The 68,748-nt window shown below is 47.5% G+C and overlaps 1 long non-coding RNA gene across 1 annotated transcript; it reads right to left on the bottom strand.

Moving 5' to 3' along the window:
* Window positions 1-16,522: 16,522 nt before the first annotated feature.
* LOC147412611 (uncharacterized) lies at window positions 16,523-38,758 on the bottom strand. Its single transcript, XR_015184186.1, has 3 exons — window positions 38,708-38,758; window positions 16,886-17,028; window positions 16,523-16,723 (listed from the first exon to the last, which is right to left on the bottom strand). It is a non-coding gene; the product is annotated as an uncharacterized LOC147412611 (long non-coding RNA).
* Between the last annotated feature and the right edge of the window lie 29,990 nt (window positions 38,759-68,748).

The raw sequence follows: 68,748 nt of genomic DNA, 5'->3' as shown, positions 1-68,748 counted from the left end.
TAGGAAAGGGATGACATCATGAAAATGAAAGACCGTTACTTCTATAAGCACTAAAAAAAAAGGAAAAAGTTATTATTTTATCTGCTCCAAATGCATGGTGCAGGCTCAAAAGCCAGAAAGCAAATAAAAAGAAAAAAAAATAATTGCATTTCTAGCTCATAAGTATATATATTTCTTTTCCTTTTTTCCCCTCCCTTTCTCTTAATCCTGCCAGGAAATTGGGACAAGCTGGAGCCATTCTCGCCTCTCCTCCGTCTACAACACTTTTATCTGCCTGATACAATCTATGTCAGAGCTGCTTAGTCTATGAGGTTGCTTCCTAAGGGACACAGTCACCCCTATTTCTTCAAGTGCAGAAGAGGGGCCTTTCTGCTCACCTTACCATTTGATGTCCAAATGCGTGTGTCCCCCCCCAGAGACACACACATACATGATTCCTTCAGCAGATTCTGCCTCCTCCTTGCATGTCTCTAATGTGAGAGAGCTAATGCAATATCTCTGACACATCTCAATTCTTCCCCTGAAGCAGCCCCAGCAGTACCACCATAGAAAACACACAGGCAGCAGGGAGCAAGGATTATTCTGGGTGTGACTTCAGTGTGGAGGAAATGCAGTCAAGGTGATTCAGGGAGGAGTAAGTCATGACAGAGTGTCTGCCTGTCTGTCTGTGTGACTGATCCTGAAGAGACTTGCGGACATCAGGAAGGTTGTTCAGCACTTCTCACTGTGAAAATCTGCTTGCAACTTTGCCAAGTTTTAATCATCGGTGTTGTAATTGCCAATGTAATTGGATGTTTTCCCTCAGGCTTATTACCTATATATGCATGTATATGTGTATGTATGTAAATGATTATTTATGCATATATATGTGTTGGCCAAACATCTTTCTTACTTGCAAGACAGTGACTTGGTGGACTAAATGCTTAGACTCACAGCATTGATTAGCAACATGTCATTTCTTCTAATTTACATGACTTAGACTAAGCTATTTAAGTGTTTACCTTAAAATTATTCAAGATGCTACTGGCAATAACTAATGACAGAGAGGGACCTATATAACACCCTATCATTGACAACTTTAATGTCAAAGACAAAATGGCAATTGTTCTTTTGAAAGGCATCACTTTCTATGCTAACCATCAGGTATTTGATGTGTAAAAGCAGAGATGACTGTGTCAACTAACAACCATGTCATGTTTTATACCTGCAAACATCCACCCAAATTTGCCACATTATTTTAACAAAAAAACCTGGACTTGATCAATGATCTGTCAAGTTTTCTTAGATTTTATTACCTAAAATCTCCACAGACTCATTCCTCCCTGAGCTCAGGTCTCTCACAGCTCCTATGATGACTGTGCTTTTCACATGCCATCCCCATCAATCAGTGGTATGTTTCACCTCCTTCCCACACACTCCTCATCCATAGCTGAACGGCACATGTGCTGTCTTCATAGGGAGCACAAACTCAGTAAGATATTCCTGGAAGACCACCACTCAAATGCAGCTGTTACAGTGGAAAAATCATGAAGTAAGAGAGGGACCATGCAGTTCATAATGACCAATAAAGTAAAAAAGGATAAGGATAAATCTGATACTGAGCTATTCTCTATATACAAGCAAGGTGCACCAGAGGGCAAAGAGCATACTATAAACGACCATGCTGTAAGGCAAGTCCATGAAAGGAGGCCTGAAGCTGGCTGTCCACTCCTCACATGTCAAGCAGTGAACCTCAAAGACCCCTCACTCTAGCAAGTATGCTCAGATAGAACTAAGAGTGTAGTTTGTCTAAACGCAAAGACTAAAAGACAGTTCCCCCTAGTTCTAGTTCCTGCTTGCCTCAAATACTAAAAACTTAGATCTTCTATGCTTGCTGGAAATAAAAACTGTAGTCCTAGTGGGTGAATTGAGCAGTTATTAAAAGGCTTGAGTAACTCTTTCAGAGCACTGATTTATATTTATATAATCCAGACTCACTACTGGAATCCTGCATTGGATTATTTCCTTTGGCCTAAAACCTCCCTTGGTGGTGCATGTTTTGAGCCCTCTGCATTTCTAGTGGTGAGATAGGAACCTTGCAACCCACCATCTGAAGGCATTTAGAAAACGTGTAATAGTCCAGTGGGCCACAGTGAAGGTGTACTCTTGGCTGACTTACCTCCTCTCCCAAAGTCACAAGTGAAACTGTCATCTACATTAGGATTTAAGGCTTGGATCTCACCTTGCTTGGATTTGGAGACGTTGTTCAGATCTGAGCAGCTGCAGAGTGGAGAGAGGGGAACGCTGCCCACCAAAACCAGCACTCAGGAGAGGGGACTCATTCAACAGCAGCACAGGATTGCACAGGATAGAGAGCAGACCAGAGCAGCCACTTTGAACAAATCACCTTCAGAGTAGTTCAGATTTTAGCATATTTCTTGAAAATGTGACCAATAGGCATCTGAAATCCATTAGAACAGAAAAACTGTATTTATGATTCACTTCAGTCTATTTTTGTAAGATTTCTGCACACTACAATTCCCAGTGCACTAACCTGACAGGCTAAAACTCTGATTATGGTCTCTAAACAGACCTTGGCTTCTCTGAGGCTCAGCTAGCTTAACAGAATTACTCAGAGTTTCCTGTCACCTTCAGGTAGAAGGCAAGGACACAGCACAAACCATCTCAGAAGCTGGGTTGTGTTTGTGGCACAGATAACCCTGCCATTGCTGGTTGCAATCACCTAGCTCAGACAAGCTGCTCCGAGTGATACATCTCCTTCCCAGGACCTGGTGCAGAAGAAGGCCATATGTTCACGACTTTCTTGAGATCTACAAAGAATGGATTGCCCTGTGACAAGCTATCCCTGATGTTTGCTCCAGACTACAGATTTCTGTGACTGACTCTGCACTGCCTTCTTAACTTCACCAGAATATACCTCAGTTGCTGGAAATTGCAAATATTTGTTTTACAAACCTCACTGCCTGCAGACCAGACCAGACCAGAGATACCAACCATTGCTGAAACAATGCACAAAGGATTTAAGCTCCTTGCTAAGCAATCCACAACCTTCCCCCTCAAAAGAAGTCATACCTTTTCCATATGTGTGTTACGTGTTTCATATAATTTATTGCACACATGGTAAGAATATATCTGACAATATATAAAATGAAATTTTTAAAAGAAGAAAAAAAAAAAAGAATTGGCCCATTGTTCTGCTGCTTAAAATATGGGACACCACACAATATAAGTTAAAATTATAAGAATATGTTGAAAATATTTTATGTCATTCCATGTAATATATTTGAAATACCATGACAGCTGCTATAGGCTGTAATATGTTCCATATTGTCTGATATATTCTAAATGCTTGTGTAATACATTTCATGAAATATATGGCAAACGAAAAAATGAACAAAAATTTTCCCTTTGCTTAAGCTGAGTGCAAATAATAAATAAATATAGTTGTACATTCATGAAAGAAATAAAGAAAAAAACTTGTTTATTCCTAACACCTTTTATGCTCTCATTCATTGACATGTGGGTAAACATGCTTTTATTCATTGCAAAGAAGAATTTCACAGAAACCATGAATTTACCCCGGTACACAAATTGTTCAATTACAGGTTTGAAATGATCCAATGCAGATTATACAAAATACCCGGTGATTTACATAATCAAATGAAAAGAGAAAACAGAATGAAACTAGACAATCAGTCACACTTGCAGAAGCCACTTTACAAATATTTCATTGAAGCCATAAAGCTGTTTGAGGAAAATCATCCTTCACACTGATGCCACAAAAGAGCATCCCTCACCCAAAAGCCCAACATATTGTTACCAAATCACTGACATATTGTTGTGCTGAAGGACTTAGAATATTATGTTCCATTCCAATGCAAAAATAGAAAACCATAGGATTGAGAAACGGAAAAGATTTATTAGCTTCCCTTTCTTCTCTTTCCTAGCAGCCTAGTCAGGATGATTTCCCATTGTATAAGACACTGAAAAAATTCCCTGTGTTCTTATGCTTGTGGTGCTATACAATGTGAGGGGAGAGAGGAGGACCAACTCCAGACATGGAGAAGGAGGCATCAGAGGAAGGCAGCAATAAGTTCTCTGTGTCCACTGGTGACAGGAGAAGAGTCAAGAGTTTACATTGCCACAGAGGAGGTATAAGCTAGACACTAGGAAAAACTCAAAAGGGACAGGATATCAAACCTCACAGGCACACTACCTGTGGATTCGGAGCACCCGTTTTGTTGAAGGTTTCATGTACCAGGTAGAAAAACACCTATCTGAGGAACTGACACGAGGGAACAGGCTGTGATATCACTGAAGCCTCTTCTTGCTCTGGCCCATTCAGTGATTAGGCGATTATCAAAATGCAGTAACTGCTATGTCAAGAGAATATCTTAGGCAGCTTAATATGCAGAAAGCCATTTTCATAGCCATGGTTTTAGGGTAGGCATGTTATCAACTCTGCTGCATCCAGACATGATGCAGCAAAGCTGCTGGACATGAAAGAAAATAACCACTCCAACCAAGAGGAAAGATAATTTTAAGGCTTATACATTTGGCCAAAATTCAGGTGGTCTTGGCCTACTCCACCCATTTGCTCACTGCTTGCTTGCTTACTGGATTTTTAAACACAGTTCCAGTGTTGCACTACCCCCAGCCTCTACCCAGCTTAACTATCAGCACAGGGACTTTTCTTTATGATGTTGACATGCAGCAGCGGGCAACAGGGCTCTGGATCTGGCTGGCTGTTCTCACACTCCATTGCAACACAGTTGTCCATTTGACCATTCCTCAAGTCCAGCTTTCCTCAAGCCCGTCAGACTTCCTGGGTGTTTTTTAGGAATGTCTGTTAGGTTAAAAATCTGCTACGCATGTGTCTATGGATCAGTAGTTAAACCCACATGTGCGATCCTGAACAAATATGCCCTTCTTGATGCTGAAAATGGACTGCTGTGGGACTGTTGCTACCTGCATCTCTGCAACCAGAGTCTGAGAGAGTGGCCTATAATGTCTTTGTGCCTCAGTTTCCCTACACATGCCAAAAAATAAGAATGTCTGTGATTCAAGTGGTGAGGTGAAACAGTGGGATTATTTGTTATTTCCTGGTCCAAGACAGAACCACCACCAGTCAGCCACTTATATGCAAAATACTCTAAATGTCTGAAAAAGACATTTTTGCAATGCAGTCAAAATCCAGTGCTTTATTTTATCATGATACAACACACTTTTATGTGCTTATATCTCATGAAAAGTAACAGGGCTTATGCACGTGTTTGAGTGCTTTGTAAGGCAGAGATGGGTTTACGTACATGGGGTGATGATATTTTGGTGATAGCCATTCCCTGTATGTGTTATGATAGAATATTCAGGGTTAAGCAACTTTGAACCAATGCACATTTTAGGGGCTGGAATATACTTATCTGCCCAGTGAGTCATTATTTCCTTGCTGTTAGCTATTAATAACCCTTGGAGGAACTTTTCAAGCTGATAACCATTTCCTATCATTTTTGGCATTTTGAACATGTTTTTATTTTATTTTCCCGTTTCTCCCAGTCTCCCAAAGGCAGCCAGATTCCCAGAACCCTTGTGTAGTAAAGAGATCGCTTCCTGCCCTTCCCCATTCTCCTGCTTTCTCCACCCTTTCCAGGCCAATAAAAGGACTCTAAATTATTGAGATCATCTTTTTCTTTTTTGGTTCCGTTCTGTTTTGTTATTTTTAATGTGGTCAGTTACTTAGTACTTTCTTGTTTTCTGGCCCATACCTTCATCCTCTCAGTAGAGTGGATGTAACATGAACTAGTGAACTTTAAACATTTGGGGCCAGCAATAGCCCTTAAAGCAATATATATTTAATGAAGCAATATATATTTAGTTATATTTACACACACCCCCAACAGTTAGAATTCAAATACTAACTGATAAGAAAGTTTGCCTCTCTAGGTTACTCGAGTGCTGAGTTTGTTAGATCTTGAGATGCCCTTGCCTGTTTATATCAGAAAGGGAGTATATGCAGTGACTGGAAGGACCAGTCCACGAACAGAGTAGAATGGAGTGTGATTTCACTTTGCATTTCCACTTCTAAACTAAGCATGAAAGATGGGGACTACAGTAATCCTCAATACACTTTGTTCCTGCTCAGGATAAGCTTGCTTCTTGGAGCTAACAGTCTTTTACAAAGGGGAATTTCAGCTTGTGGACATGTTCAGAGTAATGAAAAACCTCCACTATTTCACACAGCCTTTGAGAAAACCAGCGATGTCTCATTTGTCTAGAGCAAAAGTGGGAAACATGTTAGCACAGATGCCCCCTGAAAGATGCAAAAAGGGGAGAAGAAGATCTAGAGAGATTATCAGGATTGTGCTTTAAACACATTATACCTCACAGACGTACGATAGAGAGCATGGAGAACAAGACAGGGAAAGCCCGAGACAAAATAACTTCCATATGCAGCCCTTGCCCTGATGCAGCCAGGCCCCTGCTGCTTCTCCAACAGAACATCTCAGCCTCTCAGAGCTCGTTAGGATCTAAAAGAGCGGCATAGACAATAACTGTGTGCCTTAAATCTTGTCCATCTTACAGGCATCTTGTCTCAAGCAATCAAAGGCAGCCTATGCTGGCACGGCCCAGTAATTAGCCGGCTGTGCTTCCAGCTGGTTTGCAGGCACATGGCAAGTTGAACAATAAATAAATCAGATTAGGCTGAAATCTGTTAAGCAAGAGTGGTCCTGGCATTCAAAGCCATTTCTTCAAAGCATTGCAGGTCAGTGCTCAGGTTTTATTTTCCAAAGCCTGTTATCATGGGTATGGCTACATGGTACTTTGCAGACAGACACAAGATCATTTTGGCTGAGATTTGAGTAGGAGCCATGGATTGGCTTTAGACCAGAAGCAACATAACCTCCTGAGAAGGCAGGTATACGAGCTCTGGTTGGCTTGTGGCTGATCCAAGGCCTGAATAGAGCAATCTGCTATCTAAAATTCTGTGGAAGGAATTTTCCTTGCATGACCTGGGGAAATACTTGTGCTCACTTGCAAACCTCACAGCCTCCATCCAAATGAATGTTACCAGTTCTAACTGCTCCATGGGCATTCTTGTCTGCTGCAAAGTGTTTCATCAGGAGCTCAAGGTCTGTGCATGAAAAAACATGGGTTATTTCTTTGTTAAAGTCAAAGACTCATTGCAATTTGTGTGTAATGAGGATAGAGAAGGTAAGATAAATTGAGTCTTTTTTTTTTAATAAATAAAATAATTGTTGCCTATTTCTCTGGCATCTAGGGGTTTAGGACCAAGTGGACAGGAAGCTTTGTCTACATTCCAATTGAGCCGATTCTGCTCTCAGCTCTTTGACATAGCCCTGCCCTTCCTGGAGCAAATGCTTCACCCTGGAGAAGAGCCCCAAACCACTTTCACCCTCTCTCTCCAACAGTTCCTCCAGAAGTCTCTGCCCATGGTTCCTTTTGTCTGCATCTTCCACTAAGGTGAGGAAGGTGTCTGAAATGTCCCAGGTGGGCACATCATTGAGCAGTAAAGGACAGGGAAGACTCTGGAGCATCCAGAGAAAAACAGTGTACAAAGAAGCTCTTAGGGAAACCCAGGGGTTGCATTAAGTGAAAAGGGATGACTTTATTTCTGGAAACACTTGGGAAAGTCTAAGTTATCGCAAAAACCTTTTGACTCTGCTTCTACATAATTTTCACTGTGGTAACATCTTCTGGTCCCAGACCTTGACTTCTTGTGCTCAGCACTGTATCAACATAGCTGAGAAAGCTGGTCTCTGGCCACAGAGCTTACAATGCCATAACACCACAGAAAAAGGGTCAAGCAGCACTGAAGTGAAAGGGATCATAGGCAACCCACCTGACATCTCGATCCTGCTTCCCTTCTAAGCCTGATTGAAGAAGCAAGCAAAATATTTAGAAAGGAAATGTGATGATGAAGGCTGCCTGCCTCTTCACTGACACAGTCCATGAAGGATTGTTTATGTAGCAGTCAAGATGATATTGATCTTAGCCCATATCTCTTATTTTCCTCATGTTTCCTCATGTTTTTTCCATGCAGGCTTCAAGGAAACTCTCACCAAAAATGACTAATTCTCAGCAAGGCTAAATGACAGTGTTACAAAGCAAAGATTTTTCAATGCCCAAGCTGCAGGCAGCTTCCAAGATATTCAATTTCTTTCCCCATACCTCCTGGATGCCTCTTTGCTTTGGAGGAAGAAATCAAGAATCTGCCCACATCAAAACATGCAGTGCACCTTCCCAAGAGAACTCATAGTTAACAGGTTGCTTATAGAAGCACTTTTCAACCTTTTCAGGCTGTGTTTTATCTCCTGGAGTGGATGGATCTTCTTTCCCTGTTCATAGTACTTCACTGGCCAGGCACATTGCTTTAGTTAAGAGTTGTTCTACCCAGTGGGATAAATATCCCCCTTAAAATTATTTTCAGATGGAAATAATGGGTTCTGTCTCACTCTCCCTTACCCCACCCCCATCACCCCTGAGGAATATAGGCTGCATCTAGAGATGGTGAAAATTTGTCATGTTTTTATTTTGTTGGAAATCTGTCAGAAATCCCAACTCCAAGACTTACTTTTTTTCCATAAAAAAAAACCCACGTCTTTTGTTTTTACCATCAAAACAAACAAACAAACAAAATAGTTTCCTTGGAGGAGGGAAGGTCAGAGCTCAGCTGCTTCAAGAGCTCATCCTCTGTCTGTGCTAGGGTGGCTGTAGTGTTCCTTCTTTCTTCCTCAACTCGTGCAGGAAAGGTTTGCTGTCAGCAAGGATGTGTTCAAAGGCACAAGGCCATCCTGACATCATTGGTACTGGGCAGCTGGTGAGCTGCTGCCTTACTTGGTCTTGCCACTCTGATAACTAGTGACAGTTTGGGACCTCGCCTTTCCTTCTTATCATCGACCGAGTCTGCGCTTATCTGGCTGCGTTCAGGATGGCTCCTTAAACTATCTTTATCAATGACAGATCTAGCAGGAGTTGATGGAGATATTTTATGGGTTTGGCAGCGAGAGCTGGGGTGGTGCTAAATCTCCCCTCACTTGGCTGACCCCAGAAAATAAAACTGGTGAAGCATGCACTCACAAATCCCTTAATTAGCCAATGCTGACATATCACATTGTGAGTGTTAAGAGGAAGATGTTAAATAAAGTTGTTTTTCATCCACTGAAGCAAAAGAGACAATGCTTAAATTTTCAGTTTACCCTGGTTCTTAGACATTAAGTTAAATTCCCAGAGACACATAAAAACATTCATCTAGCCATATAATCTTCTCCATCTTTATAGATTGTTTAAAATCTGTGACATAATCTATATTGCTCTGATTTCCTTTTGTTTGCACAAGTCATTGGAGCGAATGGACTAACTTTGGATTGCATCTGGCTAGAGGCTGTACTTGTAAGAAGTCAGATTCGCTGTCCAAACATTTGGGCCAAAAATTAAGCAAGATAACTCAGTAATGTCATATCAGATCTGTTCTTTCTCATTTCCCACTTCACCCTCTTCCCTGATCTCCCAACTCAAGTTGAAAATCAGCCTTTAATCCTGATTCTTGTAGGCAAGAATGGGATGGATTCCTTTTGTGCATCAGCCAGCAGGAGTGGCATATGATGTATCTCCCTTGCCTTCTGGCTCTCTTTGACATTTTCTCCAACTGTTTGTCTCTGCCAACTTTTGGGAGGACTCATGAAGGGAGGTGGGAAACTCTTCAGTGGAAGGAGTACTTTGCTATGGCGTCATTATTGTGTCATACTAAGAAACAGTGTGTTAGCCCATGGATATCCCCAGAATTATTGCCAGGAGTCAGATCCCACTAGGGCCTCTTTCCCCACTAAGCTGTGTGTCAGCTTTTGCTTTGAACATGGTCCTGCATTCACAACAGAGAGAGTTCCCATTAAGCCTGACTGAAATGGAAACGAGACAGTTTTCGATTTACTTCCTTGCTTAGAGAGCTTCAGGACAAAACTCCAAGCTCTGTTGGGAAGGTGGCTCTAATGGTTTGCGCTTTGGGTTTTCTCCTTCCCAGCATGAAGCAGAACCCCACATCTAAGCACAGCACGTGCAGTAAGAAATTTAAGGAGTTTCGTGTCAGAATCCATCAAGCAGAGACAATTAAAATCCCTAGTCATTGTTGACAGCCATGGCCAGAGCGCATTTCTAGGACGCAGAAGCAGTGGCTGGCTCTGCACGAGCTTCGTGTTTCTTTGGCAACTTAGAACATTGCAAGAGCTGCTAGAAATAAATGAACCCTTCCTTTTCTTTTCCATTTTTTCTTCTTCTTCATTTAAAGAGAAAATAATATTTGGAGATTTTTCCAGTGCAAAACACTTCTTTTCAGAGGCTTTTTGCAGTTTCCCAGCCTGCAATTGAATAGCACAGCATTGTTTAGAGCTGGTTAGTGACAAAAATAAATAATCATCACCGCAACAAGCATGTATCTCCCCATCTATGCTGCTCCAGTGACCCATCACTGAGAACAAAACCTTAGTTGTTCTGTGTCATCTGACTGATCCTCTCCTTTTGCCTCTGTCTCTCTTGAATGCATGTGTAGCATGGCTCTATTTGGAACCCCATCAGCCTAAGCAAGATTAATGTTTGCATGGGGGTGCAAAGCTGGCTCAGAACAATATCAGCTTTACGAGACCTGCCTTGTCCCCAGTCTAGAGATGGGTGCAGGAGCCACTTGGTACATTATTCCTTTATTTATTTATTTATATTTAAATGTCTCGGTTCTTCTGAAGCAAGCATTGGCTGCAGGCCCACAGCCAGATGGAACTGAGCTGCTTTCTAAGAAAAACATGAGCAAGGGAATTGCATTTTGATGTTGTAATTTCTTCATAGGGGTATTTATTTCCAGTGCTCTTTTTTCCCCTCTCACTCCTCCCCCACCTCTGGAATTTAGTGCACAAAAGTCAAAGAAGCTATCAAACTTCTGTTGTTGTTTCTGGTTCAGTTTGCATCTGGTTTTAATACTGAAAGATTTGGGGCAGACAGCTCCAGAAAGGGAAATCCACAGTCTGGGCAGTGAAAGCAGTGGTAGATTGCATCATGGTGTTCTGGTCCAGTGAGGAAGAGGAGAAATATGTCTTTTGAGTGGCTCTGTTCTCACAGCTTGACAGTCCTTTCACTTCTGATGTGTCTGCAGACAAGCTCTGCATGCGCTACAAGGGACTGGTCAGGATCCATTAACTGGTTTCGTCTGTCTAAACTAATAAAGAGCCATCAAGTGGTAGATTTATGACATTACAATGTGGGCTAAATTAGATGTTGAAGGCTCTGTATGGAGTTTTTACATCACAAAGAACCAATTCCAATTTAGTACAGGGACCAGCTCTGTTCAAGCCAACAGTACTAGCCTGAGTTACATCGTCTTAAGATTTCACCCAGTGTATCTGTTCTTCTTTGTCAGTAAATATATTTCAAAAGCCCAAGCAAACCAGCTATGTTTTCTGAGAGTCAACTGTTCGGCTTTCTGGTTGAAAAATCTCAGAATGTTCCCAAATGCCTGCTGCTCACTTTCCTCAGCATAAAAGCTGACTGAGGAGGGATGCAGTTGTTTCCATATTTTGCCCTTCCAGAGCATAAATGCAGAAGTATTTTGTTTATAATCAGCTTGAAGACATGTCTTCATGCCAACAACTACAGAAAACAATCATGAAGATCAAATGCCTCTGGTTTTGCCACTTTTTTGCAACAAATGATAATTACGAAATACACATTTTCATTATTTGGTAATGTTTGAAAAGGGATTATTAGTAAAATAAAACACTGTGCTTTTAAGGTGTACTTGATCAAAACTTGTTACACGAGCAGACATTTCTTCAAAATTTCAATGTGTGTCCTGACTTTGTAGGACCAATAAATCTTGAGCATTAAAAAATCATTCTCTCACTTATTTTTGCATCTCTCTGGGTAGCAGGGAGGAAAGATTAAACAAGCATTATGGGTTGATTTATTGGATTTCTATCATGCTCAACAGAGAATGAGGAGGAACATCTTTGCCCCTAAAAGCAATACATTGTATTTATGATCACTACAAAGTGTTTTCTGACTGTCTCGGGGAGGAGGAGCAGAGACATGTGAATTTCTTTGTGAAAAGATTAAACAAACTTAGCTTGATATTTTTTCTGCAGTTCTTTCTGAAACTGGGATGGTCAAAGCCATCAGATGAGCTGAAGAGGTAGCGAATCACTACAGCTTATATTACAAAATATTACAAGTAAAATCAAGGCATTTTCTTTATTGAAAAGAGCTGAGCAATGCATGAACCTCATGCTCACACAGATTAGCTGGTTGATGTCTAATTACCCAGAGATTGTACAAGAGTTGATAGTGTTCCCTTCAGAGCTTCAGAGGCACTGACCTTAAAAACTCATCCCCTACTGATTTTGACAGAGTTCAGAGGCTGCAGCGCGCCCACTGTTGTAGGATGCTGCAGTCCCAGTCAGGCTGCTCCCTCCCAAGCTACTGCTTCTCCCTCCTAGTCATCAGGTTGCAGGAATAAAACTACAAGAAACAGCTTTAGGATTTATTTTGGTTTTGTTTCAGGTATGAGGTATTTGCTATTGCAAAGTGCATGACCCCCAGGAATGCTCCCCACCACTGCTGTCAACTTTTTTGCTGGAGAGTGACAGTACAGTCTGTAAACACATTGGAGGTAGATGCCTTGTCAGAAGAGAACTGGAGGTATTCATTTTGTAAAGGTTCTTCATTTCCAAAGGTCACCTTTTGCATACCATTTGTTTCTAATCTCTTGGTTGCTGGTTTAGAAACAAACAAGTGCCAGGAAAGAACAAGGAGACAGGGCGGTTTGAAGGTAAAAGGGCAGAATGATCTCATGCACCTGGAGTTGATAATGGGCTCTGGTGCTGAGCAGTTAATTTTAGGGTTGGGGTTCATCCAAGTAGTTCCTGTAGAATGGAGAGACATACGATGTATTTGTGTACCATCCGAGCACCCTATACATTTAGGGCAAATGCAGCTGAGAAGGCAGTTTCTCATAGATCTGCTTTAAATGTAGCATGTGTGACTTTTTCCATGCTTTGCCAAATAACATTATTATGTGTTGCCAAAATCCTCAAAGCTTTTACTCTTCTGATGTAACAGAAATCTGGAAAGCCTCCATAATGCTGCCTTATAATACACCCCTAATTTAACCTGGAGAAGCCATTTTTCAGACAATGACTTCCTGCAATTGGTCTCTCTGCTGAGACTGTCAGAAAGTGAAGAAAACAATACAAATTATAATGGTCATTTTTCTAACATAGATACTGCCCCCACAGTCTTTTAGCTTTCATCCAGTTAAGTGGAGAGTCAAACAGAAGGTGAAGAAACAGAGGGAGGAAGAGACAGAATTATTTACCTGTGCATGTACTGTCCTCAGCCACAAATAAAAAAATGACACATCAGCAAAAAAAAATCTAAAATACTTTCTCAGTACTATTTCCCCTGGCTCTTCAAAAAGAGGAGTTTTTTTCTTTCCCCTTTGACTTTCCTTTTATCTGATCTGTGTGAAATTTGGGACAGAAAAGTAACCTTTCTTTGACACATTCTTCAGAGACACGTAAGCAGTCATAGGATCAATGATGCTCCTTCTCCAACAAAGAGCTTGTCTGTCCTCAGGTCTCCAGTTTAGGGAAAATAATTCACAAAAATGAAAACCAGGAGCATAAAGCATACAAAATTGTTAATGAAACCCTTTTCTTGAGGGAGCTTGAGAAAAATCAAGCATCCTTAACACTGGTCTTAAATTTCTCTCCCTAAGATGGAATGAAAAGCAAATTTCAGCAGAGTCTTTTCGGGCATAAAGAGAAAAATTTGGAAAGCGGGTCAATCAGTGGTCGATGCCAGTAGCAAGCATTTAAGTCAGTGATGATCTGGTCTAGGTACATCTTGGTGTCTTAGTTTATGGCTGAGTACCAGCAAAGGAATAACAGCAGTATAAAGAATATAATCTGTGACATTAATGAATGACATACAAGATTTTGTCGCAAGGAGATTATCTGTAATTACATAAAGAATTAGAAGGATCTGCATATAATCTACATTCCTGTGAAAACAATAGTGGACATTGGATTAACTAAAATTTCTGACAAAACAAGGGAAAACTCCTCCTAGAACAATTCAGTTTACAGATGTCCACTCTAAAACACATTCTCGGTGCCTAAGACTAGCAAGGCGACACTTTACATCTGGAGTCCCACAGATCCCTCCTTCTGTTTTACTTCTGGGAGTGTCATGGTATTTTATTATCTCCTCCCAAATGAGCTGCGTGAGACCTCCACTGCCTGCTGGCAACTGTAGCAGTTCGGTGCTCTGTGTGCAGTGATCACCCCTGCTGCAGCCCCCTTCTTGCACATGTAACCCATCACTGCTTTTTCTAAGCTAGCTGCCAGGTTTAACCCTGCCATCTCCTTCTCTCCTTCATCTCCTGCAGTCAGAGTGGTCATTCATCTAACAGCCCTGTCCAAGAGCTAGTACTTTCTACACTAGACGGCAGAGAAATCACCTTCATTATCTCTGTCTTCCCACAGTGCAGATTCACTTTTGTGTGAGAGGTAAACAATGGAGCCACCAGGTTAGAGGCTGTTTCTCATGGAGAGGCAAAGTCTCATTTTCTTGCTCAGATGGGAGAAGTCTCTCTCCACCTTCTGTTTGCAAACTCCTTACCCACCTTTGCACTGAATAAAAATTAAACAGTGAATGGTCATACCTTCTCTTGCACTTAGAGGAAATTTACTTTCTGAATGTCCTCACAGCCATATCTCTAACATGAATTTCCTGAGGCATCACAATGTACTAAGGGCATCGTGGTGGATTAGAGAGCTAGTCCCTCTAAGCCTTATTTTTCATGATTGTTGTGCATCTTTGTAAGAATCTCCAGTACTGAGGTTTGAGGCAGTTCCTATTCCTTCCATTTTTGAGTCTGTAACCACAAAATGCCACACTCATTCCTTTCCTGTGATCTGTCTGTACATCATATCCAGGAAACAGCTTCCAGCGTCCTGGTGTGATAGAGATAAGCAAGGTGTGAGTTTACAGACCGCACCTCCTTAGATTTCCCATGTCTTTCTGGCAAGAAGAAAGCGCTCTGGACTCAAATTTCTATTTTGATTTATTGCCCTTAAGACGAGAAGCAGCAAAAGAGCTATGGCTGAAAATTATTTATGGTGAATTGACCACAGTAGCTTTATTCTTGCAAGTTACCTCAGCCTGTGGATAAAGTTTTTTCACACTGCTGGTGCATTTTTTGAGCTGCTTCAGAAAGAGAGGAATCTGACCTTGCAGCTGAACATGTCATTTCAAACCTGTGGTGGAAGAAGCCGTGGACAGAGTAGGCTGGGAAGAGGAGGTGCAGGAAAGCATAAGTCCAGCAGGAAAAGGCAGACAACAGGCAGCAGAACCTCAGGGACCATGTGAAGAATAATCTCTGCCATCTGGAGAAGAACCACAAAAATAGCCACCCTTGGGGCCATGTCACCATGGTGTAATTTCTTTTTTCCTGCAAGGTAGCACAAGTTACTTCTCTAGCTTTTTATGAAGTTGCCCTTCTCAAGCTTATTATTACATAGAGGGTCCTTCAAATAAATTCTGCCAGATATATTAGGCCCTAGATATAATTTGCAATAAAGAAAAGAATTTGCACATTTCCTTAAACCACTTTGATTGTCAAAGTCAGGGAGTATGTGGTGTTACCCTACTCAGAAAGAGAGATTTTCACATGCTGGCTTTCTGAAGACACAAAGGGAAAATGGCAAACCAGAAGGCTCAAAAATACCACTCACCCTGATAAGAGCAAGGGATACACATGTTGAATTAAAAGTCAGTGTTATAAATTGTCATTCCTTCATGAATATTAGCAATATTGAGTCCTTGTTAAAAAAAAACAAAGGAGAAAAAAAAATTAGAAAAAAATCTTTTTCTGGAAACAATCAATTAAGAGAGAAATACAAGTAAAGAACCCCCTATATTTTTATTCTCGTAGTCACATAGAAACTCTTGCAAGTATGTACCCTCAGGGCAACGTAATGGTTCAAAACTCGAATTATACACTATAAAAATAATTTCATTATTGTTATCTTTAGTATTAAGATGTTGTGAATTTCAGTCAAAGTCATGATTTTTGGGTGATGCTGCATATTTTTGAATGATTGAGGCTGTCAGAGCTTTATTCTCTGTGGAATATATTGCTTTGAGAGAGAGAAGAAAAACTTACATGTTTATAATCTAGAGTAAACAGCACAATAGCCAGAAAATGAACCTGACTATAAATTAGGAATGAAATGTACCACACAAAGTGTCCTAGTTTAAACCTCTAGAGCAGTTAAGATATACAAGTGAAAATCCATTTTGTGAAAAGCCAATACAAATGCAACGGGTGCTTTAAATTGCTTCTTTATTGCTTTTTCAGAGTTGTTACTAAAACAGGAAAGGGTTTTTCAGTGCAGGATGTTCATCCAGAGTGGCCTTTTAAATCTGATTCACAAAGAAATACTCATAGCTTTCAGCTCCAACCAAGCTCACCCATACGGTTATTTTAATTTTAGCGCTCTTTATGCTCAAAGATCTTTTGGTCCCAGCACCATGGCCTCCAATAAAATAGATAGCAATCCAATTTCACTTTCAGTAACGGCAAAAAAAATCAGTTGGGAATAATTTTGTTTGGTACAAATGCCCTCTAGATTCCACTGCCAGGTCTAAACTCTAGAACCACCTGCAGAAGAATAAAATGAGAGAGAGAAATTAAAATGAGAGATCTTTGTTGCTGTTGACTGGTACCAGTTTCCATGTTCCAGATGTGAGTTGTCCATGAGTACACCAGGAGAAAACAAATGAATGTCACCATGAAGTTGTTAAATGTGCTCGAATGGCTCACCTTTAATTTTCAGGTATGATGCTGTCATTTCATGTCAGTTGTCTTTTGAGAGTAAACTTCTGGAAATGATTTGAGTTCATTTAAGGGAGGTTTAGATCCAAACTCATGGTTCTGGCAGAACCTATTGCACTTCTAAATGTTTTCTGTAAGAACATAAAAGTAGACAAAACTACCATTTAGCACAATGGATCATTTCGGTGCCTAAAAAGCAGAAAACAAGTTTCAGAACAGTGGTTTGCAGTTTCTGCCTTGTCTGTCAGTTCCATACAGCTCTCACATCAATGCATTTGCTTTCTTTCCCTGCGGGTGAAGTGCTGGGCATTTAGTACTGCGATTACTACAACTTCCTAACCACATATTGCATAAAAACACAATTTTGGGAGCTATTGCCCAGAGGCAGTCAGACCATTTTGAAAAGCATAAATTCACAACATCAGACAGAAACCAAATTGAAGGCAGATATTTGCCACCTTTTCCCCCTTCTCCACCCTTTTTGACCAGCTGTGCTACTGATCCAGCCTCCCTGGAGCTGTCCACAGCTGCATTTTCCACATAGCCTTTACCTGAGTGATATTTATGATATGCCTTGGGACCATTGCTTACCAGAGGGAGTGATTTGGCTGACTGTGTATGGTAGGTCTGTAGACCATGACAGGTGCACTAAACACAAGGTGGCTTTCTTACCAGGACTGATTTATTACTAAGTTTTTGTTCATGACTGTTTAATGAATTAATTTGAAAGTCTCTTTTTTTGTTGTTGTTGTAGAAGTGCAGCCTTGTGGGCAGGGAAACTGGTGACTGAAACCTTTCTGAGGGGCAAAGGTGATATCGTGGGCCTTGACCTGTGCTCTCAGGAGAATTGTGGTTTGCATATATTCAATAATATCCTTCTATCTGGGCTGCGTTTCTGGTGTTCCCGACACCCATTCGTAGGTCACAAACCATCAAGTTGTCTTTGGATACTTCCTAGACACCAACCTCACCTTGAAAATAGCAGCCTACAAACAACCTTAGAGATAGAAATAAACAAGGACCAGCACACCTGCCACTAGAAACATAGCAGCCATCCAAAACGCTCCCTGAAATGTGTAATATGCAGCCAAACCTCCAGAGAATATCAGATTGGCGGTGAGGAGAATATTCTTGATAACCCTGGTACCAGCCACAAAACATTCAGCAAACAAGGCTGCTGCTCCTCCAGAGACAGACATCACAGATGTAAATGAGCCTCCTGAAGAACATATGTAAAACGCACTACAATATAAAAAGAAAAAACCTATTAACAGCACACTTAGCTATCACATTTCATGCTAGATTGGAACTTGTCCAGAACATCCTGAAACTACCGCCTTTGCTAGCAGATGATCATTTGAAAGAAATTGTCCTCAAAGTTTCCCTTTGAACTTTCCAAATTGCCCTTGCCCCACCAAATACTTTAGTAGAAGCAAAATTTCTCATGGCAAACATATCCCAAGTGGAGTAGGGCCATGCATGCCAAAGCAATAGATTTAAAACTTGCTGACACATGTACATACCCCATAGAATAAGAGTCCCATTCCCATCCAAAAGAAACCATCAAAGCTTTCCATCCTACATGTACTCATTCCAGAACGTGATCTATTCTATCCAAAGCACAAAATGCCCCCATGGAAAGTATGTGGGTGAAACCCATCAACTACTGTACACCACAACATTTTCATGCAGACACTCTGCAAAAGACAGAAACAGACGGTGGGAGAACGTTTCTCACAATATAACCACTCTCTGTTTGACTTCTTAGTCTTGATCTTCAAAGGCATTCCACAAAACATCTTCAAAAGATGAGCTTTGGATGTCAAATTCCTAACCCTACTTCATCCTAAAAACCAGAGCACAATAGAGATGCTGGTTTTATATCACAATTTTCCCTACACTATAGCTGAAGCTCTTGCCATCTGTCTCTATGACACAGAAATTATTGAACTTACTACTTTTGATAATGTACTTTTCATTTCCATAGGCACCAAATACCTTTTTCTCAACAAATATCAAGCTGATTAACACAATTCAGTTCAAGCTGCAAAGCAAGTTTCCCCCATCTTTATTATCTGGAATGTTGCTTCTTCAGTTTCAGGCCAAAAAAATGCCTTCTCTTTGCTTCTTATCTTTTGCTTTAACCAGCAATGTCATCTCTCCCCACAAATCTCTCCTTGCTTATTTCGTTAATGATAGTATCATTGTAGCTGTGGGGTTAGTTCCACTACCTACACAAAAAGTAGACAGCTAATAGGCTCAAGTTGGTTTGTTTCTCCACAAAACACATGTATCACAGACAGTTCACATTTTCACAGAGAGGCTGGTTTAATCCTTCATATGCTTCATGGATCTGCTAGCAAAAATGCCACTTTCCCTAGAAATCCTCCACTCCAGTGGGCTAAGTGGTCCCAGGAGAATGGTCAAGGAGGTATCCTTGCTGCAGGACACAAAAGTCCAGATTTGAATAGGAGACAAAGCAAGAACAAGTGCAGTGGCAATCCTAACCATCAGCAATGCTACACTACAAAGTAACACTATTTGCTTAATGCAAGTGTTGGTCAGCGATGAGGTAGCTTTTGTTTTGTTGCTGTTTCCAGTCCCTGTTAGTAGACCCCAGCTCAAATTGACTGTACTTTTAACAGGGCAAAAGAAGGGAACATAGCTAACCACAGTGACACTGATCCATTTATCAACACTAGAAAGAGCAAACAAGGCCGAGAGCATTTCTTTTGAGCTGCAGTTTGGCTGGACTAATGGGTGATTACCCTTCACAGATCGAAAGAAAAAATATGACTAGACATATTAGAAAAAGACAGGTTTAATTTGTGTTATTTAGTCATGTAATCAGAGAGCAGTCTGCATGTGTGTGGCAATGATTATGAGATAATTCTTGGAAGCTTGCTAATCGTGTCATTGCTTTTCAGAATTCAGCTTATGCTCTAAACTCTCCTGCAATTTATTAAGGTAGACACTTTGATGCTTCAGGTTCCTCCACTCCAAGACAGACATAGAAATTGCTACAACAGGGAGTTCTGACAGCCCACCTCTCCTGATAGGTTTGCTTTAAGATGGCTGGATGATTCAAGCAAAGGGATAAACATCCCCGTACAATACTAACTGTAGAAAAGAAATTTTTTTCCAGCCCATCATACATGTTATGTACACTGCAGCATGGGGCTGTGGCTCCTTTATAATTTTTCTAAAGCACATAAAATGTAACTCTGGAGTTTTAGACTGTAAAAACTGCTTGTCTTCTGTATGGGCCAGCTAGGACCCTGGGAGGTTTCTCAAAGTGAAAGACTGGGCAATTTCAACTCCCTGTGAATGTCATGAATGCAATGTCCTCACTGATTCACCTGAATCATTGGCTATTTCAGACACTTCATAAGCCTACAGCATGGGTGACAGCTAACAAGGGTGACCCTTTTCCAAAAACAGAATCTTGACAAGTTTGACTACTCCATGATCTGTCCAGTTGTACATCCTCAAAAAGGTTTCTTAGAGTATCTGTGAATAGTTTTGAATCTACATATTTATTCAGTTAGCAGGCACAAACTCCTCCTCTCTGCTATGGAGTCATACATCTCCATTCTACGTGGATAAGGTGTGTTACTCCCATTTTAAAGCTGGGTGAAATGAGAAAGAAGAGATCATTTGCCCCAGGGAATCCAAAATTTCCAGCTAAACATAATTTGTTCCCTTGAGTTGCAGAACTTAGCTTTTTTTCTCCAGGCTTGGCAAAATGACAGAAAGACTCCTACATTCAGCAGAGCACAGAGGACAACACTTTATTCTTCATCCTTTGCCTGCAATAAAGATAACCGTTCAAGCAGAGCTGTCTGCATATAGAGAGGGATTTTATGCACTCAAGATCTCTGCTTCTAGCAGGTGCAGCCAAGGCTGCTAGGAAGGGTAGGAAGAGTTAAAGCACCATTTGGTTCTGGAAGATGTATAGGAATTGCAGAAGACAGAGGAATTTGCTGGATTCTGGAACGCATGAATTTAATAACTAAAATTATTCTACCTAGAGATGACAGAACTTGAACTATGCACATGAGAGAGCCGAGTTACCCCAGGCTCTAGTGGACAAAGTCGCACTAGAGAATTGCAGCTGATCTGGGGAAGTGAACTAAGCTTTTCCTAAGCTCCAATTCACTCCCGAGAAATAAACATCTGAAAAATCTTCCACGTGGAAACAAAACTTTTTCTCCCTCTGCTGCAAGGAGGAAGAGAAGAGAACAGGGGTGTGTTTTCCATCCTATTCCTTTCTTTCACCCTGCAAGTTCATGTGACTTCAGTTTAACCTAGCCCTAAGGCAAAGACTGCAGAAATAAAGATAGCATTTTTTCTGTTTCCTGTACACTGCAATGAGTGACATAATGTTGTAGAGAGAAGCCCACTGAGGCTATTACAAGAGACCAAGAAGAAACAAGATCTTCTGAGTACTGTTAGTTATTCAGAAATTTTCTCCTGGGAGCAGAAAAAAACCAACAGCAACAGGTCCTCACTTGAAAGAGTCAAGAAAACACAGAGATGGATCGGTTGAATTAGTTTTGGGGTTTGTTAATTACCTCCAAAGCTTTTAGGGTTAAAAGAAGTCTAGAGGCCTTTGCATCCAGCCTCTCTCTAAACTCATGCTCAGCTAATCCGTGTCAGCTGCATCTTCCCTTGCCAATAGAGAGGTGAGTGTGAGGAATTTCTGCATGTTACTTATTTAGCTGTTACCTTTTATGGGTCTCTCTGTCTCCCACTGACTTTCTGGCTACAGACGGGTTGGCAAGAGGAAAACCTCAAGCAATCCTCTTCTGAAAGCTTTAAAACTTGGGCGGGTGAAAGAATAGTCTGACAAAAGCAGTAGACACCTGTGAAGTCTGTGCTTGGACTTGGGCTGCTACTTTCAGGGCCGCAGCTAACACAGGGTATTGTCTCTGTTTAAAACAGCATCTGCTTATCTCATCGGAATTTGGGAATCCACTGATTCATTTTTATTAATGTGATTTTTTTTTAATGTGTTTTTCAGTCCTTACTTACATGTTTATTGAAAGGCCTATCTGCAGACAACGAAAAAAAAAATCTCATTTTTACAGGTAGTGTTCAAAACCAAAGGTGGAAACAGGCCCTACTTCATGGAGACTGTTTAAGCAGATGAAGAATAGCCAGGAACGGGGGAGAAAGAAGTTTCCACTTCATAGTGAGCAGTGATCCTCCACAGAGAGGCAGGGAGTGGGATGGGCAATGATCAACAGACAAAGGAAGGGTTGTGGAGCTAAGGCAGCAGCTGGGAGGACAGTGCTAAAGTGGACATGCTGCGAGGGAACTGGCTGGAGTAGGAGATCCAATTACCCAGCACAGGGCAGGGACAGTCCCAGATCAAATTCTCCAAATGCCAGAAGCACCTAGCTATGGCTGGAGCATGCGTTCACTCAGTGTACATCCTCCTGCACATGCACATGGGATACTCCTCATGCTGGGCTACACTCCTCCAGGAAACCAATCCATGCTCATGGATTCCATTTGTGTTAGTGAAGTTACTACCAAATTGTTACTGCTGTGCTGTGAATGGTTCTTTGTTGGTGTTTATTAACCTTGGCCAAGAAGCATCCATCAGTCTGGGAATAGCAAGGAGGATTTAACGATGACAATGAACATGCTAAGGAGGTGATTACAACCAGAAGAGCCTGATCTTTTACTTACTTGCAGAGGAAGATTTTGTAGCAATGGGAAGAGTGAAAGAGATGTCAGGTTATAGGAAAGGTACACATTGCAGGAAGGGAAGAAGAAACTTCATGGAGAGCCATGCCAGAAGGAAGAAGTAGTAGACAGGGTTATTTTGTCATGGAGAACCTGGATTAGCTGTGAGACAAGCCAAGTCCAGAAAAGAAACCACAGGAGATTAACAACAGATAAATAAGCAGAGGAAGACCTTGAATGGGGTCAGGAACTTCCAGGAAAGACACTGTTCAGGAAATTCATTCTCATAGAAATTGTAAGCATTTGATGGTGCGTGAAAGTAAACAGCAATGCTCAGTTCTGAAACTTTGTGCTTAGCAGATTTCCATGAGTGCATTTCTTTGCAATTATTAACAGAAAGGGAAAAACCAAACTCATAACTTCAGTAGCAAGGCGGGATTCTGCAAAAATGCACACTTCAAGTACAGAGGAAATCTAAAGGTTTCTAATGGGACTGAAAGCCCTGACAAATGGACTTCAAGATAACAAAAAAAAAAGCAAACCAGGATAAGTTTAGATGCAGATCATCAGTACCAGTTAAGGGCCCTAAAACAGGAATTGCTGGAGACTGCTCAGACTCTACAGGCATAAAGATACTTTTGTGCCCTACCTGCAGGACAGCAAGGACCCTGCAGGAAGCTTCCACAAAACTAAGACACCTTGATCCTTCCATTCTCTCCTGCCGGGCTGCAACGGAGACCTCTGAAAAGTCTTCTCACGTGCTTCCTTGGCAATATTGACTCCAGAAGAAACATTCCTCACATCAGAACTGGGGCTTTTCAGAGCCATTTTTACAATTCCAGCTATTTCAGTATTTTAGCACAAGTTGTCTGAGGGGTGAAGATCATATCCAGTACAATGACTCACGTGGGTTACAACCAACACATCCTTCATGTGGGCCAGAAAAAGCCATGTGTTTTCTTCATTGACAACAGCTTGTCAACACAACTGACGCCTTGGTTACCAATCCCAGCACAGATATACAGAGTGAATAGGCCAGAAACTGAAACAGCAGAAGCCCGTCCATATGGATTGGGATCTGATGCGTGTCCCTGGTGAACAAGTCCAGAGCATACTTCTCCAAAGAAGTTACAACACAGTTGTCACTTTTACCTATGAGCACCATCCTGCCCAACACTCACAGACCTCCCAAAAGAAAAGAGTGTCTTATAAAGTCCAGGATGAAGGACAATGAAAGAATAAAGATGACTTTCTGTTTCTGTCCTAAGACGTAAGAGCAAGTGCTTTGTTTAGTACAACATTCATTGATCTGATTCCACGGCTGCATAGAACTAGAAAAGACTGTACCACTCTTGACTTTGTATTTTGATTCTGAATGCTCACAGAAGGACCTGCTGGCTATTTCTGTTTTTGCTGGAGGCTCCAAGCAGTGAGGAAATTCAAATGTGTGGAAGCACACCCAAGAACTGACGATCTCTTGAAGCAGAGATTGGCTACAAAACCGGAGACTCAGTTTCGCCAAACCTCATCAATCAGACTTTGTTTTTGCCAAACCAAACACCACACCAGAAATGGGTTTGGAGTCAGCTTCCATTTTCTTCAAGCCACCAAAGTCCTGAGGTTATTCAAAGGTCTCTCTATCACCCATCTGCAACCTAAACCTTTTTTCTGGAATGGGTTCTCTGCAGATTGCCTTGATATGCCAACAAAGGGTGAGAAGCCAAGGTTCTCTGCAAGTTTTTCAGTGTTCCCCAGCTCTGGACGGGCCCCAGATACTTCAGGAATAGCCTTTCAAGTGGTGGTTTGGCCCTCATAGGCACAGGCGGTTCTGGGAGGAAGAGAGTCTCATGTTCATAGAAAATAAGATTAAGAAACAAAAATATTGAGCAAATGGCTTTGAATCTGGAAAAATATGCTCAAGTTGGGGTGAAAATTCCAGTTGTTTTTAAATGAGCTAATTTGTTCTTTCCTGTACATCAAATGTGGGAAGAAAAGGGGAAAAAAAAAGAGAATAAAACAAACAAAAAAAACCCTTTGCTTTTTAATCTGACAGCTGCTTCTTCTGGAAAAACGATGGTTTTGTGCTTAAAATGTTAGACTGGGACATAAGAGGGCTGGGTTCAGTTTGCTGATGTGCCAAAAAATCCCTGCATGACCTTGGGCAAGTCACTTAGCCTCTCCCAGTTCCCTTTGCAAATCCTGGGGCTAAGACAAGTTCCCTTCTCCTTTGTGTATACTCTTACTGCAAGGACTTTTGAACAGGCCTGATTCTTCTTATACATTTTTGCAACACCTAGCAGAAAATGTGGCTACTCTTTTAGTTGGAGCTCAGGAGCAAGTTTGTGATCCAAGTCATGTTATCACCCATTATAAATTCTGCAAAGTCCAATTCTGGACTAGAGTTTTCAACTCAGGCCAGTCTTAAGGCAGTAGGGGATTATATCATATAAACGAGGCTGTAGATGTCACTCTCTCCTAAGAGGCTTACCCTCTCTCTGCCTTGAGCTCTGTTGTTGGTTTAGGCTATTGTCAGAATGCACTTGCTCACACTTGTGGGATGTTTAGTTTAAGAAAACCCACAGTGGCCTGAGGTCCCTTTGCATTCAGAATATATGAAATCCCAGAGACACGAAAAGGACTGTCTACCAAGCACCACTGTGATTTCACATGATGTCCAGGTCAAACCTTTACCTGGAATTCAAGATTTAGAAAAAGTTTTTTGTGTTGGTTTGTTGGGGTTTCTTTTGGAAAAACACTTGAGTGTGAATCGGGAAGACCACACACATGCGGCAGTTTCTCACCGCCCATGATCTGATACGCCACTTAACCCCTGTGGTTTACAACCAGCCCTCACCACACTGCTTGTTGAGAGCACTGAGACACTGCTCATGCTGGGGTGGGCGGGCAGGAAATCCCCAGGGAATTCCCCAGCTGATAAGATCTTGCCCATCAAGACTCAAGTGAAGGACTGGAGTATTGGGTTTAGGAATGGACAGACTTCAGGTGGGAAATAGAAGGTCCATTTCCTTCACTGAACCAGAAGCCCTGTGTTTTCTAGGGCTGTCTTCCAAACCAAGCACAGCCTGAAGCAAGAAGCAGAAAGGACTGCAGGAGAAAGCCAGCCAAGCTTCCCAGGCACTGGTGGTTTTGACAATTCAGGAACAAGGAACTAAAGATGAGACAGGGTTGCTTCAGTCATCACAGCCATTCCTTACCAAACACAGACAACTCAGGGAGGAATTTTATTCCAGGAGTACCCTCTGACCGTGCACTGTGGACAGACATTTCACAGTATCCTCTAATAAACTGCGAGACCTCTAATTAAAGGTCAAAAGACACAGAGTGCACCATGCCACCAGCAGAGAGAGGGAGTAATTGTGAGAATCACCAGCCATTCCTGCAACTGCAGAGAACTTTACGTGTAATTGTTGCAAAAAGTAGATGAGTCTGCAACTGATTCTCTGGGTTGTACTGAGATTTGCCCACTGTTGATGATGACACTATCATGATCCTCTTTTTCAAAGTCCATATTGGTGTCTCTTCAGATGGAAGTTGGAAAATCTGGACTCCCCAGAATCTTCTCCATAAAGGGTCTCTTAGGACTGCTGGTCCAGAAGCTGCTGTTGTTTCCTGAGCTGCTACACACTCCAAAGAGAGACACGCAACATTTTGGACCTCATGGCCAGCAGCATTCACAGCTAAGATTTACACAGTCCTTGGAGGCAAGAGCCTTGTGATTCTGAATATAGAGGGCCCTTTCATTGATGCTGTTGGTGACAGACACGCTGGATCTAGCTGTGTGTGTAAGTGAATATTAACACAATTTAACACAATTAAATAGCTGTAGGACTCAGCCTTCCTGTGGAAGAATACTCAAAGTTGTTCTTAACACATGATGAAAAAAGCATAAACTTTAATGAAATCAAGCTGAAATTGATGAACACGGACATCTTTGGCTCCCCTCAAAATACAACCTTTTAATAACACCTTTGGTTTGACGACTTTTCAATGCAATTCTACAGCGCCTGTTTCCAGCCTATTGCCCATCAGTTTAGCTGTACAAATCTGCACACAGCGTTACAGCACAAAGGCACAGATCTGGTGAGGGTTTCTTAGAAGCACTGCTGCACGCTGTTATCTTAAATGATGGTCTTGTGATTAAGGCACCTAAAGGCAAGAAAAGGAGGACGAACCCCCCTTCAAATCCCTCGCGACCCTGTACAGGTCATCCAATCCCTCGCTCTATATTCCACATCTAAAATACCAAATTAAGAATTGCTCAAATATTTTAAATTTTTTAAAATCATTTGCTAACTGCATACGTGGCACTCAGACACAAATGCAGTCAGGCAGTCTGTATGGGCGATAAACACTGAAAACAATTTCTTTGCAGGAGTAGAATTAAAAGCAAGAAAAAAATCAAGAGCCTTTGCAAAGGTTCTGCACACAATTCTCAGCTTTCAATCTGAACACAGTCTGGAAAGGCCAACGTGAAGGAATCATCCTCTGGCGAGAGTTTAATCCAATTTCAAATAACTCCAGTAAAAGCACCCAACAACAGAGATATTGCTTAAAAGGGCAGTGGTTTGACACGGCAAGCCTTTTGATTACTCTTGCTATTAGGAGGTTTTCAGGTCTTGAGGTACAAAACTCTGTTCAGGACATGAACTGGGGAGTTGTGGGGGAGACAAAACCCTGAAGTTATGACTGCATGAACAACAGCAATCACTTCAAAGTTACCATCCTGAAGAACTAAAAACTTAAGCCCATACACGACTCACAAATGAGACCGTGGGTTCTGCTGCTTCTCTCCTACAAATAAGTAACTCTCCTTGACAATTATGCATTAGAAAAATGCAGGGCTCCAATTATTGTTTCTAACTAAAAACATTTGTAGCGTATTTCTAGGAAAAAAGGATTAAGGGTGGAACTCCTGGAGGCAGCCAGACACACACTGATTTTATAGGAATTGTGATCATTCTATACTTTTGAAAAACCACGTTCTCGATGTTATGGAGCCAGACCAGGCAGATCATCTCCTGACAAACTTCCTTGCACCCAACGGAAGGATTGCCCCTTGAAATTTTAATCATGTCTCAACTATTAAGAAACTGTCTTAAAACAAAAAGATAGATCTAATACATGATTTCCTACAACAACGGCAAGCTAACAAAAATATTTAAAGGTGACATTTTTGACACATTCATCCTGTTATTGTGGCTGCTACTGGTCAATAGCCAGGGATCAAGGTCTCTGTTAACACAGACAACTCCAGAACATAATCCTCACATGAATACACTACCTCTAGTGCTAGCAGTACCCTGGTTTGAGGAGCTGAAACAGCAGAATTCCTCTGCAGAGCTTCAGTGTGTGCAGCATTTCAGGACACACAACTCGTAGAAAATCCCCTGCCCTTCTTTAGTTACTCATCGCAGCATCCACAGGCAGCTCACAAAATACTCTGAAACAGTAAACTACTTTCAGCTCCAGAACAGCTCAAACCTCCATTAGTGCTAACAAAGAACTCAGTCATTTGAGGACAACAGACTGAGTCGACCTCCTGAAGAAAAAACCCGAACCAAAACACCCCCCAGCCCTCCTCAGCTCAGCAAATAAATCGCATCAGGCTTTCCCCTCTGCTTCCCCCTGCCCCACAATTCTAAGTGACTTTCTAGTCTAAAGGCACTCACAAATAGCCACACCGTGCCTTTGTCCAAACAAGCCCAATGAAATCAGACGGCTTCAGAAAGCAACATTTACGCCGTGTGACGGCTGCTGCATCAAACCCTCGCACTAGGAAACTCCTGTTCACTATTGCACACCACGAAACATCTAGGATTATTAACGAAACATCAAAGAAAAATAATGCAAGCTACTGGATTTGAAAACTCAGCCATCCACCTTCGAGGCAGGTGCAGATTCACCTGTATGACCAAGCTTCCAGTTTCAACTGATGGCTGCTGCAAAGCAGCTGTAAAAACGGCCAAAGTTTTGTACTACTCAGTTTTAAGCATTACTTGTGCTTCTCCTGACCCTTCTACACCAAATTATCTATCTTCAGATAAATAAAAGCATTACGCTGCAATCTTAGTCGCCAAGGTTTCTCCTAAACCAACTTCTTACTAAAGGGTCTTTGGCCAACGCCACTCTGATCTACTGTTACTTTTCCATCACCATTTTATCTCCACAACTTTATTGTCAAATGTATAAGCTTCGGCCTCTCGCCGTCAATGTTCTGCTATCAAAATACCAAGTCCCTGGTCATGAGGGTACTACAAGTAAAAAAATCGAACCGCTCAACCTTTAGAAACTACAGAATTCAAACATCCAGTGAAATTAAATGGTTTACTACGAGACAGATGACTATTGACAGAAACCAGATTATTAATAAAATTAAAATATCGCATTGCTAGTGGTTTCCACAAGAGAATGACATTCTGAAAAAGCCGAAGACTATCTTGGAAAGAATCAGATGTTGCTAAGGTTTTCTTTCAACAACTCAAGCTCCCACAAAACAAGTAAGGTATTTATGGAAGCAACTGAAGAACATGACAAACAAACAGGCTACAGAAAGCCTCCTGAGCCTAAAGAAGAGATGATCAGTTGAAGAAGTGACCTGTTTCTCACTGTGTTTGTGTTTTGTTCTGTTTTTTAAATCTGCCACATAGGCACCTAGATTAGGCAGCTCCACCAAGCTTTCTCCGCCAGCAAAAGTATTTTCTTGTGCACGCATCACCCTGCAGTCAGGCTTGAAGTCTGGCTGGTTTTAGTTTATTTCTGCTGATACACGGGCAAGATGAACACTAGATATCTGGAATTCATTTTATTTACATTTTCACGTCCCTTAACCTAAAAATAACCGTCCAAATTTTCACGAAAGCAGGCAACACAAAACGTGCTCACAAACTGCACAGTGCTCACGAGAACACTGTAGTTCTCCACTATGTTCAACACCTCTTGGACACTTCTCAGCCAGGGGGACTTTGTTCTCCTTCTCTCCTCTCCCACTGCACAGAGCAATCAACCTCACCTAACACTTCATCTACTTCCACAAGTCTGGAGATAAGAAATTCCAGGGGATGAGTCAGCCCCGTGAACCAAAGCAAGCGAAACCAAAAGGGAGCAGCCTTGGATCACTGGTCCCTGTTGTTGCAACTCCCACGTCAGCATTTTCTGCAGCCCTGGCTCTCAGCACTCTCTTCCTCCAGCCACCCCCACCCTCCCCCCCAGCTCACCTCACATGCTCTGCATCTCCTTTTCCGCTCCCAGCCTTCCTTTCAACACATCCTCCCCTCCTCCTGTTTGTCCACTCGGGCAATCCCTCCTACAAAATCCCACTTCAAAAGGACGACTAACAATATTGCCATGCCATCTGTTTTCGTAACATATCACTCTTCCTACACCTTTTAACTCCTCCTTTTATAGAGAACAGAATTCTTTTGGAGTGAGGACTATCCACCATTACACTGTCTAAAACAACTGGTTTCTGTTCTTAAGTCTTTCATCTTTAATATAGCCGTGGTTAAAAACGACTATGTATTTCCTTGATTAGGTTTCCAACTGCTGGCATAAGAACACAAGCTCACCAAAACCTGACATGCTGGCACAACCTCTAAATGCTTAGCAGAGCTTTAGTCTGTTCTTCCCACCTATCCTATGGTGGGCGGTTTTGTTGGTGGGTTTTGGGGGTGTTTCAGGCATCAGACTCAAACCAGAAATCTAGACTGTAAAGGTACTAAATCCATCTCTGCATGGGCATTGCAGGTTCACAAACATACATGTGAATGCACAAATTCCTTAAGAACCATCCATTAAAAAAGAACATAATAAAGAATGACCTGAATTACCATGGCAAGTTAAATTACTTTATGCACAACATATGCCACTCTTCTGAAGTAAAGAAAACATGGGACAATTTAAAACTGTATTTCTGGTACAGAACACCTTCTTAGTCAAATGACGACTTATATTCAGTTATTTTAGATCATTCCTGTGTTTTCTGTTCAGGTAACACATACCATCAAAAATCAGAAAATACAGCCCCGGGATTTATCACTTTTACTTTAGTCATACCATACCCAAGATATCTACATAAAAGCTTTCTAAAAGCTACAAAACAAGCCTTGCTGTAATCAGAAATGAAATGCAGCGCGTACACGTTCACCCCAGAGGACGGCATGTTAAAAAAAGGAAGAGGTAACAACAAAACACACCCTGGAGAGCTCTAAACCAGATTTGGCTGTTATGCAGCGGAGAGAGAAATGAAACTGAAGTGAGGAGAAGCAGCCTTGCGGTAATGCAACACAGAGGCCAGTCACTAGTGGTGCTCCAGAGGTCAACACTGAGGCCAATATTGCTGAACACCTTCATTAATGGCCTGGACAGCGAACAGGTGTACCCTCAGCAGGTCTGCAGATGATAACATTTGGAGGAGTGCCTTACACACCAGAGGGTTGTGCTGACATTCAGCAGGACCTCGGCAGGCCGGAGAAACGGGCAGAGAGGAATCTCCTGAAGTCCTACAAGGGGAAATGCAAAGTCCTCACGCGGGGAGGAATAACCCCGTCCCTCACTGCGGGCTGGAGGCAGACTGTCTGGAAAGCAGCTCTGCAGAACAGGACCCGGGGTCCTGGGTGAAGCAGCCAGCAATGCGCCTCGGCCACAAAGGCGGCCAACAGTGTCCCGGGCTGCATTAGGAAGAGCACCAGCAGGTCGAGGGACGTGACCCTTTCCCTCTGCTCAGCACTGGTGAGACACATCTGGAGTGCTGGGCTCAGGTCTAGGCTCCCCAGTACAAGGCAAACATGGACATACTGGAGCCCGATTAAGGGCTTGGAGCATCGGGCATACAAGGGAAGGCTGTGTGAGCCAGGATTTTGTAGCCTCAAGAAGGACTGGGGGTGGCGGGAAAGAATCTTATTGATGCGTATAAAAACCTGATGGGAAGCAGTAAAAAAGAGTGAGTCTGACTCACCCAAGTGGTGCCCAGTGAACGGACAAGAGGCAACAGGCACAACTGGAAACACAAGAAACTTAAAAAGGAAGTTTTGGGTGGGTGTGGTTTCTTTATTCCCCCCCCCCCCCCCCCTTGCTGTTTGTTTTGTTTTTCTGTGAGGGTGGTCAAACACTGGAACTTACCCAGACAGGTTGTGGCGTTTCCATCCCTGGAGCTGGTCTAGGTGACCCTGATGGGAGCAGGGCGCTCGGACTAACTAAACGATCTCTAGAGGTCCCTTCCAACCTGAACATTAATCTGAGGGTAAAAAACCCACTTCTGTGGTAGGAAACAGAGGAACAGATAATACTCGCAGCAGAACTGGGTTGGTTTTCCTGCTGCTATTTACACCTAACAGTAAAGATGATTAAGCCTCAGTACTACAAAGCTAATTCAAACAGCCCAGAAGTCAAAATAGTTGATACCAAGTATTTATAAAACCAGCTTCATTTTACCTCAATGTAAGAAACTGCCTGTAATCTCTCTCAGTTTCCTACAGACACTACACTGGGTTTCACTGCTTACAAATGTGAATACCACAAAACCGTTTGCTTAACGGTCAACGGATAAAACCACACAAGAACATGAAGCAAGATCCATCTGTGATGAAAGTCTTTTGTAACATTTTAGCTAGGTTAAATATACAGCTTTTTAAAAGCAAATACAAAAGCTGCTGTATCGAGAACTCCAGAAAACAACCTCCTCCACTGGATGTCAAATATAATAGGGGTGGCAGCAATAAAAACGTGTTCATTACTGATCTGAAGGCAGGACCCGCAGAAGTGAGGCCCGAATCAGTTTCCAGTTCCCACTGCTTAACCAGAACTGTGCTACACAGAAACCCACCTCGGCAGTTTCAAACACAAAAGGAAAGACTCATTGTACATCTCATCATACACAACTCAGAAAACTTGTATTGCAAACCTCCCCTGAGGAGCAATGCCAAGCATTATGGATTAGCTGCAACATCCCACAGCCCTTTCAACATTCCCACTGGGTACCGCATACTGATATTGCACCTGAAACAGGACATACAGCCTTGCTGTAGCACACACTGGTTTAGGCAGCAAACAGCACAGAGGCACAACTGGGATGGAAATAAGCAGGGTCTGCTCCTACTTTCTCTGCAATTTTGAGGAAAAGAACCTGTCACTGAAGAACAAACCCAAGCTGACATGGTCTCTGGAGTTAATCTCTTTCTTTTCTTCTGCTTTCCAAATCTAAATCAGTTTTCACTAACAGTGCCAAAACCTGCCAGTAACTTTTACAGCTGCAGGGTCATCAACTTCAAGACAGCTACTTGGCAACCTTTCCACACCATTTGGATGCGACTGTGTTCACCCGGACACACAAACAAGCTGTACAGAGAGAGACAACATAAGACAGACAACTGTTTTCAGGCCAGCATGTTATTTTGAGGAGGTTCACTTTACACCCTGAAAAAGAAGATGTTTCAACAAGCAGCCAAAGAGCACCCTTAAGAAGTATGTGACAGAACTGGAAGTTGTAGCTGAGAGACATAAGCTGTTAGCCTGCTTCCAGGGGCACTGATCATAAACATCAGTCCCACGTTATATATTAGACCCAGTATAGATGCAGCTACTTTGTGAAACACTTTGAAGCCTCCAGCTGATGGAGTTGTAAGCATGCAGTGTCAGCTATACGTGTATTTATTTGATCGAATTACAAAAGCACGAATATATTCAGTGACTTGATCAAGAGGTGATCTACAGTAGCAAACAGAAGAACGGTTATGAAAGCAATATCTGCATTCTAGAACACCGATTTTGTCACAGTATTTTAAGGTTTATTCAAGAAACAGAACTAAAGCAAGCTGTATATACGGTACCACAGATGGGTACTAAATTTGCTACTGAACGAGTTTCATGCCAGCAGAGCTGAATCTCGCAGTCTATTCAGGCAGCCTCTCATTGCTCAAACAACTCAGCAGGCAATCTATACAAAGTATGGAACAAACGCCTCAAAAAAGGAGAAGGTTCTCCAAAAAACACCCCCACGACACACCAGACAACACATCCTTTTAAGAACCAGGGAAGGTAGAGGCTAATGACCTCCCATCTCATCACTGACAAAATTCCAACACTGAAAACAATCTCAGAATAACTACACGGTCTCCAATTCCTCAGTCCTACTCCAGCCCTATTCACAGCTCACAGAAGCTATAAACCTCTGGAGAAAAAAGAGAAACAAAAGGACAGGAGACTATTTTCCAAAGAGCTCTTCAGAAGCACGAGAAGCCTGCCCGTGCGAGGCGCAGAAATGGTGTGCTGGAAGCGGAGCTACACTGTACAATGCCGACAATCTGCGAGGCCACGCTGCAGCCCGCAGAATAACCCCCGGTCAGGAGCTGGACGCTGGGGTAGTTTGGGAGAGGGTGTGAGAAAGGAAGGCAGAGGCATAAGCCGCACCACAATGCCTGTATCCGCTTTGCAGCCTCAGCCCCTCCCTATGAAACCGCAGAAGGGACTGGAAGGCTGTGGACAAGAAGTGCCCACTTCTGAAAAACGGAATACGGGAAGTGATGGCAACTGGAACGATGCTGGGCCGTGAGCACTGGGACAGTGAACCAAGGAGGCTACGGGGCACGAGCACTGTGGGAAACGAAAAGTTACTCCACTTCACCTATCTGTTTTACAACACTCACCACACACCAACAGGTATCTTGTATGCTGTTTACTCTCAGTGTCCTCAGCTGCTTTGCACTCAGGCTTGTTAAGCAAAGCAGTAATTTAGCAACGTCGGCTCGTTTGTTAATGTCTCCCCTAACATGACATCTAGTCTCCCCCTGATTTCTTTACAGCTGGATTTACAACTTGGTTCTGTCTTCCTGCAGCTGAATAAGCACCTGACAGAAACGCCCAACTGAACAGTCACATACTCATTTTGAAGCAGTCACGGAAATCTTGAGGAAAGACTCAAGAGCTTGAAATGGCCAAGAGCTGGTAGGAAATAAATCAAAACTTTGATACCTCCATACACCCCAAGTTAGCAACAAGAACAATTCAAGAATCACCAACTAAACAAAAGGCCGTATGTAAACAGAAAACCCCATTTTCATTATGATTTTTCTCTAATAAACAGGCCTTGCAATTTCTCAAAGGGTTTTTTTTGTGTGTTGAAAGGAAATACTGCCTTAGAAGGTAACAAAATTTTGTTTCACAGTTCAGCATTGCCTAGTGAATTACAAGCTATTGTTTCTATATATAAGCAGCAACATTGTGAGACTCCTTTAGAGATACAAAGACTACCGCATCAAATAATACCGACAACCTTACACCTCAAAGCATGAATTTAACTCTGCTTTCATTGTATTACCACCACAGCAGCGTTACAGCATTTCTGAAATTACACTTTTGTCCAAGTCACTGTGTCAACAGACAAGCCAGTCTGCTCCAAGCACCTAAGGGCTAAAATGGAATAAAACGGCTCAACCAGCTAAGATGCATTCAAACATGAATTCTAGTGGTGCTTCACTTCACTTTGCTACTGTAGTCAAAATTTTACTCTCTGTATTTTACAGAACAACAGAAAATCGTAGGCGGATTTTTGGGTTCAAACAAAAGTTTGATGCCTTGCCTTTCAAGCTCTTACTACGTAAAGATGCAGGACATCAAGAGAGGACACCCATAGTCTTGCCAAATGCAACGAGATTTCTCCTTCAGAAGACGTACAGAAGTTGTCAAACCTTAGTGCCAGCACAGTCCATTCGAGGAGCTGATCCTTCCACCATTTTCAGTTAAAAGTCAGGGTTTCACTTCCCCCAACTACCACAGCACAAACCACTTTAACTTCCTAGATTGTACCAGCAAACCTTTACAAACCGATGGCTGAGCACAGGAGCACACAAAAGCCCTCAGAGGGAAGAACACTGGCAGGCCTTGTTCATACACCTCGCTGAGCACAACCCCTCCAGAAGAAGAGGCAGAAAGACTAGGTAGGCAGCTTCAGAGCCAGCGCCCACAGCTGGCACTAGCCACGAGCTGCAGCGCTGCTGGACGTTCGGCTTCTGAACATCCGCATCAGCCGCTTCCACGTGCCCATCCGCCCCTTCACTGCGCAGGTGGAACGAGGAGCCTGGGCTGACCCTGACTCCCCAGCAGCTGCCCAGCCTGGACACCCAGCCTGACACAGACGGAGGCTGGTGCAGAGCTCCCCACGCCAGAGGAGCAGCAGCCTGTACAGGCAGGGTGGGTGGCTGGCAGGCAGGCAGCCCGGCAGCTGAGCGCCTTCCTGCAGGCAAGACACGCACGTCAGACCCCGTGAGAAAGGGTCGTTCTGATCCCTACCAACTCCAGGGAAGACAAGCATCGCGCTGCCTGCGAGCCAAACAGGAAGGACACTCCGCTCTCTTGTACAGCAGGTTAGAAGTTGTTTCTGCTATTTCTTTCTCCTCAAAGAAAATGTCAGTGTGGACACAGGCGATTACACTTGACTTCATTCTGTATTTCAACTCTCAAGCAAATAATTGGATAGGTGCCTCTCTGAAGTCACCTACAGGACTTCTGACAACGACTGCGTGGGTCCAACACCTCTGAAAAGAGACAGAATTACATTTATCTCCTTTTTTTTTTAAAAAAAAAAAAAACAAACCACAGATGTAATAAGAAGTTCTTGAAGCTTATTAGCAATCATCACTAAAGGTATAGAAAGCAAAAAAAGCCATTAAAAAGTTTCACATGGAAACAGATAGAAAATGGCCAAATCACACTTCCTTTGCAGACTATAGTGAAGTGTCTTCTCTAACCAAGACAAATTAGAAACGCCTGTATTATGCAAACTCATATCACAGTTTACGGCTTGAGAAGCCAGGGATTTCCTACGGTGTTTCTAACAGCTGGACAACTAAACTACTTCACTCTTTACTTTGTGATGCCGCATTCGTGATATGGCAGAGCCTAAACATTTTCTTAAAAGAAAATGAGCCTGAAGGAGTTAACCTCACACACAGAAAGCCTGATACCTGCCAGACCACCTCAGGCTCTACAGTTTTTAATAATGAATAGTTACTCATGCATTGCATAAATATTATTACATCATATCCCGTATGTATGCAAAATCAGAACTACAATAAAATAGGTTCCTCTGTTTCAATATTGTATCAATTAACCCACTCATCCACTTAATTTGGAGCTGTAGATGCATCAGGTCACAACAGCTTTAACATCTCACATGCCTCTGTGTCTAAACAGGAACCGACAGACCATTCTAAATACAAAAAAACCCAACCCACCACCAACAACAACAAAAGCCCCAACAAGAAAAACTTGCTCTACCATAATAACTGGGTGAGAGGAAAGATACCATTACTGTGCTTTTTTATTATGTTTTTGTCTTGCCTAACATCTAATGTACATATCAACACCTCACTTTCAAGATGTAAGTCAATAAAACACGTAGAAATACCTTCATCCCCAAGGTCAGCATTACACAACATGAGTATAAAATGGATCACAACAAGGACGCTGAACATGGCTCACATCTCAAAGAACACGGCTTTTTTTCCAACTCGGTAATTAATGCATGAGTAAACTACAATAAGTATTACATTCATTTTCCTAAATATTAAACTCATTAGAAATTTGTTCTGACGGTCAGAAACACACTTGAGACACGGGAAGACTGTAACCCTGAGCCCATGGGGAAGGGGCAACGAAGAAGTGGGATGTGACATGAGGAAGTCTCGGGGGCAACACGGGCCAGGGGTTAGGACGTTCCCTTCTGCAGCGCAGCACCAGTGCCCGCCGTTGTAGGCAGTTTGTACCACACTAGCGTAGGACCACCATAAAACCCCCACTTTGCAAGTCCTGCACAAGTCTCCCTTGTGACTACGCCCAGAGGTCTCCCCTCGCACGCTCACCCTTTCGCCACCCGCCCCACAGGAACACACCTCCTGCTGTGCCGCCTCCACCCCCGCGCCCACAGACTGACCCCCCAGGTGACAACCCAGGAATCATTTACAGCCACATGAAACATCTGAATTCGAATTACTTCACATCTCCAGCTTCTGACTAGCAGCACGAAATTCAGTGGCTTTAATTGTGAAACAACCTTTCCTAATTCTAAGCTGCTGAAATAGGCTGCTGAGTCAGCACCGTATAAAAACTTAAGTCTTACGCTAAAGGGGGAGATGAAAACACAGGAATTTGTGCCCCCCTGTGCTGCACAGTAATCCCACCCCGAAATTCCACTCCCCGTGGCTGAGCGTAGGCTGTATCTAACAGACCCCAGCCTGGCACGAGCAAACCTGTCCCCACGGCATTCCAGAAGTCTGGGCAGAGACCGACTGCTGCTCCTGGCCCCGGCAACTCAGACCCGGGGGTCTCCCTCTTCACCACCTGACGTTGCCCTTGGCAAGCGAGCCCTGGTTTGAACACCTCCCCAGCAACCCACCAGCACAACTGGTCTTGTACCAGACAGCTGCCCTTTTTCCTGACAGAAGCAAGGGGCTCGAGGAACTGGAAGACCAGCAGCCAATTATCTTTCCTAATCACAAAACAACCCCGCAGACCCTTACTTCAGCTGATGGCAAACTCCTTCCGTTCACAGCTCAGTCCTTGCACAGTCCTCACCATCCTCCAGGAAACTGGGTGGGCCTGGAAATAACTGGGTTCTCTGGACATACACACACTCTTCACCTTGAAGGTGTACTGATAGCTACACCCACAAGGTACCCCAGGGGTCACAGCATACAGGCCTGTTCTTCTGCCAGAATAAAACACACAGCGCACACCTAGAAACCTGTACCGTGAACTCTGATCTGAGAATCAGAGCTTTTAAAATCCCCAGTTGCTGACACTGCTGAACTGGTAAAGCACGGCAGAGGTCTAAAGCTTTTCCAAGAAACTTCTCTGCCTACGTTGTATTTACGTGCACAGGCTACAGGTATTTAGAGGTTCTTATTCGTGAGTGCCTAAATTTTAACCAAACCTTCTGAAGCACAGCAAGTTCTCCACTACTTCAGGGTTCTTTGTTTTCGAGGAGACTTTCACACTTTGAATCAGCCTGTCTCTAGTTAGATGAAGCTAGCCATTCCCCTCCCCCTTCATTGCCAAAAAAGCTCGTTTCATGTCCCCCCGAGATGGAGGTGTTTGTTAACTGACCTGCTCCCGTCTCTCCAATCCCACACGTGGGACCAGTCCGTAAGTATCGCCTCGGGGTTGCTCAGCCACAGCTTTCCAGGCTCAGCTTCTCCTCGTCCACCAAGCACCTCGTAGAAAAAGACGTAATTACAAAAGTTACTGCCTTTGCAAAGTTGTGGGATTCTAACTGGGCAGAAAAGTTCCCCAAGTCATCATACTACCCAGTGTTACAGCACCCTCAAACACAGGGCTCAACTGGCGGTTCACAGGAAGGCCGAACACTCCTGCCTCGAGCACAGCCACACTCAGAAGCACCAGGAACACCTTTGGGGGCTGTAGCAGTTTGGGCTGTCTAATTGCAGTCCACGGGCCCCAGTCCGTTAGAGTTTGCATCCAGCAGCGTGCCTGGCTACGTCACCCCTGAGCCATGAATCTTCCCAGTCCTTCTCCCTCCACCTCTACCAGGAGAGTTGTTTCAAGGGACACAGGAAAAGTTGTGTTTAAAAAAATCCAAACAAAACCACAAAACAAAATAAAACAAGAGATAATTCTAAAGCCTCACTGATTTACGTGAGCGAGCTTAAAGCTTTGCAGAAACTTCAGGCAAAGCACCTAGAAACTGAAATGACTATTTTTATCTTCTTTGCTGGAGGCATCTACACAAAACTGTTTAGAAACTCCACCCAAAAGGGAGCGATTCCTAGGTACTGCCTTTTGATTTGGGTTGAGGTTTGGGAAACTGTAGAACAGTAGGTACACCAGAGACATCAGAGAGGACTTCTCTGAAGGAAGGTGAGGCTAAGAACGCTTCTGAACACACTGCGAATGGTCAACAGAGCATCAAATTGTGACTGCAGACAGTAAAACAGTGTCGAGTCCTTCATACCAAGTAAAATACCATCTCCCCTCAAAACCCACGCCGACAAGCAGCAAGGGTTACTGACACTGGCATTACTGAAGCTACAGAGAACTGTGCCTGCTGCAGCTCAACAGCTGAAATTTTTACCTCACCTACAAAGCCAAAAGCTAGAACATTATCTTCCCATGGAACATACTTATTTGCCACTTAAGAGGCCACCTGAATTCAAAACCATCGGCTCCGTTCCCGCAGCTTTCAACAGCGAGGGTTCTCCTAAGGAAAACCCACTGTGTGCTGTAAGAAAGCACAACCAGGGGCATTGATTGTCATTTTGCTTCAGTTAAACACAACCGCATCTCCGAGTCCAACGATTCAGCTCTGCCCTCCCTCGCTTCCCGGCGAGGTGACCTCGAGTACGGCGTCACGGCCAAGGTGACAAGTCCCGAAAGCTGCGGCTTCCCAGTTCAGCTCCCAGCCCCCACGGTCTGCAGTTACGGCAAGGGCCCTCAAGCACTTCCCTCCCTCCCTCCCTCCCTCCCTCCCTGCCTCCCCCCCCGGCAGCGCCGAGATGAAACCCTCTCACCTCCACCCCGCCGCGGCCGTCCCCGGCAGGCGGCTCTCCGAAGGCACGGGGCGGCCAGGGAAGGGGAGCGGGCCCGGCGGCAGGGACGCAGAGAGCGGGACCGGAGGCCCCGCGGGCGGACGCCGCGTTACCTCGCTCCCCTCCGGGGCCCCGCAGCGGCGCTCCCGCCGGGAGAGGCCTCCCGGCCGCGGGGCTGCAGCTCCCTCGGCCCGGGCCGGGGCTGGTGTCGCGCAGCCGCAGCGCCGGCCCCGCCGCCGGACGGCGAGGCGGCCCCGGCAGCGCCTCTTCCCCCGGGCTCTCACCGCAAGTGCGAGCGGCGCAAGAGCGCAGGCGCCGGCGCGGCGCGGGGAGGGCGGCCCGGGGCGGGGGGGGTCGGGGGTCGGGGCCGGGGCGGCCCCTCCGCTGCCCGGGGGAGGGCGGGCGCGTCCGGGCCGCGTCTCCCGCCGTGCCGGCGCCTGCGGGACAACGGTCCCGGGGCTGCGAGCGTCCCGCCGGTTGCTTCCGCCTTCGGTCCCCGCTGCGGCGATGAACGCGCTCGCGGGGCGGCGGGCGGGAGGCACGCGCGGCTCCGAGACAAAGCCGCGATCGGGCACAGGGTCATCGGCCACCGCCGGGGCTTGGGGCCTGACCCCCCCCTCTGACGAGGCTGCAGAGCTGGCAGGTAGGAGGTGCCCTTGGGCCAGCGCCTTGTAGCTCCTTTTTAGCTGTTTTTCATCTCCAAACGGAGCGCGCGAGCTGGGGAGGCTCGTGTGGCGCCGTGGGGGATGTGGCTGGGGAGCTGACGTAGGCAGGATCTCCCTGCGGTTCCTTCCCTCGGGCAGAAATCAATCTGAAACTCGACTTTCCCGGGTGAGTTCGCCTTCCCGGTGGCAGCGTGGGATCCAGGAGCAGCGTCGTGAGTGATAAACCTCATGTTCGCCTCCGTGGTCAGAGCTGAGGCTTCTGCTTACCCGCTTCAAACACCCCCCCCGCCCCCCGTTCTTTTTTACCTTCCAATCTAGAATTTATTTTCCTCTGTGAGAGAAGGGGAAAGTACTGTTTCTGTGAGGTACGTAGTGGTAAGGGGATGGCACAACTTGCAACTGAGGAAACGGTTTCAACCATTGAGTCTTGACGGTGCTGTAAGCCTTTGTGTTCTGTCTTGATGGTCACTGCTTTTTAAACAAGATCGAGCTCGTTTTATACTTTAGATATAGGGAGGAAAGGATTGCAGAAGAGTTGGATTTGTGGGACAACAAGAGGAGGCAACTCATCCTACTTCTACTTACGGGAGAGGGAGTGGGGAGAGGGGGTGGTTTGCGGGGCTTTTTTTGTACTTGGTATTGATGTCCTCAACTTGATTGTCATTTAAAAATGCAGCTAACAAATGAACCAAACCCAAAAACCACAACCAAAACCAACCAACCAACTAAAAGAACCCCATAAAAAAACCCAAACTGGTTTGGATTTTGCGTTTCAGTGGTTTTTTTTTCACTATGGTGAAAATTCTTGTTTTAAGACAGCTTATAGTAGCTTCTCAGTACCTCCCTACTTCTGGCAAATTTGGAAAATTCAAGCCTTGTTCTACACCTATTACATTCTTAAGTTTAGGCTGTAGAAGTTGTAGGCATTTGAACATCTGAAACTTGGGCCATTTTTTGATTTAAGTATATGTTTTAAGAAAGTTTTAGTCATGTGTTTAGTGCCATTTGTGTTCAGAAAAATCACAGAATCACACGCTCTGCTGACTTGTGCGTCTGTGTATCTCTTTAAATGTGTGTTTTGAGGCTTAATTTGCCTCTGCATAGTTAAAATCTTGATGTTTACCCAAACTGAGTTTTTCGTGAGGCCACTTCACCTCCAGAGCCTGGGAAGCATTTGCTGAAGCAGTGCTGTAACTGACTCAAAGAAAACTCACTGACAACTCAGTGTTATTAAGCGGGGATTCTGTATTACGGTGCCGGGCAGCACGGGGGATGGCTCCTTCCACCCGTGCTCCAACGGGTTAGCAAAACACATCAGTTCCTATACACAAAAATCATACGTTTGTGAAAATGAATTTGTGAAACATACCTTTGTGTAGAAACTGGAGTCAAATTAAAAAAATCCAAAGCCAGCTGAAAGACTAGATGAGGTCATAGGCTCTGAGCAGGGAGGTTGGACTAGATGGTCTCCAGAAGCTCCTTCCAACCTCGACTGTTCTGTCAATCTGTTCTGTGACAGAAGAATTGCATTTAATAAACCTGCATTAAAAGAGGTTTATCCAACTAGTTTGTATTTCAGATTTTGTTCCTTGTTTTGTTGAAATTTTTTAACTCATTCTGTTGTCTTCAATGACAAGAAGGAATACCTGAGTCATTTCCACGTAGTAGAAATTAATGGAATCAAAACTAGAAACAAGTTTTCAGCTCTTCCTCAGTGTTGAAAGTTTTACAAGACCGTTTTTAAAGGTGTTTTTTTTTCTTTTATTTTATTAAGCTATCTTGAATATTCCATAGTAGACTAAACAAATCTAAGAGGGAGATGGTCATAGACCTAGGGATTATTAGTCAGATGACTGAAGAACTTGCTGAACACTAGAAAAAAGAAAACAAAACCAACCCAAACCCCTCGCTCTTGCCAGATCCAGTCCCTGAGCACCTCATCACACACCTGAGCTCAGCACTGGACACAGCTTAGTGCAAGGCAGCAGCAGCAGCTCATGCTGCTGCAGAGCTACACTTTCAAACCCCAACCTGTTTGTGAGGTAGCAGGGTCTGGTTAAAGCTGTTGGTTCTCTGAGTTCATTGATAACGTCAGAGTTAAAGAAATTAGACCGAAGCCATTCAGTACAATACTTGAATGTGTAGTGCGTCAGGCAGAGGGCTTTTGAGCCGTGATTGAGTTGCTTACAAAGAACAGAACCAGGATTACCTGGGGCTGTTCTTTGATATTTTGGGATTTTCAGTCCTTTGCCACCCATGTGTGTAATTTTCAGCTACTTTGTTTTTTCTTGTGAATGGACACAGTGAATACCTGGCTATCAGTGCTTTTAAAGCCTTACTAAAGCATTGAGTAATAAATAAATAGGGCTGGCTTTTTCTCATGTTGCTACCTCCACATGCAACATTTTGTGATGTCTCGAACAAGGTGACAGTTCTTAAACTTTTGGGGGTTTTATGCTTCCTGTACTACTTGTGGCATCCTCAGGCAGAAAGCACGATACCCAGAGCAAAGCAGCAGACTTTTGAACTGGGCTAACTTGGATTTTTCCCTTAGTTCTCTTGCTGCAAAGCACGTTCTAGTTACTCCTCACGGTTAAAAGCTTGGAGGCACAATTACCAGCTGACACAGCTCCCGTGTCATTTCTCTGTTTTCCCAGATGTTGAAATCATAATGCAGTGCCTCATTCCTGGAATGATGACCGGGAAAATGCTCACCAGCTGCATGTTATACTGTGTTTTCTTCAGTGTTCTGCAAGTCCAACAAAACTACAGTTTAGTAAACGCTTGTTCCCTGACTGCAGCATGGCCATCCGCACATGTTGTTGCAGCCTGTTGGGTGTTTATTTTTCCATAGGTAAAAATTAGAAGTACTTGATTTTCAGTTATTAGGGCTAAATGATGAGGAAACACATGGAAAAGATCCACTGTATGTGATAGAAAATGTACCTTAAAAGCGAGAGCGTGGCTGTTTATTTTGGAAAACTGGTTGTCCGTACTTTAAATTCAGGAAATGTGAGTGTGTACTCGCACAGTTGGATACAGCCGTGTTTACTCTGCATTTCTGAAATTACAGTGACTGTATCCAACCTGTTGTGCAGTATCGTGTGGAGTCCGTGGTGCTGCGTATTGCAAAGCCAACGAATTGTGTTCCTGGGACACCCAGCATCCAGCAGCGAGCTCAAGGGAAAGCCCTGCAACGTGCTCCCTCAGTACCGGAGCCAGAATCCCGCTCCTGCGGCAGTGCTGTTCTCGTGTGAGCCTTCCAGCCGTTAGAGCCCTCCGCTGGGATAGCACACAGCTACTGGTTTTCAGCCTGCCTGGGACAGGTTGAAAGCTTAGGGAAGTAAGTGGTTCATCTTTTCTCACAAACTTGAATTCCCTGGAGACTTTAGCATCTTTTCAGAGGTACTGAGAACCCTTGGGTGTCATTGGAAACCAGGGGCAGGTGTGAATAGCACCATTTTCTGCTACACAATAGAGATGATAAAAATCTACCCTGTGGGTGTGTGCATGCACACACATATACCTATGCACATCAATAGGTATTTTTAATTAAACACAGAATTAGACTCTGTTCTGTTAAAAAAAAAATCAACTCTGTATGTCCATGTGTGTACAGCTGTCCCATTCTTGTGGTGAGGCCGGTTTTTCCTGTTGCTTCAGAATAAGTTAGAATGTCACATCAATCTACTCCCTGTTTTCCAAACTGGACTGGTATTATTCGGCTGTATGTTAATAAATGATTGTTGTTCTCTTTTAACAGTTGTAGTTCATTCTGGTCTTAACTATGCAAAATGGAAAGATACAATGAGTTACTCTGTGTGGCCTCTCTGATGGAGCTTAACAGCGATTCTGTTGATTGGAAATCTCATGGGTCATTATAACGTGTTATTTGTAATTGTACGTAGCTAAGAAATTTTGAATGACAGTATGTTTGTTTATAGCTGAGATTATAATTGTGACTGTATCCTTGCTGGTGTTACCAGCATTTAATGTGAGTTGGTGGGTTTCCTTGCTCAGGCTGTAAATGAAAGAATTGTCTTCATATTTCATTTTCCTCTCTATCAGACAGGATGCATTCCAATCTGGCCGTGCATCTCTCAGAGCACTTCCTGACTGACTTTACCAGATTAGAGATGATACCGCAGTGTCACCCAGTGGAGGAGCTTTTGTCAAGGTGACGCTATCAGGGCTCTGTGACAGGCACTTTCCCTTCCTATTGGCCGAGCAGCTGAACATCAACTTGATCTTGTGGTTTCTCTTTTGCTGCATTACGAGCAGACAGAAGGGGGGGAGGTTCAGTCTCCCATTTCCCCATGTTTTTTGGTATTTGTCAGACAGCTGAACTTCTGGCAGTTCAGGAAATATTTACACTTTATGCTTTCATGTACCCTGAAGGCTCATTTCATCAATAATTCAACTGTGTTTTACTTGTGCAGTTTGGGGATCAAACAGTAATTATCTGTGTGTAACACGTCATTCTTCCTCTGCCTGTAGAGCAGAATGTTTTCCTAGACAAAGAGTCCTGGTTCGGGAGATGAAACTCCCTGACCTGCTTTCTGTTGTTCTCGTTTTATATGAGGTGTCTGCTGGCTGCTTGGTAAGGAAGTAATAAATATGGCCTGGAGCTCTTTCAAATAATTAGCCAGTCACCAGCATACACCTATTTAATGTAAACCAGAAACTTCAAGTAAAGAATATTTGCAGAATTTTTAAACAGTGTTCCTTTAGCATTTAACATTTTGAGAATGAACAGGTAAGTCTTGAAGTCCCGTTTCAGTTAACAAGGGTATCTAACCAGTGGGTGAGTGGGGCTGAGGAGAACAAAGAACAACACGCTGTTTACCCTGCCCTTGAGAGCTTTGCCTGCATTCGGGGTTGCTCGTGTTAGTTGTGGGAAGAGCCAAACCGTTGGTGCCTGAGGCACCTTGCACATTAATTTGTCCTCTGAACAGCGATTATCTTAACAGTTCTGGGTTTTGCTTTTACTCCTCACTCTTTAGATTGGACTTTTGAACGTGATTTTTTCCTTGGTTCCCTTTGTGGCAGCCTTCAAGAAGAAAGGGTGTGCGGGCGGGAGTGCTGGGAGGGATCTTGGAGCCGAGGACGGCGGTGAAACAGCCCGTGAAGGCTTATGAGCCTGACAAGGCTGTGACTGGAATGCCTGCAGCTCGGCAGTCGGGCCTGGAATTTACAGCTGACGTCACGTGCGGTGCCAGCGGTGCTGATGGCTCTGGAGGAGGGCCGGCGGGGGCGGGGCGGCGCTGCCGCGGCGGGGGCCGCCGCTGGGGAGAGCGGGGCCGGCCCGGGGCTGGGCTGGAGGCCGGGCTGGGCGGCGGAGAGCGGCGGAGCCACCGGCTGCTCGCTGGGGGCTGCTGGGGAGCGGCGGCCCCGGCCCCGGCGGCGTCGCGGGGCTCCCGGCGGGCGGGCGGTGCCGGACTCCGCTGCCCGGGGCGCGGGGCGGCGCAGGCGCAGCGCGGACCCGCGCGGGGCCGGCCGGGCCGCGGGTGCCGGTGCCCGCGGGGCAGGAGGAGCCGTCGGCCGAGCGGGAGCGCCGGGGACCGGGGCAGGCAGGGCCGCGGTGCCCGCGGCGGGACCGGGGCAGGGGCGTCTTTGGGCCTCGGGTAGCGGCGGGGGGGGCGGCAGGCGGCGGCAGCGTCCGTGCGGGAGCCGCCCGGCCCGGCCCGGCCCGGGCGCGGGGAGGGGCCCCCCGGGTGGCGAGCGGTTTCGCTGCGGGTGTGGAGCGAAGGGCGCGGTAGAGGTTTCCGCGGGGCTGCCCCGTCCGTGCGGGCCAGGCGGTCTGGGAGCCGTTCCGGCTCGGCCCCGCTCCCTCCCGAGCCAGGGCCCCCAGGGGTGCGCCCTGGGGCTGCGGTGGCTTCGCGTCAGGGTCGGGACGGGCCGTGGCGAGGAGTGAGGCGGCTCCGACATGGCCGGGCTGGAGCTTGGGTCAGCCCGTCCTGCTCTCCCCGCCTGGGAGCCTTGTGGGGGAAAAAACAGCTTGTCCCGCGCTTTTTTCTTTTTCTTTTTTTTTTTTTTTTTTTTCTTTGATGACCAAAGGACGATGGCTTTGTGCTGGCATCAGAGCCGATAATCCCGGGAAGTTTTCATTCCCGCTGAGCAGTGCTTGCACAGCGTCCGGGTCTTTTCTGCTTCTCCCACTGCCCCAGCAGCGAGCAGGCCGGGCGTGCGGAAGAATTTGGGAGGGGACAGAGCCGGGACAGCGGGCCCCAGCTGACCGGAGGACTGTGCCGTACCGTGTGACGTCATGCTCGGCAGTAAAGAGCTGGGGGAAGAAGAAGGAAGGGCGACACGTTGGGAGCGGTGGCGTTTGTCTGCCCAAGTACCCGTAAGGCGTGGTGGAGCCCGGCTCTCCTGGAGGGGGCTGCACGCCTGCCTGCCGATGGGAAGGGGTGACTGGAGCCCTTGTCTCGCTTTGCCTGTGTGCGCAGCTTTTGCTTTGCCTCTTAAACGGCCTTTATCTCCACCCACGAGTTCTCTCACTTTTACTCCTCCGATTCTCTCCGCCGTCCCACCGGGGGAAAGTGAGCAGCGGCTGTGTGGGGCTGAGCTCCCGGCGGCGGTTAAACGGCAACTGTGCCGACGGCTGCTGTTCCTGCCCAGAGGAAAAGCCGGCAGGGGATTAGGTGTGGAAGAGGCGCGGGCTGTTGGTTTTGCTGTTCAAAGTGCAGACAAGGATAACGAAGGGGTTATGACTGCGAGGGCAGAAGGAGGGTGGGGGCGCTTTGGAAGAAGCCCCGGGCTGCGACACTGCGAAAGTTGGGCAAGTTCCTCCCCGCGGGGCAGGGGGAGGCTGCAGCCGCTCGCCGCGACCCTGTGCGTGAGAGCCCGGCCGGGAGCCGCTGCGCCTCGCCTGCTCCTCGCTGCGGGGGGAGATGCTGCAGCCCAGGAGGTCCCGTCGGGTCTGGTTCAGCATCGGCTGGGGCAGAGCCCAGGCGCTGACGAAGCTCCTTTCCCCGCGGCGAACGCGCAGAGACGCCCCGGCCCCCGCGGTGCTGCCGCTGGTCGTGTCCGTCTGAGCGAGAGGGGTGCGCAGCGCGGTTCCCGGGACAGAGCGGGCCCCCGGGGAGCCCCTGCTGGCGCCTGGTCTGCCCGTGCGTGAGCCGGTCTGTGCCGGCGAAGGACCGTTTGAGAGAGGCACCTCTGTCTGTCAGGGATTTGAACTCTCCCTCACTGTCAGCAGTTCTGACTGAAATAGCGGAGCTGTTGCGTTCCAGGGTGCGGAGCGAGGGCCGCGGTAGCTGTCTGTGCTGCCCCGGGGCGCTCCGGTGCTGGTTTCTGCCGCCCGCCGCGGTGGAGCTGCGGGACCGTCCCCGCTCCGCCGAGGGGAGCCTTGCCGGGCCGGAGGCTGAGCACGGGCCTCGGGTGCCGAACGGTGGGAGGAGTGACAGGGGGTCGTGGCTGTGGAACGCTCCAGCCCCCGCAGCCCAGCCCCCGCCCTGCCGGTCTCCTCCCTCCTGCCCTGCCCCGCCCGCCCCCGCGCTCCCAGCGGAGCCGCAGCCGGCGGGGACTCGCCCGGCGCCCGGCACGTCCCGCCCGGCGCCCTCAGCCACCGGCCGGGCTCGCCTCTGCCGCGGGCGGACCGGCCCCGGGAACGGCGGGGAGCGGGGGCGGGAGGCGGGGACGGCAGCGGGACCCCCCGAGCCCCGCGTCCGCGGGAGGGGCCGGCGGGAGCGGCTGCCGTGAGCGCTCCGCTCTCCGCACGCCTCCGCGGGGCGCGCTGGCGCGGGCGGTTTACAGGCAGAGAGCGGGGTGTCTGTGAGGGGCCGAGCGCGGTTTGGGGGGAGGTGGCAGCCGCTCCGGCCGGAGTCGGTCACTGCCGAGCCGCGGCGTCCCGGGGGAGGGGCGCGGCGGTGACGGCGGGGCCGGGGCTGAGCGCTGCCGCCGGGGCGGGCCCTGGGACGCGGCTCTGTCCCCCGGGCGCTGCGGGGGTCCCGGCTCCCGGCTGGTCTCCGCCGGGCGCAGGGACCGGGAGAGGGTTTGGGGACGGTGGGCGATGCCGAGCTGCCAGGTCGGAGCCGGGCGAGGAGAAGGCCCGGTCTCTCGCTGATTCACGTCAGTCGTTGCCGTTAAAAGGATTCGCGCCTCGGGGTGCGAGCCCTCGGCCCTGCCCTCTCGGCGTGTCCCCTGAGCTCGGCCGTCCCTCGGCCCCCCCCGAGCGGGAGCGCGGCCGGGGACGGAGCGGAGCGGGCTCCCCGGCACCCCGCGCCCCGCAGGCGCCTTTCGGGTGCGTCATTAGTGATAATAATATCCGTTCTTTTTGTAGCGAGATTGAGGATGGATGGGGGAAAGCGATGGGAAATAATCGCCTTTTTCCGGTGGAAATAAGGAAACGTGAAAATCATGCACTGGGGCGCGGGGGCGGGGGGGAGGGAAGGAGGGAGGAGAAAAGCGTTTGTAATTTGAAACAGAAAGAAAAGGCTTTTATTGGGAAAAATACGTCTCTAATCAAATCTGTCTAAACTAAATGCTGTCTACAAACCAGAAGTCACCAGCCAGCAAAATGTATACGCGCTCAGTTCGGTTTCCCCTTAGTTTCATAGTTTTGCTTCCGACTCGAAATTTCCAAGTGATTACCGCTCCCGATGTCAAGGCTGAAAGAGCATTTTCTGTAAACGTTCGGTTTATAAGTACAGGGAGAAACACGTATTTGGGGATCCTGATATTCAGGCGAAGGCGCCAAGAAGAAACCAGCTGCCGGCGGCGGAAGAACAAATGAACGGGAGAGAAAGGTGCGGGGGATGCCCTGCGAATAAAGCAATCGCTACAGAGATATTTAGATGTATTTAATGGGATGCGTTATTCAAAAGCCCTGCTGACTGGTCTAATCATTTAGAATCGCCTGTTTTCCTAAAAACTTTACCAAATATTTACACTCAATAAACATTAATCGATTAACAAGCCGGTCATGCTCTTACAGGACCTTTCCTGCGGTCCCGCCATCGCGCTGTCCCCGCACGTCTCCACCGTTTTGTCGTTTTGACAAAGTATAAACGGAGCCCTTCAGGCGGTGGTGTTTATAAACCGGCTCGTCTGGGCTCAGAGTGAGTCTCTCCGTCCATCCACATCACCAGATAGAATAATAGTAACGAATCAGACAGGGAAGAGCCGGGCTGAACCACCGGCCTTTTCCCTTTTTCCCCAAGGGTACTGAAGTCCCGAATCACCAATTCTTCTGACTTTCTGGCCGTTGATCTACGGGAATTCGTAGTTCAATGTCAAAGGTAACAACAAAGCATTATTCGACTGTTCGACAGCTGGAGGAAAAGGGTAACTCCTGTGTACGAGCTGCTGCTGAGCTTGGCCAGATTGAGGGGAAAAAAGGGCGAACAGCCCGGCGGGGTGACGTCAGGCGCACCCAGCGCGCTGTCCGGGCTCCGGGGCTCCTTTCCCGGCGGGCCGGCAGGAGCCCCGACGGGCGGCAGCCGCTGCGCTCTCTCCCCCTGCGCAGCCCGCGCCCTCCCGGCCCGGCCTCCCGCTCTCCCCCGCGGCTCCTCTGGCTGCCGGTGGCGGGACCCGGCTCCCACGGCCGTTCCCGGCTCGCTGTCCCAGGCAAGGCCGGCACCGCGCGCGGGCTCCGGCGGCGGAACCCGCCGCCCCTTCCGAGGCGCGGTGAGACCCGAGTCCTCCGGCCGAGGCGGGGGAAGCAGCCCTCGGCGCCGCTCCTCGGGACCGGGCCGGGGGCCGGGTGCGGAGCGGAGCGATGCTCTCCCTGAGCCCGCCCGGGGCCCCGCTGCTCCTCCAGCCCCGCTGCCAGGGGCGGCCCGGAGCCCCCCGGGAGAGCCGAGCTCTGGGCGGGCGGCCGGGCTGTCCCCGCCGCTCGGGGGGAGGGAGGGGAGCGGCGGGGCCGGCGGCGGCCGAGCTCCCGCGGGGGGACCCGCCCGTCCTCGCCTCCCCGTCCCGGGGCAGCGCCGGCGGGGCTCGCCCGCTCCGGGACGGCTGCGGGCGGTGTAGGGGGTGCCGCTGCTGCCCACCCTGCCCTCCCCGGGCGTTTGCGGGGCGGACGGACACCCGCCGCCAGGGCTGCCCGGTGCCGGGGATGCTCCCGCCGCGCCCCGGTCCCGCCGTGCCCGGGGCGGGGGGGCTCTCGCCCCTGCACCCCCCGCAAACCCCCTCTTTTCTTTGCCCCCCCCGGCGCCGCCGTAAAAGGTGGAGCTCTGCAGGGGGTGCGGCGGGGACGGGCGCGGGTGCCCCCGAGGGAGAGGCGACTGCTGCCGGGCGGCCGCTGGCCTCCCCGGGACCGGCGAGGGGCCCGATCCCGTCCGGCCGCGACTTGCCGGCCGAAGCTCTCCCCTCCCGCTGGCAGCGCTTCGCCGGCGCTGTCGTGCCGACCCGGCGCTCCGCTGTGACGAGCTCTAGCGGCAGCGGCGCTTCCCCGCCCGCTCGTCCCCTCTTCCCGGCCCCGCCGTCGATTATCCCGGGCCGGCTCGAGAAACGCCTGGAGGGGCAACGGCCGGGGGCCGGGTTGGGCCGCGGGAGGTGGGTGGGCTGCTGCGCGCCCGATCCCCAGACAGCTCCGGGACTTGATTTTCGCGGGGGCCACTGCCGCCGCGGAGCCCGGGAGAGCGGCGCTCCCCTCCTCCCCTCGTGTCCCCGGCACTAGTTTCCCCGCGGGAGCGGGGAGCAGTCGGCCCCCTCTCCTCTCTCCCCTCTCCCCCGCGCCGCAGCCGGCGGCCCCGCGGCTCCCCGCCCCCTCGCTCCGACCTCCCCGCTCCGCTCCGCTGTGCCCGCTATCCGGGCCCCTCCGGGAAGGGGCTCTGGCCCTGTTGCCCGGGTCCTGCCGCTCCGGAGGAGGGCGAGGAGGGGCCGGGGGAAGGAGCAGGAGCGGCGAAAGCGGCGTGAGAGGGAAGGAGGACACTGCCCCTTCCCGGGCTCTCTCCCCCCGCCCCGTGGGCAGAGCCCAGCTCGGCCAAGGCACGGGCGGGCCGGGGCCGGGCCGGGCGCTCTGGGGGTTCCCCCGCGGCGGCACCGCCGCCCGCCCTGGCAGCCCCTTCCCACGGCCCCCCGGGGCCCGACGGCGCCGGCCCCGAGCCGAGGGAACCGCGCGGCCGCGCTCCCGGCGGCACCGGCAGCGCGGGCAGAAACGGCTCCGACCGGAGCGGGGCGCCGGGCGCCGGGCGCGGGGCCGGGGCCGCTGCGGGGACGTTTGCCCTGCGGGACAGCGGCGGGGCCGGGGGCTGCGGGGCGCTTCCCTCCCGTGAGATACGGGGAGGAAACTCTTCCCGGGAGGGCGGCGAGGCGCTGGCACAGGCTGCCCGGAGCGGCTGGGGCTGCCCCTGCCTGGCAGGGCTCCAGGCCAGGCTGGACGGGGCTGGGAGCGACTGGGCTGGTGGGAGGTGTCCCTGCCCAGGGCAGCGGGTGGTGGCACTCGGTGGCCTTGGAGGCCCCTTCCAGCCCAAACCCTTCTGGGATGAGTCCGGGAAAGAAGCAGCGCAAACACACTGTAAGCACCAAACTAGTATATGTTAATCCAGCTTTGTGATGAGAACGTACACTGCAGCCTCTGCCTTCCTCAGTCAGTACACATGGATTACATCAGCTGCATACATTAAAATTAGGGAAAAAAATCAATGTCAGACTGGTGACTTCAGCTCTGTTCGCTGCACAGATTCATACAGGAAATGTGTCTGTTCTGCGAGGGAAACAAACAAAAAAGGACAATAAAGCCAGTAAATAAACCTCACAGAAAAGTCCTTACACCAGAAAGAAAACAACAACAATTCAAAGCAGAAGAAAAATGTCAAATGATTCAATCTTCTGGGGATATTCTAAAACCTGATGCTTTGGGGTGGGAATTAGCTTTGTATTTGTTCTGGCACCATTTACTCCAAAATATACCACACTAAAGCATACAGCCCTAGTGGGGGGGAGGGCGGGGAACAACACCCCAAAACCAACAAACAAAAACATGTCTCTGCTTTTATTCACTTAACATCCTGGAGAAGTTAGATAATGGAAAAGTAATTCTGTGGAGCCTTGCTAAGTTTTAATGCATTTGTAATCATCAATTATTCTTCCAATACATTTAATTTCTTCACAGTGAATGCGAACAGTTTAAACATCTTGTCTCTACCATGGAAAAATCATATGTTTATCACAATTATTTGTCAATATTAGAAAATTGTTTACTCTTCCTCCATATGCAATCTCTCCAAGCGGGCAGAGAGATCATTCTTTCTAGTCTAATTCTGTTTAGGATGACTGAACATCTACACAGAACGTTAAATGCTGCTTCCAAAGTGCTCTCAAAATATAAGTAACCCTCTTCACCACCTCTTGAGTGGGTAAATATTGCACCTTTTTTTAAAGGGAGTAAATAATGTCATTTAAATCTGTTTATGGTAGTGTAACCCAGGAAAGATCTCAAAGGAACTACTTTGGTACATAAGCAGCAGGTACCCAGAACATGGCTCAGCCCAGTGGGGTCAGTAATTTTCAGGAATTCTGACTAACTGTGATTATTTGAGTGTTGGATGCAGTTCCCTCGGCTGCAATGAAGAGAGCTCACGCTTCAGTTACCACACTGACCTAACTAAAGCTTTGGACAGTGTTAATCCACAACTCGACCGAAACCAAACGGCTTTTTTCCAGTTTTTGTTCCCACTTGGTCCACTTTGGGAAAAAGGCCACTTTTTTTTTGATTTGAGGACTTGCCTTTTCCTGAGCTTCTTTTTCCTGGGATGAAGGCAGAAAATTTTTTCTCATCTTTAGAAAAGGCACCCAAACAAAGTGGGCTCAGAAGGAACTTGTGTACCCCTTCAGTACTGCAACTCGTGATGCCTGACATTCCTGAAAGTGTTACAGATTATTTATTTGTTTATTTTAACCTGGATAATGATGATACTGGCCACTAGCTCCTCCTCGCCCCCGGTCTTTATACTACCTCTAAAGTCAGGATCTCTTGAGGTAGAAAAGAAGAGAAAGAGATGAGGAGATTTACACTAATCAATTTCCCTAAGTCAGAAATATCTTTTTCTTTTCTGACTGTTCTAGTTACACCTATAGCTCTACTAATCAGAAAAATACATTTCAAGACGTCTCACTGAAATCTTCCAGAAATTATCTCAAATTTATACTTCCACGAGGTAAAGGGTTCTCGCTCACCACCTGCAGCAAAGCTCACCACCAAAGCACACCCATCTGCCTCTCACAGGACTGTGAACTCCGCTCACAACCACAAGAGCTGTTTCCATAGCAACACGCGAATTGTTTAGGGTTACAGATGACAGAGCTCCTGCATCCCTCTGTCAGCAGGCTGACAAATGAACCAACAGAGCCTTCAGTCAAAAAGCTGCCTCTCAGACCGTGAGGGACAAAAGGGGAGACGTTAAGTTTCTGAAGTAAGTAGGAACACAGACAGCAGGACTCCAGAAGACCTGCCCTGGACCGTGGAATCCATCACCTCCACCTGCCCCCAGCATCTCAGGTGACCAGGCCCAGCATTCCCATCACACAGTCCTCAAACTCCACCTTAAACACGGACTTTGGCTTTTCCACCCACTCCAGCCAGGCTTTTGCAGTTCAGGCTGTAAACGAACCACCAAAGCCACCCACCTCTGTCCACACCAGCGTGCAGGCATGTCAGCAGGCCCTCTGACACCAGGCTTTTACCAAGAGCACCTTTGCAGATCTCGCTGATTTCCTGCAGCCACAGTCACTGCCCTCTGGTTTGCCCTGACCTGGAAGGCTTTGGGGTGCTGCCTCCTCCGTTGGGGTCAGGGCTTCTACTTCCACGCTACCAGAAGTCTCATGTGGTACTTCCCTGCTGGCTGCAATACTAAGGAAAGTGGGAGGCTCTGGTTCTTTGGTGGTCTCCATGGGTTTTTCCTTTGACGTTTTCTTCTCTGTCGAGCCAGATCCCCGCTCGCGGTGCCTGGAGGCAGTTTTGTTCCTGCCCAGCCTGGCCTGCGTAGCTTTGGGCTGTCCCCGCTCGGGACGTCTGCTCCAACCCCTTGTTCCTGCTCCGCGGGCAGTGAGTCTTGCTCCTGCCCCGACGAGGCAGCTGGTTGCTATTCCTGCCCCACTTGAACTGGCCGGTTTGGCCCCTGCCCCAAACTGAGGTCATCCAGTTTTCCCAGTGTCCACTCGGGGCAGTTGGTTTTCCTCCTGCTCAGCTCAGGGCAGTTCGTTCTGCCCCTGCTCCACCCGGGGAGACTTTCTTCTTTTTATCCCCCGCTGGGGCAGCCCGTTTGGCCACAGCCTTGCTCGGGCGCCTTTTGCTCATCGTGTCCCCCTCGGTTCTTCCCCTCCCTTGCTTGGGGAGGCTCCTTTTGCCCCTTCTCCACACAGGCTGCCTGGATTTACTCCAGCCCTGCTCCGGTGGCTCTTTATGCCCCTGCCCAAATCAGGGTGGCTAGCTTTGCTCCTGCCCCACTTGAGGCACTGAGTTTTGTCCCTGCCCTGCTCCCGCCCTGCTCGGAGTGCCATTTTTTGTCCCAAAAGCCTCATTTTTATGCTCCAGACCCTCCTTTTAGGGTACAAACTCCTCCCTTAGAGAACAAAGCTTCATTTTCTTCATGTCCAAAGCCTCATTTTTAGGGTCCAAAAGGTCAGCTTGACTTGCAAAATCTCACTTTCAGGCTCCACAGCCTCGTTTTTAGGATCTTGCCAGGCATTTTTAGGGCCCAAGCTGCATTGTGAGTCCAAACCCGCATTTGGAGGGTCCAAATCCCTCTTTTAGGGCTCAAAGTCTCAGTTTGAGTTCTGAAAGACGCATTTTTACGGTCCAAACCCTCCTTTTAGTGTACAAGCTTCTCCCTTAGGGCTCAAAGCCTCATTTTCTTCATGTCCAACGCCTCAATTTCAGCACCCAAAGACCCATTTTTAGGCTGGAAAGCCCCATTTGTAGGGCCCACATCCTCCTTTTTAGGCTCCAAGCCTGCCTTTTAGCACCCATAGCCTTTCCCCATCTTCCTCCTCCTCACTCTGAAGCTTTTAACGCCACAGCCCTGCACACAGCAGAGCAGCAGCGCAGCAATCCTTGCTGCACTCCAGAGCTCACCTCAGGAAGAGCCATTTGAATCTCTCCACACTGACCCCCGTCTCTGCTGGATCGCATCAATATTTCGTCACGTGAAACCAGCTGCACCCAGGGCACCTCATCCCGCTGCTTCTCCCGCTTACAAAACAACAGGAGCTGCAAAATGGTGTCAGAATGAACAGTCCCGAGCCGTGGGCATTTTTCCTTGTTATCCAGGATATCAGGTGGCCACCAACCATTCCAATAGAGAATGAGGGGGGGCCCAGACATACACACACACAGAGCCCTGCAATCAAAAGCTGGTTGGGGACATGGGGAGTGACACAAGTGGGACACGGAGGGACAGGAGGGGACAGAGACACAGAAGTGAGTTTATTGCTTAACTCAGCGAGCGCTCGGCTGGGACGGTCACTGTCCAGGCACAAGCACCTTGTGAACAGCTGAATTAATTCTGCGGTTCCTTGCTGCAGGCAGCGTTCAGGCTTTAGGAGCCTTCATCAGTTGCTTCACACCTTGATGTGGACGACTCAAGGCAGCGGAGCACCGTGCTACAACACACCACTGAATTCCGCCTCGGTCCGGACTACAGCTGACCACAGACCCCCCGTTATTGCTGGATCTCCGTCTGTCTCACCGCTTCAATTACACTGGAGTTGCATAAAACCCGGATTGTGTTTATGCCTTCCCAGCCTTATCTTCCTCCCCTGATGCTCCTGGTTTCCTAAAATACCTGTCAGCCTAGGAAAGAAATCGTGTGTAAAGACAAAGCTTGATTTGAGGTTATGCTCCATGCCCGGTGTCACTTCAGGACACCTCTCCTAATGAAGCTCATGGGTCACGACCACCTGGACCTGCATATGCAGACAGCGAGGAGACACGGCCAGAAATGAGAGCTTGGCCCTCTGAAACTCCACAGGGCAGAGCTGTGAAAGAGGAAAGAGCAGGTGAGTGCGATGGCTCAATGCTGACCTCTCCGTAATGTACTTGTTCGGTTGAAAAGGTTGGGAAAAATGCGGCTCAGCCCCTGTTTTTCCCCAGTGGGACATGGAAAAAAGCGGGTCCTGATGGGCAGACCGTAACTACGACCTTCTTCAGTGGGGTGTGAAGCAGTTACGCCTGATCCAACAGCGGCGATACCCTCCGTCTTCTGCATTTTTCTGTCGGTATTTAGGCAGACGTGGACACACGCATATAAAATTTCTCACCAGTTATGTCAAATCTGAACTGGTTTCTGCAGAGTTATTATTATGCTGAAGCTCAGACATACTCTGACGGCTTAGAGGTCTTGCAGTTTCCAAACGGACGAATGGGAAAGAAATCAGCCAACCCGGCCACTCCTCAGAATTGCTGCCCAGATACACACCTGCATAAATCAGCATATTGTCCCCAAAGACACTTCAGAGAAGCATTTCCTGATGGCAAGAAAGAAATTACCTTCCCTGATCAAACTATGAAGAATTATTTAGGGATGGGCAGAAGAAAGTGTCTTTCCAGACAGCGCTGCTGTTCATATCCAGCAGCTTTACCTCTTCAGGTGCCCGAGGCTGCTGCTGGGAGAGGAGCAGTTTGGGCTCACTGACAGAGGCAGGGCGTGGTGACAGAGCCAGCTCGAGAAGTTCACACTGGAACATACTGCACTGTAAACATGGATGTACTGCTGGAAAGTTGGATTTTGTTGTTTTTTGATAGCTTGGAGGAGACATAAAGGCTGAATAGCCGTGTGTATTTCCTCCTACCCTAATCTGAGGGATTTTTCTCGCTTGTGCATAGTTCTGGAGAACATGGGAGAACCAAGGTGGTGCGGCAGGCAGGTCTGACGGACAGCTGATAACTGAGAGCACTCAAAACATCACAGTTTACACTCTGCTTGGCCTGCTGCAGCAATAGACTTAGTGCAGAAGAGGTGTGGTAGAGGCTCTCAAGTATAAAGAAGTCAGGTCAGTTTTGCAGAAACAGGTTTTTGAGTACCAGCCAGCTGGGATGACACTTAACAGGCTTTACACAAACATCGTATTTTTAAGTTCTTCCTTCATTTAGGCTTGCATATTGAATGTTTTTTCTGAGATTAAGCTGAAGCCTATACATAGTCCTTAATTTTTTTTTTTTTAAATACTTCTACACATTTCTTTAATGCAGAGGTGGAAACAAAACTATGGAGCTCAGTAATGGCCAGAGAGAAGTACACACATCACAGTTCAAGAGACAGGAGCACCCAGAGGGTGCTGTCACGACTGTACCTGAAGGGACAGCAGGAAAGTACGTACGGCTCTGGGAGAGTCATGGCCAAGGATGGTGATATCACCAGGGGCACCGATTGCGGGTAACGTCAAAACTGTTGGGAGTGTTGGCACATCAGCAAAAAGAACGTACATTCCTGTAAGCAAGAGGAGAAACCCCTTTAAGTTTTTTGTGTATATATTGTTTACAGTTTTCCTGAAATAAATTTGTTTTTCAGTGGGTGTCAATCTATCAGAGCTTTTCCTATTTTTTTCCCATTTCTACTTTTAAGCAGCAGTTTATTGGTTCAGTGTTCTGTCACATGTAGTTTAGAGGGTGGAGTCTTTTAAATCCTCAGCTGTCAGTGGAAATCCATCAAACAGCTGTAGATTACCTTCTTTCAGACATCTAAGAAAAAAGAATCTTCAATCCAAGGTAAAAGGTTGTGCTGTTGGAATCCCTGCCATGGTGAAATACAGCAGGTGGCCAGCTTTAAGCGTCTGGGTATCAGCTTACTTGGTGCTTGACTTCCTCTGCAGTTCGCCTTAGGCGATTCTTCTTCCCTCAGAATCCCATTTTCTCTCCCTCTCACAGTCAGGAGGCAGCAGCATCAGCAGACCCCAAAGTCTGCTCTGCCAACTGCTCCTCTACGTTCATGAGGCCAGGACAGGGGAGACTGGGGGACAGGTTCATGCTCCGAGCTACTCAGAAATGTGGGAGGAAACACAGCAACAACACAGCTCATCTCACCCCGTTCTTGCACCTCACGGGCACTTTGAAGCTGACTTGTCTTTTAAACTCCCGCAGTACCTACAAGCTCAGTGCTGCTGCCAGTGTCTGCTCCAGCTCTCCAGTGCAGTGGGTGCTGGGAAATGTCACTCTCTCACACAGCGGAAGGCACTCGCTTTCTTCCCCTTGTTCCCGCTCTTCTCCTCCGGGCAAGCGAGCTCTGCCCTCCCTGTGCCTGCGCCTTGTTACCCCAGGGGCACCCCAGCTTGCAGCAGTGAGACCTGCGCTCACTCACAGCTGGGAGGGGCTTGGTGGGGCGGGTGGGCAGGTCCTGGCACCCCTGAACAGCAGCTCGTAGGGAACGCAGGGCTAAGTCCCTTTCATGAGCATTGATAAGCAAGTCCTGTTTTGTTTTGGTTTTTATTAAATGAAAATAAGGAAAGAGAGACATTCTGAAGCCAGCACGCGACAGCTCTACTGGGCGTTTGCACCAGCACACGGCACGTGTCTGATTAACCCCAGAGGGTGCCCTAAAACTGTGAGGGGTCCCTTCCGCTGCCAGCACAGACAGGCCGGCCACCCCGCAGCAGCCTGAGCAACACGCCTGAGGGCAGTTTTGCACACTTCTTTCACGTGATCTGGAGGGAAGAGACGTACATAAGGGTATGTGTGTACGTGCGCAGGAATGGGCACACACCGAAACACAGGAGGTTCCCTCTGAACATCAGGAAACACTTTTGTACTGTGAGGGTGACCGAGCTCTGGAACTGGTTGTGGAGTCTTCATCGTGCCTGTTTTTTCCCTGATAATGTGGGCAGCGTTCTCTGTGGGGAGACCGAAAGGGGCTGAGCCGTAAATGGAAGGGAAATACTATGTAGGAGTAAGTCAGAGGCGACCTTTGGAAGCCAGCCAGGCACGGTTGCTTTGGTTGGCGGGAAGCCGTGGGAACGTTAACAGTTACCAGGGCTCGCAAGAGGGTATAAGTAAGTTTGTTACTAAATAAAGTATCTCCGCTGCGTATAAGTAGGTTGTTGCTAAATACAGTATCTCAGCTGGGTATAAATAAGTGTGCCTGCTGAACAAAGGTGTCTCCGTGTGAGCTTTCACCTCAGCCTGAGCCCGTGCCTTCAATTGCCACAATACCACACTAGTACAATAGAGACATCCACAAGGGCCCTGACACACGGCAGCAGGAAAGGGACACAAGCTTGCAGGCGCAGGCTGAGAAACCTCCTGTCTACTCCAACACTTTCCAATGAACACTGCAGCTCCCGGAGGAGGAAGGAGGTGCAGGGACACCCCAAACACATCTACCTCATCATGACTGAAAACAGAAAACACAGCAGCAACGCAAACATGTTCAGAACAAAGGCAGTAACACTCCTCTACCCCCAACGACTCACTCCCAGTTCCAGACGGGTACTGCAGAAGTCTGTCCCCAAACAGGCCTGAAACACAAACAAGAGTGACAGCACAGTAATGAAATCGTCACCTCCCCTCCAAGCCTTCTAACAAGACACTAGAACAAGAGTGCCCAGCACCAGCTGTTTGTCTGTTTTGTTCACAAACTGACTCCTTGAGACGCCCCTCTTTCATCCTACAACAGAAATCACAAGCTTGAAGTTCTGACACCCAAAGAAATGACGGAGATGGAACAGGGACAGGTTTCAACGGAAAGATCCGGCTCAATCAGAAGGCAACTCGTCCTTTTCTAACCTCTGGGAGTTTTGGCAGTTTAGCAAACATTTTAAGGAGCTATTACTAAGAGCAAGTGAAAAGTACCTCTTCAGAAACACGGGTATGACACCTGCCAGGCAGTACCTATCCAGATTATTCACAAAAATTTTGGTCTCGAAATTTTCATCAGTTTAAAACCTGTTTCCCCAGCCTGACTTTGATAGATCAAAGCATCTATTAAACAAAACAGAGCCCCAAGAATATCGCACAGCGGTGCACTGCAGAGGTTAATTCCACTTTGCCTTCAGAACATGTTCTTTGGTGGGTTTTACGTGTGCCTCAAATTCAATTGACTGCACCTTCAATTCTGGAAAATACAACAAGGCAAACAACCCAGGACAACCCGGGTTTCCTTTCAGAGTTAAGACACAGGGGCAGCTCCCCACAGAAACAAACCAACCCACAGTGGAGCACCCACCGCACAGAGGTGTTTTGTGGGAGCCCCGCCTGCACAGCGCTGATGCAGCCCTACATTTCTCATCCCGATATCCAGGATGTGTTCTGGAGGAAGGGGTGCCAGAGCCTGCTGCTGACTCTGCCCGGGAGCAGTTGCCTGCAGGGGGTCGTCCCGCTGCTCATACCGAATGTCACAGCCCTGGCCCACCCGCACGGCGCTTCCTCAGGGCAACAGCAGTGCAACCACTGGGAGAGGCCGGTGCTGGAAACGGGGGTGTTTCAAACATTGCACAGAACAGGGGTGTCGCAGAAATCACCAGATTTAGGATTTTAGAATACTGCTTAGAAGTCCCCTTACTTTTCCCATTTTGATTTGAATATCAAGAATTCTAATTAGTGGATATTAGTAGGAGAGACTAATGATTATTTTGGGAAAATAAGTCTCAAATGGAATAAATGATCAAATTGTCTGTACTGCCAATGCTGCTAGGATACTCCTGTAAAGTCCCAGACCTGAGGTATTCATTAACCAATGATCTGTTAGTGGTTAGAAACAAGGATAATGTGTTGCAGTCCAAGATGTCTGCTAGACAGGATTTCTGATGGTTCCCGCTGTGTATAATCTTTGAATCGTGACCAAAGGAGGTACGAGCCAAGAGCCTACGAGCCAAGGACATGTTCCTTGACCAAACATGGTCAATTCGAGGAGTGGTCGAGACCTCCGACTCACGGACCACCTACCCAAATTATACCCCCTACTCACAAGGGAACAATACAAGACTACGACAGAGGCTCCATGCTAATTTGCATCAGAAGCGAGAGAAGAAGAACCAATCATCGAGAAAAGGATAATGAATATGCATCGTATAGACTGAATCTGTATGAATTCAATGTATAAATATTTGTTGATTGCAACGTGCAGGTGGATATCTTTGGGAAGGATCCCATGTCCCTGGTGTGCATTGTTAATAAAGGACGTCTCTACTGATCTCACTGTGTGTAGAGGAGTGTTTCTTAACCACTGCAGATTGGCAACAGGGGCGATTCTTTTTCCATTGAAAATGTTAAGAAATGAATAGTCTCAAAGCAGAGCACAAAGTGATTTTCAGGAGTCTGTCACCTATCAGCTGGCTGGCGATTGACCACTCGCGTAACACCAGGATGGCATATCCAGTTTTCTTTTCCTAGAACTTTAACAGCAAAATAAGAACACAATAAGACACTGTACGGCCCCTCCCACGACAGCCCATGCAGGGCTCTATTATAGGAACCACTGCCCCATAGGCACCCCACAGACACCCCCTGTGAGGGGCCCTATAGGCACCGCCCCCTTATAGGCACCCCACAGACACCCCCTGTGAGGGGCCCTATAGGCACCACCCCCTCATAGGCACCCCACAGACACCCCATGCAGGGCCCTCAAACGTCATAGGTGCATGATACGTAACGTAACACACATGTCTTTTTTAAATAATTCTTTGTAAGGGCATAGAGAACAGAATGTGAAGCTGTAGTTTCATGAGTTTTGACAAATCCATAAGGAGGAAATGATAACACGAGCGTTTGTTGCTATTGTTCACTCGTTAATTAAATGGAGCTGAAGTTGAAATGGAAGCAAGGATGAGCTGTCTTCCCACCAAAGAGCTCACTAGGCCTAATTAGGCTTCTCATCCCAGAGCTCGTTAGGCTGCTCTAGAGCAGACACCGCTGCTTTCAAACGGCGTCCAGCCCTTTCACCAGGACAACCCTCCCTGCCGCTCCCCGTCCCCTGCCACCCCCACAACAGCTCTGCCACCGCCCACCCTGCGTGTCACCGCCCGCCCTCCCCTGCCGTGCTCAAACCCGGACCTCCGCTCTCCCGCCCGGCAGGGAGCGATCGGGCCCGGCTGCGTCTCGCCGCCCGCCGCAGCCCAGCCCCGCCTCAGGGCGCCAACATGGCGGCAGAGGCTGCCCGTGAGGGCCGTGGCAGCCCCCGCCCCCGCCTCGCCGTGATTGGCTGTCATGGGAAGGCGGGCCGGCGAGGCGCTCGGTGATTGGTGGCTGGTCGGGGAGGCTGTTCTGGCGCGCAGCGGTCCGCCAGGCTGCTGCCACGAGGCTGCCGTCCGTCCGTCCGTCCTCCGCGCTGAGGGGAGGCGCAGCCCGGCCCGGCCCCGGCAGCGTCGGTAGGTCCGTGCTCCAGCCTCTTCCCCGGCGGTGGTGCTCTGGGGCCGGCTGGGAGGGAAGGGGCAAAAAGGGAAAAAAAAAAGAAAGGGCGGGGGCGGCGGTGAGGAGGGACCGAGAGGAGCCACGGGACCGAGCAGCGGCTGGGGAGGGGAGCCGGGGCCGGGGCAGGCGGGGGGTCGCAAGGGACTCGGCGGAAAAGAGAAGCGATCGCTCGGGGGCGCGTGGCCGGGGAGGGGGTTTGCGGGGCGGGAGCGGCGGGTCCGGCCGTGCCGGTGGCGGGGCGGGAGGGGCGGAGCGGCCCTGGGGCGGCGGGGGGTGCGGGGCGGGCGAGCGCCTGCTGCGGGGCAGGGTCGGCCCTGCGGGGAAACGGGGGTGCGTTTGGGGAGGGTTTGTGTCTGCCCGCTGCGTTTTACTGTGTGCCGGGGGCTGGGAGTGACCTGCGGGGCGGCTCGGCCGCGGAGTGCGGGGGTGCGCCGTAGGGAACTTGCCTTTGGGGTTTTTTAAAGTCACGACACCCTCGTGAGTGGAAGGGAGGAGTTCTCCTGGGTGGCTGACGGTGATGAGGAACTTAACAGAAGAAAACTGAAAGCTCTGTGGTGTTTGAATTCTGAGATGACTCCAGTGGCCTTGATGTTTTGAAGTTCTGACCGTGTTGTTACTAGGAAATAGTGTTGAGAAGATGTAAAAAGTAATGTTTGTGTTCTGCAGTGTTGCAAGTGTGACGAGTCCATTTGTACGTGTTATTTGTGTGAGTAAAACGTGCAGTTTGTGGAAAGCTCTAGCATTTGCAGAAGGTTCAGGGAAAAAGACACTTTAATTGTGTCTTGGGATGTTGTCAAATACCGAGTTTTTAGGCTAAAAATACCTTGTGTTGATCTGTGTGTATATTTTATAAGCAAGTAAATCAGCGTTGATCTATTAAATACACTCGTAGTTAAATAACGACAGAATGACTGTGTTTGAAGTTGATTGTATAACAATTCCTCGCTTCTGGTTCTAGTTGCCTTAAATGCTGCACTCCTAAAAGCTCTGGCACCGCCTCTGTGGGCGATGAGCTCAGTGCCACAGGGGCCAGTTGCTTCTCCTCCGGTGATTCCGCTGGTTTAGGCAGACTGTTTTGTGAGAGGCTTCTGTGAGAGCTGTGTAGAGCCTGTGTGTGCTGTGCAGAAGGGCAGGTGTGGGGGCCCGTACAGCGGAATTGAAGAGCCTTCCTGGGAGGTTGGCAGTGGGTGGTTTTAGTATAATCTGCCGTGTGTTCTAAAGATTTTAACAGCCCCCTCGATATCTGATGGGATAGCTAAAAGAGAATAGTTGGGCTCAAATGACAAATGAATCCTGGAATGTTACCGGCCCTGTGTTTTCCTCTCGCTGAGGATAAATATCAGTGCCCCCTCCGAAGGTTTTGTTCAGCCTTGCCAAAACCATCGGATGACAAACAGTTACTAGAGATGAGTTTGCAGATGGTGCTAGTAGGAAGGAAACTTTCTGAAAAAGGAGGTACCTGTAGTGTATGTCGCGGTGTGAATTGTACTGTTTCAAAAATAGTCGTGTGTATGTGTTTTGATATGGGAAAGTAGAAAATATCTGAAAATGTTCTTTTTGAAATATGTGATATGCTTTAGTCTCTGCAATATTAGCTAGCTAGCCTTGTCTTTGGTAAACAAGAGTGTGACCCCCTGCCCTTGGCAGGGCTCAAGTAGGGTCTTGATCACTTGAAGGCCTGCTTCATTGTGCTCAAGTAGGGTCTTGATCACTCGAAGGCCTGCTTCATTGTTTTAGGTGAGATGGGGATGGGGGAGGAATTGTATTTGTGCAAGAGACCGTGACCACGGAGGGGGATGTTGCCTTGAGCTGTGGTCGTGGGGTGGGGGTGGGGTTGTGTGTGGAGACGAGACACTGCCCAGCTGTGGCTGAACTGCGCACTCTGGAGGACGAGTTCAAAAGGACAATCATGATGAAGACTATCGAGGAACTCTTACTTCCTCCCCAAGACCACCAAAAGACCCCCGAAGGGGAAGACTGTGCCTGCGCAAGGGGGAGGAGATCTAATTGACATCCGAAGCGGGACAGAGTGCTAAATAGGTAAATATGTAAGTTTTGTTGCTTTAAATAGGACGCAATTACCGCGGCTCGGGGTGCAGCATCCTTAGGGTACCTGACCCTCGCTGCACCCAGCGCTGCAGAGCTGTAATAAACAGACCTGCTTCACCATCAGCTTGGATTGCGGAGTTCTTTCGCAGATCTGTTCAATGACAGCTTTTGAAATCCTCAAATGCGTCTGAAGTGTCTGTGGGAAGTTTGAGATTTCATTTAAAATGCGGCTCTACTTTTAGCTTCAAATTTAGAGTTTGGGTTTGCATCTGAGCTGCCTGTTTCAGGGTGAGCCTTTTGGTTCGGTTTTTACCTCACCTTTAGTCTTGGGGTTTGCATCTGATCTGGCTGTTTCTGGGTGAGGTTTTTGGTTCGGGCTTTAGCTCACCTTTAGCATTTGTGTTTGCATCTGACCTGCCTGTTTCTGGGTAAGCTTTTTGGTTTGGCTTCAAGCTCACATTTCAAGTTTGGTTTGCATCTGACCTTCCTGTTTCGGGGTGAACCTTTTTGTTCGGTTTTTACCTCCCCTTTAGAGTTGGGATTTGCATCTGACCTGCCTGTTTCAGGGCGTGCTTTTTGGTTCGTGCTTTAAGCTCACGTTTAGAGTTTGTGTTTGCATCTGACCTGCCTGTTTCTGAGTGGGGTTTTTCGTTCGGCTTTTAGCTTCAAATTTAAAGTTTGGGTTTGCATTGGATCTGCCTGTTTATCTGTGAGCTTTTTCGTTTGGCTTTTAGCTCACCTTTAGGGTTTGGGTTTGCATCTGAGCTGCCTTTTCAGGGTGAGCTCTTGGTTTAGGCTTTAGCTTGCCTTTAGATTTTGGGTTTGCATCTGACCTGCCTGTTTCAGGGCGAGCTTTTTTGGTTCGGCTTTTAGCTCACCTTTAGACTTTGGGTTTGCATTTGAACTGCTTGTTTCAGGGTGAGCTTTTTTGTTCGGGCTTTTAGCTTACATTATGTCATTTTAGCTTTAGGCTTCGTTGATGTCTTTTTATGTTTAGATGCTACATAATTATATGTCTATATGTTGTGTTTTGTTTTTTAAGTCTAGACTTTATTTTTTATAATGAGGTATAGTTTTTAGGTTTGGGTTTCAGGTTATGATTTTATATCGTTTTAGGGTTAGGTTGGACGGGTGGAATCTGTCGAGGCACAGGCTGCTTTGCCCAAGCCCAAACCCCTGGGGAAATGGAGCCGAGGCAAGAGCAGAGCTCGCTCCCGCTACAAACTGCAAAGGGCACGAGAGCCCGAGAGAGCCAGGGCACAAGCAGCGCCTGGGAGGTGCGAGAGCCGCAGGCAAGAAGCTGGCCAGAATGGCCCAGAGGAGCCCTGGCAAGGGGCCGTGCTCTGTGCTGCGCAGGAAAGCAAAAAACCCCCGGGGACACTTGCTAGCCCACCTCGGGGGTAAAAAAGCCTTCCTCCGCCCAGCTGCAGGGCCCGAGAGGCCGTTGTCGTGGGGCAGGAGCAGCAGGCAGTGACCCAGCCAAACCGGAGCAGAGGGGCCCTCACAAGTGGTGGTGCTCAGTGCTGCAGAGGAAGGCAAAAAACCCCCAGGGCCCAGTGCCAATCTGCCCCGGGGGAAAATTCCTTCCTGACCCCAGCGCTGGTGATCAGCTGCTCCCTGAGCATGTGAGCATGACCTGCCTCCTCCTCCTCCTCCTCCCACAGGCTGGTCGCGCCTCCCAGGAGGTGCCTGACCCCTGCTTCTTCCTCAACCTGGAGCCACCTCCGGGGCTGCCCAGAGCGGCCAAATGCCCCCGGCCTGATCGACCTCGGGGGCAAGAATCCCCCTCCACCACGCCTGGCAGGGCACCTGTGGGTGCTCCAAAGCACTGGCACCCCTGCCAGCGTGCCTGCGTCCCCCTTCTTACTGCCGCTGCCCCTGGCTCCGCAGGGGTGAGGATGGCGAGCTCCGCAGTGCTCCTCCAGAAGGCATCCCCTTGCCTGGCCGCTGCTCTCCAGCTGGAAAGGCCCGACAGCCCTGGGCACCTCCGGCTGTCGCTGGTGGTTCTCCTCCCCAGCAGCCCCGTGCGGCCTCCACTCGTCCTCCCTCAGCCCCTCCAAGCCATTCCGCCGGCTCCTTAGGGACCTCCTCGGGGATGTCTCCCTTGGGCTGCCCGGGCCAGCTCTGGCAGGGACAGGGCAGGGGGCTCCCTTGATCCTGCCCCGGGGCATTGTCACGTGGAGGCGTTTCTGGGTGGTGGCATTGTGCCATGGGGGTGATGCAGCCCCCATGCACCGCCCCGCCCACCACCCCTCTGCCCAGCCCCCTTCAGCGGAAGGCCTGGGGGCACACGGGGGGGCGATTTCAACAGCCGCAGCCCAGAGGAAACCCAAAGTCTGGGGGGTAAAATAGTGCTGTACTGCCCTGGAGCAGAACTTGTGATTCTTGGAGTGCAAATTTTCAGCAAGACACAGATCTGTTCCTGTGTTAGGGCTTGTGTCTCTGTTGGGGACACTTCACCCCACGCCAGGAAGACTCTGCTTTAGAATTTTCTTACCGCAGTCCAAAAAGTGGCAAAGTTTTTTGTCTTTAGAAGTGCTCAGCTGATTTATTAAGAGTTTATAAATGGAAAAGGAATGGCTAAGAGGCTTAAAATGGTTAATAAGTGATATTTAGATATATGACATTAGGATATATATATAAGTAAAAGAAATGGTTAGTCTCTTCTTTTTCCCCTTATTCATGTTTTTTCTCTGGTATTTCTTTTTCTATTATTCCGTTCTCTACCTCCTTAACAGTAAAATGCTGTGCTGACCCTGCTGCCTGTAGAAGGGTTCAGGCTCGCTCTTAGTTTTTGGGCTCTGCAGAGCAACAGAAGTTGGCAAGAGGAAAGGAGCTCCCCAGTATAACAACAGTCTGGGGAAGAATCAGCAATTGGAAAAATTCTTCCTGAAGGGAAGCATGTTCTTTATCCTTTTCAGAATGAGCTGTAGTGTTTCTAGACAGAATCATCTTGAAGAGAATAATAAAGACAAAACCCAAAATGTGTGTTATCTTGGATGTCCTTTGTGGTTTGTTAAACATTCTTTTTAGTTTGGAGATTGTTTTTGGCATGTGCTTCTCTGGCAGTAACTGACTTCCTGTGTTGGAAGAGGAAGATAATAGGGGATCTAAAAACCGCTTTTGTGGTCTACCATGAAGTCTCCATCTGCTAAAGTGTTGTAAAGCAAGAACTGTCACGTAGGGGGTTGTAGAACTCGGCTCTATGGTACTAAGACAGAATTGTCTTACTCTTTTGTAGCTGGTTCCTGGAGGAGAAGGACCGGAATTGCTATTGTTGTCATCTCTGAAGACCTGTTATAAATACGTGGGTATATAATCTAAATGGAGCTTTTGGGGTATGAGTGTGGGTGGGATTTGGTGTGGGGTTTTTGTGGGGATTTTTATTCACACACTCTTGCAGCTGACCTTTGAAAAAGGGTCGGGATTCCCTCTTCAGGAGAGGTGCATTGCTAATGATAATGCTGACTTTGTAAGTTGCAATGGCGGCTTTCTTGTAAAACGCACTAATCTGTTCTGAAGAAAAGGCTTTCTTTTTGTTAGTTACCGTGTTCTGTTACGGAAGTGCACGAGTTAAGTAGTTTTAGAACTGGTTGCTGGAATGGA

The sequence above is a fragment of the Leptosomus discolor genome, unplaced genomic scaffold (genome assembly GCF_034619465.1).
Source record: "Leptosomus discolor isolate bLepDis1 unplaced genomic scaffold, bLepDis1.hap2 HAP2_SCAFFOLD_134, whole genome shotgun sequence".
NCBI lineage: Eukaryota > Metazoa > Chordata > Aves > Leptosomiformes > Leptosomidae > Leptosomus > Leptosomus discolor.
Note: the sequence above shows the minus strand (reverse complement) of the source record. Positions and strands in the feature narration are given on the sequence as shown.